This window comes from Primulina tabacum, chromosome 7 (assembly GCF_025594145.1).
Source record: "Primulina tabacum isolate GXHZ01 chromosome 7, ASM2559414v2, whole genome shotgun sequence".
In the NCBI taxonomy this organism is placed as follows: Eukaryota; Viridiplantae; Streptophyta; class Magnoliopsida; order Lamiales; family Gesneriaceae; genus Primulina; species Primulina tabacum.
This window is the reverse complement of record NC_134556.1, coordinates 38,148,137-38,218,606: the sequence shown is the minus strand read 5'-3', so window position 1 is coordinate 38,218,606 and position 70,470 is coordinate 38,148,137. Positions and strand designations below refer to the sequence as shown.

The following is a 70,470-nucleotide window of genomic DNA, read 5'->3' as shown; positions in this document are numbered from 1 at the left end:
TTTGATTCCATGAAACAATACCCATATTTTTTGTACTGAATATTGAAATCAAATGGGCTCATGCATTAAAATACCTAATTTATGTGTTCTATTGCTCAGTTCATTAATGGATACCTAAATTAGATATTTTGTAATTTGATTTTACAAAACAATACTCCGTTTTTTTAATTGAATTTGCAATAAAATGGTTTACGTACATTCAAAAACTCAATTATTGTACTATAGTGCTCAATTTATAGTAATTGATACCTAATGTAGATAAATTTGTACTTCGGTTCACGAAGCCATGAGTGGCATAGCTCGACGTCAATAACAGAAGCCAAACTATTTGAGAAGAAGAAACAAAGTAAAAATTAAACTAATAAAATGATGGAATCTTGAATCAACAACTTAAACTCTTAATACAAAATAAATTCTACTTAGCCACACAAAAAAATAGTAAAAAAATATGAAATATTGGGAAGATATTGACATTGGCAATCAATGTGTTTTATTTGTTATTTTACAGAAATGAAAACACACAATATTAGTCCAAATTCGGAAAACAAAGGACATATCCAAAAGAATCCCATTTTATATTCCCTCGGTCAGCAACCACAGAAGAAAGCAAATCAAAGTGCAGCAGAAACATTATACTACTCGTATTAATTTTCACGACTTTCTCGCCATTCCCAGGCAGCACCACCGGCACCACGCCTTCTTCGCTTACCCATTTCCCCATGATTTAATCTATGCTCTTAAATCCGTCTAGAAGAATTCATCAATCATTTCAGCAATATATAGTTTACTTCTGGGTACATGGGTTCTTCAGAGGACACGAGGTAAAATCAAGGAAAAAAAGAGACTATACTGAAGAATCTGATTGGAAATGACCTCATTTTCATCGTCTGGTACTTGTTGGCTTTCTTCTTATTGGATTTTTGCTGGAAAGCCTTTCCGACAGAGCAAAATAAATCGTTTGATGCAAACATTTTTGGTCCGGATACAAACTTCTCTCGACTAATTGCTGTGTATGGTGATGCTAAGGCTGTTAGTGGTGGTAGGTCGGTTCAAATTTCTGGTTCAGGTGCTTTTAGTGCAGGGAGAATGATTTGTCGAAAACCCATTAATCTTGTGAGGGATACCCTAAAAAATGGTGTCATTCTCAATTTCTTTTGAGTTTTCCATGTCTGGAGGATATGGGGATGGATTGGCTTTTATTATGGTTCCAATTTGGTTTCCTTTGAATGTCTTTAATGGTGGCTCAATGGGAATGTTTGAGGAGGAAAAAAATGAAGTTTCTTGCAGTTGAATTCGATACGTTTAAGGATGAGAAGTATGGTGATTTGAATAATGACCATGTTGGGATTGATGTTGACAGTTTTGCATCTGTGAAAGTGAGCAATGTTTCAGCCATCGAGTTGGAGTTAAATAGTGGATAAAAATTACAATCTTGGATTGATCACGAAGCAAGTTCTAAAATATTAGAGGTTCGATTGGGAAGAATATTGGGAGGCAAGAAGCCAGTTGACCCTTTGCTTTCCCATCATATTGACTTGTCAAGAATGTGGAAAAACGAGGACGTTCTTCTGGGATTAAGCTCGTCGAGCGGGAATTCGTCGCAAAAGTGTAATATATATTCGTGGAGCTTTGTTTCGAGAACTATGCCCCATTGGATGCATTCAGAGCCGATGAATCCGGAGACATTCACGGAGAAGGGAGAAGAAGATATGAAAGTTCACAAGACAAGAAGTGATTGTGCTATGAAAATACTAGCTGCATTAATCTTCGGCGGTGGATGTGGAGCACTTGGTGCCGTTGTTGTGTTATTTGTGTTTGCTATCTTCGGCAATAGGCGACCTGTGACACCGGAGGACTTGGCTGTTCAACCCAAGAAACTCGAGCACAAAAAGCTCGGCAGCGCTATCCATAAAGCCATCCAAGATGGTAAGAATTGAAGTAGATGCTTGTAAATTCTCTGCTTTACTTGCTATTTTTGAACGTCCTGTGGTGCTGTAGTTTAGTGATCAATCAATTCAATTGTGGTTTGCCTATGTGATCTGATCATTAAAATACAGCCTCAAGTTTGGCCGATGGAATTATAGGTAATTTAATTTCTCATATTTTGATGTGTTCGTATTTGTAAATCTACTATCTTTTGTTTAATTTTGTAAAATAATTAATTAGATCTTTCGATAAACTATATTATAATATAATCGAATTAGGATAAGGTCATTGAAGTTGGGGTGGATTGGATGCATAACATTTTTTTTCAATCTTGAAAAATGAAGTTTGTTTAATATTCTTTTTACTAGAAGTTTATAAATATATTTGAAAATAGTTCTACAATAATCATCATAAAATTTAAAATTTAAATTTTAAATTTTAAAATGTTTGTCAATCGAACGTACTAACATGGTTTTAATCAAAAGTTAGATTTTATTTTTTGAAGAATATTAATCAAGGGTGATCAAGGAGGAAAAAAAAGGTTTTATTTTATCTAGATATGAAAATCTCAAGTTGATAAGTATTGAGATTTATTATTTATTACCATATCGTTTTGAATACACCACAGAGAATTTGGAACCAATCAATTAAATGTAAACATACTAACATTTTTACACTTTCAAAATCAATTTAAAATTCACAAAAGAAATCTATGTAGGAAAAAAATCTTGATTGGCTGACACTCTTCTCGATCGAAATTATCATAATCGGTTTATTTCCAACTAGGAAACTAATGGATTATTAATGAAATTTCTATGAATCCTATTCAGATAGTTATCAAACTACATTGATCAGGATACACTTCTATATATATGCTCCATATGCACACATAATATACGATATATTAATTACTGGTGAATACAGTACTTGCGCGTGCATGGCGTTCTTCCCTGGCTCTTCGTCGTCACCTACTCCTTCAGCAACACCTTACGGACCCTTTTTTGCTTCTTCCTCCACCGGTCAAGAGTACAAAACTATTAGAATATTCGGAGTATCCATCGATACTCGGATGACTGAGACGACGTCGACGACGACAGGAGAGACTGGATCTGTTACTCTTGATTCTATGGCGGTGGACGAGACAATCCCAGCGGTGATATCACCACATACCCAAGGAAGTGTGGTTCAGCCGCACGTCAATCTTCCCGTTAATCATCATGAGGGTTATTGGAGAATCAAGAAAACCTTGAAGAAAAGTGACGTGGACGGTTCGTCGAGGCTTCTCCTCGGAAAACAGTTAGTCAAGGATCATATTTTGCCGAATATTGAGGACTTCGATGAGAAGAGGGGGGTGGAGATCACCGTGTATGATGTGGATACACGAACCGTGCACACTCTGTTGCTGAAAACCTGGATAACGGATAGTTACGTCCTCGTGAATGGCTGGATGAAGGATTTTGTTAGGAGGCGTGTGTTGCGCAAGAACGATGAGATTGGGCTCCGGTGGGAAGAAACAGATGGAAGATTTGAATTTTCTCTACTTCGTCAGCATCCTCTGCATCAAGATTTCATCTAGGATACATATATAGTTTGGTTAATACACAGTAGATTTGGTATCAGATTGAACATCTATTCCAGTTGCACATAATTAATTTGAAGATTCAGTACTTGTTACAAAATTTTTGTTTTTGTTGCTTAATTTCGTGAGTGAGTCCATTATTATGACATGTTTAAAAGGGTTGTTAATAATTTGATTCTAGTTTTTACCTTTTTTTTTTAAATCATCGTGAAAATACATTTTGGCAGATTGATTTACAACTACAGGTTATTTAGTTTTTGTTCTTATTTGTAAAAGAATTTATTTAGATGAGAGGGATTAGATATGCTAGAATATAAAAAACAAGCAAGAAGGATATATCAATCGAAGTCCTATTATCTTTATGTTTGGGAAAACTTCTTCAATTAATGATTGGATTGATTAATAAACCATAAAAAGAAAGCAATAGTTATTTTACATTGAATAAGTCTCTTCTTAGACGGTCTCACGGATATATAGTATTGTTCGTTTTCACACAAGATTATGGAAAAAACAAATTTTTGAATATGATATAAAAATTGTAGAAAGTAGAGTCTGTTTAGCTGAATAAAACAATGAACTAAAAATATTTTTTTTAAATAAAGAAGATTTTTTCTTAAAAATTACTACACAAAATGTTTTAATAAGTATTTGTTTCAAAAGCTAGACTTCCTGAATTTTAGGTTGCTGCTTCTACTATTATTAAAAAATTGAGACAAAATTAATTTTCAACATTTATCTAAAACAAAACCACTTTTGTCTTTTTGATAAAATTTTGTTATATTAAATAATAACACTTTAAAAAATTGAACTTATTTAGATATTTTTTTAAGGTTGACTTGTTCTAAAATACCTAAATCCAAATTGAACTTCTTTTATAGTCACTATGTTAGAAGTTTTTTGTTGTCAATCCCCATATGCAAATATTTATTTGTTTAAACTCCCTAACTACACAAATTGACTAAAATGCCCTTTTTCCATTTTTCAAATTAAATTAAACAATTTATATTTCTTATCCTCTTTATTCTTCAAGCTCGTTGTACAAAGGTCAAAAAAAATTCCAGGCGCTTCTCCGCCACAGTCATCTCCACTTGCCAATATTTTTTCCATCTTCACTCAAGTTTCATTTTCATTTTTCCCACTTATTGCACCTCTAGAACTTCAGATTTTTTGTTTGTTTAATTTCTCTTGTTAGGTTATTCTTTTCAGACATGTATGATAATGAAGGTAGTTAGCTTGTCTCAGCTATACATATTCGTGTGGAGCTTGAGCCAGCTTGAATTGAGTGGAACTTATGCTCACAAAAAATAAAAAATTCAAATAAATAGCTGATTTCTAACTTTATGTGAATTATAACCATTGAAATAAACTATGAGATTTTGGGATTTATAAGCTTGTGAGAATTTGTTTATTCGATAATTATCTTAATTTGTTGTGGGTTTCATCCTTTAAATTCACAAGATTGCTATATGTATTAATAATTTTAGTTAATAGCTAAAGCATGGTTGAACAAATTGAATTTATACATCTGTATTAGAGCTACGATTTATACATTTTTAATTATTCAATAAGTTGCGTAGATTGCGGTATTGGTTTTTAAAAAATTTGGAAATAGTACTAGATATGTTTCCTTAATGTATTTGCTCCATGTCGATCATTAAATTGAAACTTGAAAAAAAAAGATCAAGTTTAGTTGGTTTTTTTTTCTGGAATCTGAACTCTATTCGTCAATTCGTAATTGATACATTGCTTGAGAAATGTCTCAAAACTATAAGATTGAAGCAATTGTGATTATTGGTCAATCAATGTTGTGACGTCATTGATGTTATTTATTGATATGGTCTCATCACATTTTATAACCAAAAATAATGTTGAAACGAGATGACTTAGATGTGACTCCGATTTTATGCTGGATAACCAAAAAATAATCTTATTTCTTGATAATGTTGGATCAAGATGACTTGGATGTGATTCCGATTTAATGCTCAAATATCCAAGTAATTTGTCCAAGTTCAAACAAATAATAATGCGGTTGCGATATATTATGCTTGAATAACATATTTGTGTCAATAATAATATATGCAGTTCATTTTATCTAATAAATATAATCATTTTAAGATGTTGTTTTCCTAAATCTCATTTTTAAGTTTTCACTGGATTTTAAATCCAGACGACTTGGGTACTCCTAATAATTTATGCTCAAATATCAAAGTTATGTACTTAATTGTGGACAAATTATACTGAATTTATGATATATTATGCCGGAATTAACATAATTTTGTGTCGATAATAATTCATGTAGCGGTTTTTGTTTGATAGATAAAAACAAAGGTCAATTCTCCTAAAAACCCCAAGGCATTATTCTACAATGCACCATGCATTTTGTCGTAAAGATTTCATAATAAAAATGTCAAATAATGCTCATGCCATTGTGAACAATCCTACATATGCTCCACCCCTAGAACTAGATACATTTATGCCTGAAAATGAGTATTTTTATAATAAATTGAGCATATACTAGCATAAATGGAGCACTTCTAAAATAATACTCGATCTATTGTATTTAGTGCTCAATTAATTATAGAGTATATTCAAAATAATGGAAAATGTGCTACAAGTTCTAATAGTTATACCCAAACTTGAATTATTTGTACTTGGTTTTCTTCACATTTTAAACTCCAAAAAATGAATGTGTGCACATCCAAAGTAGCCCAAGTTATTATAACTAATAGTTATATTCAATCTTGGACTCTTTGTAACTATTTTTTTTTTCATGTTTTAAATTATTTATAATCAACGACATTGTGTAAATATATATTAGTATTACATCAACAAATACCAACAAAAACATACCTAACCACCATTAGATTTTATATAACAAATTAACGCCGCCATTATAATCATAATATTACCAACCATATATCTATACATATTATAAAAGTGTGAATCAAGGTCAAAATTTTTCTATTGTGTATTGTCAACTTTGTCCTTAGTTTGTACATACAGGAAAAATTTAGTGAAGATGTTTTTGTCAAATCAGTTATTATGATAAGGACAAAATTGTCAAACTACATTTATGTTAGATAATGATCAAGTTGCCAAAAAAACTGAAACTTTAAAATTCTTTGATTTTTATTTTCTTGCAGATGAATTGAACAAACTTTTTTCACAAAAAATATTAATTTGAAAAGATTGAAATACCAAAATATATTGGTTTTATTTGCTTATAGATGAAGTGAAAAAGATTTTTTTCACAAAAAACTTAATTTATAGATTTTTTCACAAAAAAATTAATTTATAGAAGATTAAAATAACAAAATTCTTTTGTTTTATTTTCTTGTAAATAAAGTGAAAATATTTTTTCCACAAAAACTTAATTTGTATAATGATATGATGTTAAATATCTTTTATTTTACGTTCATTAAGATTAATTATTTTAAAATGAAGAATTAAATTAATGAAGCCAAATAATTAAACTAATTTTGTTTTAACAAGGTTGGTGTCATGAAGAAGGTTCAATATTTAATTACATTTACAAAATGATACAAGAATTATCATATATAAATATAGATAATCCTAATAAATATTTTATTGATATTTATTTTATCTATATTTCTTTATAAAAAAGAAAGTCAACTAATATTGTTCAAAGCCTTGGTTTATTATGAAAATTTAACGATATAAGATTGAATAATATATTTGTATTAATTTTAACTATATTTTCCTCTTTTTAAAGGCTAGAAACTATAACAATTATTTTATGAGAGATTCTTGCAATTAACGAATGATTATTTTTATAAGAGATATATATTGACAAATCAGTTATAGTTTTTGTAACATTAAAAGATATATCTTTGAATGTAAATTTTTAAAATTATGATAAATAAATTTTTATAAAATTTATTCATTAGCAATACTCACTACTTCTCCATAGAAAAAGTCAAAGCTAAGTTATTTGGTTTTTATTTACTTGTAAATGAAGTAAACAAATGTTTTTCACAAAAATATTTGTTTGAATGTGATTTATTTTATTTTGTAGATTTATAATCTTTTGAATGATTTTATATATATATGCAAGAAGTTTATCTTTAATTTGGTGAGGAAGTTTTTGTAAAATCAATTATTATGATGCATAGATTATCGATCTACGTATGCTAGGCAATGATCAAGTTGCCAAGAAGATTGAAACTCCAAAATTCTTTGGCTTTTATTTTCTTGTAGATGAATTGAACATATTTTTTTTCGCAAAATATTAATTTGAGAATATTGAAATACAAAAAATCATGGGTTTTATTTGTTTATAGATGAAGCGAAAATAATTTTTTCCCAAAAAAATTAGTTTGTACAATATTGAAATACCAAAATTCTTTTGTTTCATTTGGTTGTAAATATAGTGAATTTTTTCCACAAAAAGCATAATTTGTGTAAGGACATGATATTAAATATCCTCTATTTTGAATTAATTGAGAATAATTAATTTAAAACGACGAATTAAAATAATGAAGCCAAATAATTAAATCATGTGGGTTGGTGTTATGAAGAAGGTTTGACGGTTAATTACATTTTACAAAAATGATACAAAGCATTATTGGATATAGAAGAAAGATGACCTTATAAATATTTCGTGAGTATTTATTCTATCTATTTTTCTTTATAAAAAAATCCAACTAATATTTTTCAAAGCCTTAGTTTATTATTAAAATTTAACAATATTTGATTGAATACAGGCAGTTTTACTAACTTTAACTATTTTTCGTCTTTGTAAAGATCAGATCCTATAACAATTACTTATTTGATGATCTTGCAATTGACGAAGATGTATTTTTATAAATGATGGATATAAGTAAATCAATTATAGATTTATATAATCTGAAATGAAATATCTTTGAAGGTAAATTTTTAAAATTTTTATGAATAAATCTTTACAAAGATTATTCATTATTGCTCAATATTTCTCCTTATGAGTTAAGATTGATAATAAGAAAGTCCAAATTTATTTGTTTTTATTTGCTTGTAGATGAAGTGAACATATATTTTTCACAAAATATTAAATTGAATATAATTTGTTTTATTTTGTAAATCTATAATCTTTTGAATGAGTTATATATGCAAGAAGTTTCTCAGAAAAAAATTAATATATTCAAATTTAATACTTCCAATAATATAGTATGAAATATAAAAAAAATATGTTATCGTAATTTTGTATTTTTGTATTTAAATAACATATTGCATAAATATGTTATATCATTAAGAGTTGAACACTTTTTGATAAATATAATAAAATGTTAATTAAATCATATTTTGTCAGTTGTCTAGAAGATAGAATAACCAAAATTCATTGATTTTATTTGCTTGTAGATTAAGTTAAAATATTTACAAAAAATAAATATAATTTGTAGAATACTGAAATAACAAAATTCTTTGGTTTATTTGCTTGATGAAACAAACTTTTTTTTTCTACACAACACTTAATTGTGTGGAGATTTGTAGAGGCATCATATAGAGAAGAATATACATTTTTCTCATAAGATTTGCTAATGAAGATGGCGAGAATATTGTTTTTTCACAGAGAAGAAAAAAATGATGACAAAAAAAATAGTGAAAGCAATATAAATTGAAAATATAAAAGAAGAAAATATTTGACGCAATAATTTAATTTAAGGTTTAGAATATATTATCTATATTATATTTTTATTTTTCATAAATCAATAACACGTGGTAAAATAAGTGGTCAACGTTATGTATTATACTTTTTTCTTCTCTCAAATTTAATTTTAATAACTATTGTGATATCAATTTTATATTATATTTTCTCTAATGTCTAATTTATACAAAATTATAATATTTATTACTAATATGTTTTTCAACAATTATTAATTTATTTAGATTGCGCTTGGATAAATTGATTTCAAATTTATGGATTAGAATTATAATTTTACTGTTAACAATGAAACAATATATCAAATTTTGAATCTACACATTACTTATTTACATATTATAATTTATATAAAGTAGAATAAATTTCAAATAACATTATTTTTGGGTGGACTTGAAAAATATCATAACTAACATGAAATACTACTATATAAACATGAAATGAGTGGATTTGAAGTTTATGATGTTATTTCTCTAAATAACAAAAATACATTTGAATGTATTGAAATCCATGGATTTGAAATCCTTCCATTCAAGAATAACCTTAGATTTATAACACATAAAATTTTTAAACAATAATACATGTAGTACAAATTATATTACATTGAATTTCCTACGGATAATGCTAAAGGTACAACTAATATATCGTACTGCGATATTTACAACAATTATATCGTAAGATTTTGTTATTATCTAATGAGATTTTATATTTAATTTATCATGAGATTTTGATAAATGAAATTTTTGTAGTGGTTTTTTTGAATTGTAAGAATTATTGTACAAATTTGGTTGCACATGTAGCATTACTCATTTTCTATCGACTAATATAGCATGAAATCATTAATATATAATTTTTTGTAAATTAATCTCTTCTGATCTCATTTCTTTAACAACAATTATTGATAATAGAAATGAATTTTCACGTGCGTCGCACGTGTCTTTACCTAGTTAACTAAAAAAATACAATCAACATTAATAAATAATCAAAAAAATTCAATCTGAAAAACAAACTGTATTAGGTATAAAATATCCAGTTTAAAGTAAACATTTATATAAATAGGCACTATTTTACATCATCATGGAAATTTGGGGCTTTCTAGACCGATCTTGTTGCATCCAAAAAACCATACATGATTAGCTCCAATTAAGATATATTTATATACATTCTTGGAACTATTTCGATGAACCTTGGCGTAAAATACGATCTCATCAATTCGAATATCTAATTTACTTGTTCTATTAATCCTCGTATTCTCTAATTATTACCAAAATTAAATATTTTTATATTTTGATTCCATGAAACACTACCCATATTTTTTGTACTGAATATTGAAATCAAATGGGCTCATGCATTAAAATACCTAATTTATGTGTTCTATTGCTCAGTTCATTAATGGATACCTAAATTAGATATTTTGTAATTTGATTTTACAAAACAATACTCCGTTTTTTTAATTGAATTTGCAATAAAATGGTTTCGTACATTCAAATACTCAATTAATGTACTATAGTGCTCAATTTATAGTAATTGATACCTAATGTAGATAAATTTGTACTTCAGTTCACGAAACCATGAGTGGCATAGCTCGACGTCAATAACAGAAGCCAAACTATTTGAGAAGAAGAAACAAAGTAAAAATTAAACTAATAAAATGATGGAATCTTGAATCAACACCTTAAACTCTTAATACAAAATAAATTCTACTTAGCCACACAAAAAAATAGTAAAAAATATGAAATATTGGGAAGATATTGACATTGGCAATCAATGTGTTTTATTTGTTATTTTACAGAAATGAAAACACACAATATTAGTCCAAATTCGGAAAACAAAGGACATATCCAAAAGAATCCCATTTTATATTCCCTCGGTCAGCAACCACAGAAGAAAGCAAATTAAATCAAAGTGCAGCAGAAAGCCTTTCCGACAGAGCAAAATAAATCGTTTGATGCAAACATTTTTGGTCCGGATACAAACTTCTCTCGACTAATTGCTGTGTATGGTGATGCTAAGGCTGTTAGTGGTGGTAGGTCGGTTCAAATTTCTGGTTCAGGTGCTTTTAGTGCAGGGAGAATGATTGTCGAAAACCCATTAATCTTGTTGAGGGATACCCTAAAAAATGGTGTCATTCTCAATTTCTTTTGAGTTTTCCATGTCTGGAGGATATGGGGATGGATTGGCTTTTATTATGGTTCCAATTTGGTTTCCTTTGAATGTCTTTAATGGTGGCTCAATGGGAATGTTTGAGGAGGAAAAAAATGAAGTTTCTTGCAGTTGAATTCGATACGTTTAAGGATGAGAAGTATGGTGATTTGAATAATGACCATGTTGGGATTGATGTTGACAGTTTTGCATCTGTGAAAGTGAGCAATGTTTCAGCCATCGAGTTGGAGTTAAATAGTGGAGAAAAATTACAATCTTGGATTGATCACAAAGCAAGTTCTAAAATATTAGAGGTTCGATTGGGAAGAATATTGGGAGGCAAGAAGCCAGTTGACCCTTTGCTTTCCCATCATATTGACTTGTCAAGAATGTGGAAAAACGAGGACGTTCTTCTGGGATTAAGCTCGTCGAGCGGGAATTCGTCGCAAAAGTGTAATATATATTCGTGGAGCTTTGTTTCGAGAACTATGCCCCATTGGATGCATTCAGAGCCGATGAATCCGGAGACATTCACGGAGAAGGGAGAAGAAGATATGAAAGTTCACAAGACAAGAAGTGATTGTGCTATGAAAATACTAGCTGCATTAATCTTCGGCGGTGGATGTGGAGCACTTGGTGCCGTTGTTGTGTTATTTGTGTTTGCTATCTTCGGCAATAGGCGACCTGTGACACCGGAGGACTTGGCTGTTCAACCCAAGAAACTCGAGCACAAAAAGCTCGGCAGCGCTATCCATAAAGCCATCCAAGATGGTAAGAATTGAAGTAGATGCTTGTAAATTCTCTGCTTTACTTGCTATTTTTGAACGTCCTGTGGTGCTGTAGTTTAGTGATCAATCAATTCAATTGTGGTTTGCCTATGTGATCTGATCATTAAAATACAGCCTCAAGTTTGGCCGATGGAATTATAGGTAATTTAATTTCTCATATTTTGATGTGTTCGTATTTGTAAATCTACTATCTTTTGTTTAATTTTGTAAAATAATTAATTAGATCTTTCGATAAACTATATTATAATATAATCGAATTAGGATAAGGTCATTGAAGTTGGGGTGGATTGGATGCATAACATTGTTTTTTCAATCTTGAAAAATGAAGTTTATTTAATATTCTTTTTACTAGAAGTTTATACACATATTTGAAAATAGTTCTACAATAATCATCATAAAATTTAAAATTTAAAATTTAAATTTTAAAATATTTGTCAATCGAACCGAACGTACTAACATGGTTTTAATCAAAAGTTAGATTTTATTTTTTGAAGAATATTAATCAAGGGTGATCAAGGAGGGAAAAAAGGGTTTTATTTTATTAATCTTCTCTAGATATGAAAATCTCAAGTTGATAAGTATTGAGATTTATTATTTATTACCATATCGTTTTGAATACACCATAGAGAATTTGGAACCAATCAATTAAATGTAAACATACTAACATTTTTACACTTTCAAAATCAATTTAAAATTCACAAAAGAAATCTATGTAGGAAAAAAATCTTGATTGGCTGACACTCTTCTCGATCGAAATTATCATAATCGGTTTATTTCCAACTAGGAAACTAATGGATTATTAATGAAATTTCTATGAATCCTATTTCAGATAGTTATCAAACTACATTGATCAGGATACACTTCTATATATATGCTCCATATGCACACATAATATACGATATATTAATTACTGGTGAATACAGTACTTGCGCGTGCATGGCGTTCTTCCCTGGCTCTTCGTCGTCACCTACTCCTTCAGCAACACCTTACGGACCCTTTTTTGCTTCTTCCTCCACCGGTCAAGAGTACAAAACTATTAGAATATTCGGAGTATCCATCGATACTCGGATGACTGAGACGACGTCGACGACGACAGGAGAGACTGGATCTGTTACTCTTGATTCTATGGCGGTGGACGAGACAATCCCGGCGGTGATATCACCACATACCCAAGGAAGTGTGGTTCAGCCGCACGTCAATCTTCCCGTTAATCATCATGAGGGTTATTGGAGAATCAAGAAAACCTTGAAGAAAAGTGACGTGGACGGTTCATCGAGGCTTCTCCTCGGAAAACAGTTAGTCAAGGATCATATTTTGCCGAATATTGAGAACTTCGATGTGAAGAGGGGGGTGGAGATCACCGTGTATGATGTGGATACACGAACCGTGCACACTCTGTTGCTGAAAACCTGGATAACGGATAGTTACGTCCTCGTGAATGGCTGGATGAAGGATTTTGTTAGGAGGCGTGTGTTGCGCAAGAACGATGAGATTGGGCTCCGGTGGGAAGAAACAGATGGAAGATTTGAATTTTCTCTACTTCGTCAGCATCCTCTGCATCAAGATTTCATCTAGGATACATATATAGTTTGGTTAATACACAGTAGATTTGGTATCAGATTGAACATCTATTCCAGTTGCACATAATTAATTTGAAGATTCAGTACTTGTTACAAAATTTTTGTTTTTGTTGCTTAATTTCGTGAGTGAGTCCATTATTATGACATGTTTAAAAGGGTTGTTAATAATTTGATTCTAGTTTTTACCTTTTTTTTTTTAAATCATCGTGAAAATACATTTTGGCAGATTGATTTACAACTACAGGTTATTTAGTTTTTGTTCTTATTTGTAAAAGAATTTATTTAGATGAGAGGGATTAGATATGCTAGAATATAAAAAACAAACAAGAAAGATATATCAATCGAAGTCCTATTATCTTCATGTTTGGGAAAACTTCTTCAATTAGTGATTGGATTGATTAATAAACCATAAAAAGAAAGCAATAGTTATTTTACATTGATCAATAAGTCTCTTCTTAGACGGTCTCACGGATATATAGTATTGTTCGTTTTCACACAAGATTATGGAAAAAACAAATTTTTGAATATGATATAAAAATTGTAGAAAGTAGAGTCTGTTTAGCTGAATAAAACAATGAACTAAAAATATTTTTTTTAAATAAAGAAGATTTTTTCTTAAAAATTATTACACAAAATGTTTTAATAAGTATTTGTTTCAAAAGCTAGACTTCCTGAATTTTAGGTTGCTGCTTCTACTATTATTAAAAAATTGAGACAAAATTAATTTTCAACATTTATCTAAAACAAAACCACTTTTGTCTTTTTGATAAAATTTGGTTATTTTAAATAATAACACTTTAAAAAATTGAACTTATTTAGATATTTTTTTAAGGTTGACTTGTTCTAAAATACCTAAATCCAAATTGAACTTCTTTTATAGTCCCTATGTTAGAAGTTTTTTGTTGTCAATCCCCATATGCAAATATTTGTTTGTTTAAACTCCCTAACTACACAAATTGACTAAAATGTCCTTTTTCCATTTTTCAAATTAAATTAAACAATTTATATTTCTTATCATCTTTATTCTTAAATTTCGTTGTACAAAGATCAAAAAAAATTCCAGGCGCTTCTCCGCCACAGTCATCTCCACTTGCCAATATTTTTTCCATCTTCACTAAAGTTTCATTTTCATTTTTCCCACTTATTGCACCTCTAGAACTTCAGATTTTTTGTTGGTTTAATTTCTCTTGTTAGGTTATTCTTTTCAGACATGTATGATAATGAAGGTAGTTAGCTTGTCTCAGCTATACATATTCGTGTGGTGCTTGAGCCAGCTTGAATTGAGTGGAACTTATGCTCACAAAAAATAAAAAATTCAAATAAATAGCTGATTTCTAACTTTATGTGAATTATAACCATTGAAATAAACTATGAGATTTTGGGATTTATAAGCTTGTGAGAATTTGTTTATTCGATAATTATCTTAATTTGTTGTGGGTTTCATCCTTTAAATTCACAAGATTGCTATATGTATTAATAATTTTAGTTAATAGCTAAAGCATGGTTGAACAAATTGAATTTATACATCTGTATTAGAGCTACGATTTATACATTTTTAATTATTCAATAAGTTGCGTAGATTGCGGTATTGGTTTTTAAAAAATTTGGAAATAGTACTAGATATGTTTCCTTAATGTATTTGCTCCATGTCGATCATTAAATTGAAACTTGACAAAAAAAGATCAAGTTTAGTTGGTTTTTTTTTCTGGAATATGAACTCTATTCGTCAATTCATAATTGATACATTGCTTGAGAAATGTCTCAAAACTATAAGATTGAAGCAATTGTGATTATTGGTCAATCAATGTTGTGACGTCATTGATGTTATTTATTGATATGGTCTCATCACATTTTATAACCAAAAATAAATGTTGAAACGAGATGACTTAGATGTGACTCCGATTTTATGCTGGATAACCAAAAAATAATCTTATTTCTTGATAATGTTGGATCAAGATGACTTGGATGTGATTCCGATTTAATGCTCAAATATCCAAGTAATTTGTCCAAGTTCAAACAAATAATATTGCAGTTGCGATATATTATGCTTGAATAACATATTTGTGTCAATAATAATATATGTAGTTCATTTTATCTAATAAATATAATCATTGTAAGATGTTGTTTTCCTAAATCTCATTTTTTAAGTTTTCACGGGATTTTAAATCCAGACGACTTGGGTACTCCTAATAATTTATGCTCAAATATCAAAGTTATGTACTTAATTGTGAACAAATTATACTGAATTTACGATATATTATGCCGAAATTAACATAATTTTGTGTCGATAATAATTCATGTAGCGGTTTTTGTTTGATAGATAAAAACAAAGGTCAATTCTCCTAAAAACTCCAACATCATTTTAAACTTTCCCCAGTATGAACTTCACAAATAGGCATTAATCTACAATGCACCATGCATTTTGTCGTAAAGATTTCATAATAAAAATGTCAAATAATGCTCGTGCCATGGTGAGCAATCCTATATATGCTCCACCCCTAGAACTAGATACATTTATGCCTGAAAATTAGTATTTTTATAATAAATTGAGCATATACTAGCATAAATGGAGCACTTCTAAAATAATACTCGATCTATTGTATTTAGTGCTCAATTAATTATAGAGTATATTCAAAATAATGGAAAATATGCTACAAGTTCTAATAGTTATACCCAAACTTGAATTATTTGTACTTGGTTTTCTTCACATTTTAAACTCCAAAAAATGAATGTGTGCACATTCCAAAGTAGCCCAAGTTATTATAACTAATAGTTATATTCAATCTTGGACTCTTTGTAACTATTTTTTTTTCATGTTTTAAATTATTTATAATCAACGACGTTGTGTAAATATATATTAGTATTACATCAACAAATACCAACAAAAACATACCTAACCACCATTAGATTTTATATAACAAATTAACGCCGTCATTATAATCATAATATTACCAACCATATATTAACTAAAAAAATACGATCAACATTAATAAATAATCAAAAAAATTCAATCTGAAAAACAAACTGTATTAGGTATAAAATATCCAGTTTAAAGTAAACATTTATATAAATAGGCATTATTTTACATCATCATGGAAATTTGGGGCTTTCTAGACCGATCTTGTTGCATCCAAAAAACCAGACATGATTAGCTCCAATTAAGATATATTTATATACATTCTTGGAACTATTTCGATGAACCTTGGCGTAAAATACGATCTCATCAATTCGAATATCTAATTTACTTGTTCTATTAATCCTCGTATACTCTAATTATTACCGAAATTAAATATTTTTATATTTTGATTCCATGAAACAATACCCATATTTTTTGTACTGAATATTGAAATCAAATGGGCTCATGCATTAAAATACCTAATTTATGTGTTCTATTGCTCAGTTCATTAATGGATACCTAAATTAGATATTTTGTAATTTGATTTTACAAAACAATACTCCGTTTTTTTTTAATTGAATTTGCAATAAAATGGTTTACGTACATTCAAATACTCGATTAATGTACTATAGTGCTCAATTTATAGTAATTGATACCTAATGTAGATAAATTTGTACTTCGGTTCACGAAACCATGAGTGGCATAGCTCGACGTCAATAACATAAGCCAAACTATTTGAGAAGAAGAAACAAAGTAAAAATTAAACTAATAAAATGATGGAATCGTGAATCAACAACTTAAACTCTTAATACAAAATAAATTCTACTTAGCCACACAAAAAAATAGTAAAAAATATGAAATATTGGGAAGATATTGACATTGGCAGTCAATGTGTTTTATTTGTTATTTTACAGAAATGAAAACACACAATATTAGTCCAAATTCGGAAAACAAAGGACATATCCAAAAGAATCCCATTTTATATTCCCTCGGTCAGCAACCACAGAAGAAAGCAAATCAAAGTGCAGCAGAAACATTATACTACTCGTATTAATTTTCACGACTTTCTCGCCATTCCCAGGCAGCACCACCGGCACCACGCCTTCTTCGCTTACCCATTTCCCCATGATTTAATCTATGCTCTTAAATCCGTCCAGAAGAATTCATCAATCATTTCAGCAATATATAGTTTACTTCTGGGTACATGGGTTCTTCAGAGGACACGAGGTAAAATCAAGGAAAAAAAGAGACTATACTGAAGAATCTGATTGGAAATGACCTCATTTTCATCGTCTGGTACTTGTTGGCTTTCTTCTTATTGGATTTTTGCTGGAAAGCCTTTCCGACAGAGCAAAATAAATCGTTTGATGCAAACATTTTTGGTCCGGATACAAACTTCTCTCGACTAATTGCTGTGTATGGTGATGCTAAGGCTGTTAGTGGTGGTAGGTCGGTTCAAATTTCTGGTTCAGGTGCTTTTAGTGCAGGGAGAATGATTTGTCGAAAACCCATTAATCTTGTGAGGGATACCCTAAAAAATGGTGTCATTCTCAATTTCTTTTGAGTTTTCCATGTCTGGAGGATATGGGGATGGATTGGCTTTTATTATGGTTCCAATTTGGTTTCCTTTGAATGTCTTTAATGGTGGCTCAATGGGAATGTTTGAGGAGGAAAAAAATGAAGTTTCTTGCAGTTGAATTCGATACGTTTAAGGATGAGAAGTATGGTGATTTGAATAATGACCATGTTGGGATTGATGTTGACAGTTTTGCATCTGTGAAAGTGAGCAATGTTTCAGCCATCGAGTTGGAGTTAAATAGTGGATAAAAATTACAATCTTGGATTGATCACGAAGCAAGTTCTAAAATATTAGAGGTTCGATTGGGAAGAATATTGGGAGGCAAGAAGCCAGTTGACCCTTTGCTTTCCCATCATATTGACTTGTCAAGAATGTGGAAAAACGAGGACGTTCTTCTGGGATTAAGCTCGTCGAGCGGGAATTCGTCGCAAAAGTGTAATATATATTCGTGGAGCTTTGTTTCGAGAACTATGCCCCATTGGATGCATTCAGAGCCGATGAATCCGGAGACATTCACGGAGAAGGGAGAAGAAGATATGAAAGTTCACAAGACAAGAAGTGATTGTGCTATGAAAATACTAGCTGCATTAATCTTCGGCGGTGGATGTGGAGCACTTGGTGCCGTTGTTGTGTTATTTGTGTTTGCTATCTTCGGCAATAGGCGACCTGTGACACCGGAGGACTTGGCTGTTCAACCCAAGAAACTCGAGCACAAAAAGCTCGGCAGCGCTATCCATAAAGCCATCCAAGATGGTAAGAATTGAAGTAGATGCTTGTAAATTCTCTGCTTTACTTGCTATTTTTGAACGTCCTGTGGTGCTGTAGTTTAGTGATCAATCAATTCAATTGTGGTTTGCCTATGTGATCTGATCATTAAAATACAGCCTCAAGTTTGGCCGATGGAATTATAGGTAATTTAATTTCTCATATTTTGATGTGTTCGTATTTGTAAATCTACTATCTTTTGTTTAATTTTGTAAAATAATTAATTAGATCTTTCGATAAACTATATTATAATATAATCGAATTAGGATAAGGTCATTGAAGTTGGGGTGGATTGGATGCATAACATTTTTTTTTCAATCTTGAAAAATGAAGTTTATTTAATATTCTTTTTACTAGAAGTTTATACACATATTTGAAAATAGTTCTACAATAATCATCATATAATTTAAAATTTAAAATTTAAAATTTAAAAAATTTGTCAATCGAACGTACTAACATGGTTTTAATCAAAAGTTAGATTTTATTTTTTGAAGAATATTAATCAAGGGTGATCAAGGAGGGAAAAAAGGGTTTTATTTTATTAATCTTCTCTAGATATGAAAATCTCAAGTTGATAAGTATTGAGATTTATTATTTATTACCATATCGTTTTGAATACACCATAGAGAATTTGGAACCAATCAATTAAATGTAAACATACTAACATTTTTACACTTTCAAAATCAATTTAAAATTCACAAAAGAAATCTATGTAGGAAAAAAATCTTGATTGGCTGACACTCTTCTCGATCGAAATTATCATAATCGGTTTATTTCCAACTAGGAAACTAATGGATTATTAATGAAATTTCTATGAATCCTATTTCAGATAGTTATCAAACTACATTGATCAGGATACACTTCTATATATATGCTCCATATGCACACATAATATACGATATATTAATTACTGGTGAATACAGTACTTGCGCGTGCATGGCGTTCTTCCCTGGCTCTTCGTCGTCACCTACTCCTTCAGCAACACCTTACGGACCCTTTTTTGCTTCTTCCTCCACCGGTCAAGAGTACAAAACTATTAGAATATTCGGAGTATCCATCGATACTCGGATGACTGAGACGACGTCGACGACGACAGGAGAGACTGGATCTGTTACTCTTGATTCTATGGCGGTGGACGAGACAATCCCGGCGGTGATATCACCACATACCCAAGGAAGTGTGGTTCAGCCGCACGTCAATCTTCCCGTTAATCATCATGAGGGTTATTGGAGAATCAAGAAAACCTTGAAGAAAAGTGACGTGGACGGTTCATCGAGGCTTCTCCTCGGAAAACAGTTAGTCAAGGATCATATTTTGCCGAATATTGAGAACTTCGATGTGAAGAGGGGGGTGGAGATCACCGTGTATGATGTGGATACACGAACCGTGCACACTCTGTTGCTGAAAACCTGGATAACGGATAGTTACGTCCTCGTGAATGGCTGGATGAAGGATTTTGTTAGGAGGCGTGTGTTGCGCAAGAACGATGAGATTGGGCTCCGGTGGGAAGAAACAGATGGAAGATTTGAATTTTCTCTACTTCGTCAGCATCCTCTGCATCAAGATTTCATCTAGGATACATATATAGTTTGGTTAATACACAGTAGATTTGGTATCAGATTGAACATCTATTCCAGTTGCACATAATTAATTTGAAGATTCAGTACTTGGTTACAAAATTTTTGTTTTTGTTGCTTAATTTCGTGAGTGAATCCATTATTATGACATGTTTATATAAAATACTTATTTTCGGAAGTATACATGTTGTTTCTCAGAAAATTCTCCGTAAAATTAGCCTCATGAATCCGGTCTCTCGAGTCTCAAATACATGTACACACATGAAATCTCTTTTATTTCAGATTAATATTTAATATTATAATTATTTTGTGATATGAATGCGTGAAAAATTAAATTTTGTGTGATTGAGAAATTACAAATTATAATTCTTGAATAACGAAAATTTAAATTTGTATATTTAAATTTGTATCAATTATTCGTTTTTTAAACAAAATTAATCATAAAGATTGGAAAAAATAAAAATTTCAAATCGTATTTGTTATCATATTACTCTAAATTAATGAAATTCTCAAACGAGTTTCAAAGTATATTGCATATAAAATTTATTATATATTTTGGTAATAATATATAATTTATTACATTAAGTTCATACCCACATAACTCTAATTTCTGAATATGTATCTAATCAGGTTGGAGATCTATTTCACAAAACTAACTGATGAAACCGTCTCATAGAAATTCTTACGTTTTACATTTTGATTTTAGGAAATTGTGAGTTCCATGGTTAAAAACAAAAATCATATTCCTAAATATTTGAACTGGTTGCACATAATTAATTGTTTTTATTGTAACACATATTAATCTGTAATCAGTTTATTTTCGAATTCGGATTTAGTTTTGTAACTTCTCAATTTTCATCCACCAACTCGAAATTTTTTTGGATCATTTTTTTGCCAAAAGTCGCCAACTCTTTCTAACAGTATCTATCTGACATCGATATTGAGAAAATAATATATTATAATATTAGGAGTAAAACAGATTTGATTGGGAATATAAATTAAACTTTCCTTTGAGGAAATATTTGTAAAGAGAAAAAGATAATTATAAGTTTCAAAATCCAGAATGAACACAACAGATTTTGGATTCTCCGTGTCCTAAAAGGGAAGTATATCAGAATCGTCGTCGCATATTATATGTAAAGTTTTTAACTAAGCATTTCATTCCAAATAAGAATCAAACTGTATATATGCCCGCCATTCGCACACATGAGAATGTATGATATTATACGATTTAGAAAACGTGTGCATGCATGGCGTTCTTCCCTCGTCATCGACTCCTTCTGTAACACCCCGTGCAGTTGAAGAAGATCACGGACCCTTTTCAACTTCTTCCTCCACCGGTCAAGAGTACAAAACTATTATTCTATTGGGAGTATCCATCGATGTTCCGGTGACTGAGACGTCGACAGGGGAGACTGGATCAGTTTCTCTTGATTTTATGGCGGTGGACGAGTCAATCCCAGCGGTGATTTCATCATATACCCAAGGAAGTGTGGTTCAGCCCGTCAATCTTCCCGTTCATCATCAAGATATTCCGATGGAGAGGATCAATCTGTTTCTCCTGATTTGATGGAGGTTGACGAGGAAACCACCACGATTATTTCATTTCGCCGAATACACAAGCTGGAGCGTTGTTGATCAGCCCCTCATGGTTCAGCCATTCACCTGAAGAGGATTGGAGTATAAAAAAAATCTGTAGAAAAACGACATGGATGGTTCATCCAGGCTTCTGATAGGAAAACAATTGGTTCGGGACCATATCTTACCTTATATTGGAGAATTCGATGAAAAGCGAGGAACAAAGCTAGTTGTGTGCGATGTGGATATAGGGACGGAACACACTCTTGCTGAAGACCTGTGGGACTAAAAGTTTCATCCTTGTGAAAGGTTGGATGAATGATTTTGTTAGGAGGCGAAAATTGCATATGAAGTCAATCAGGCTTAGGTGGGAAGAAAATGATGAAGATTTGAGTTTACTATACTTCGCAGGACGCCCTAGACGTACGGAGGCATCAAAATTAGGCGGATGATGTCCTTTTGCAATTGTTTCTTTCTTGCTTTAGTATTTGAATGTCGGTTTGGATAGATGTTTGATGTTTCTCAACTTGTGATTGCTTTATCAGGATCGAAATAGTAGTTTGATAGATGGTAGATAATTTTCAGATTGAACATTCCGGTTACATATTAATTTGAAGATACAATTTCGGCACTTGGTTGCAAAAATGTTCTGGTTTTTATTGCACGTTTTCATGAGTGAATCCATTGAAAACATCAACAATGACTTGAGAAGATGCAAGTAATGAAAATTATAAAAACAGAGATATATTTTATTTCAAAATTTAGTACAGAATATGATACTCAACAAAACGATACAAAAGTATATTGCATCTTCTAATACACAACCAATAAGAATACACGCATGACAAAGCATCCTTCTGATCAGAAGTGTAGTCCAAGAATTGGGAAAGGAAGCCAATCTCTTATGCTAGTTTCACATCGTAAGCCCATAGCAGAGGCAAGCATTTAGGCCTCAGAGTCTCAGACGTTGTGTATCAGGTAACCTGGGGGTAGGGGTAGTCAAACTAGGTAAATCATTCGAGTATAAACACTAAGTAGTGCAAATAATGATATCTCAAAGATGTACACAAAAACCACCACACTTCATATGCAGATGGCACCGTTGGAAAATACATAGTAGTGTAGTTCCTTTTGTTTGATACCATGCCCGCTTGATCCATGCAAAAAGCCAAAGATTCCAATAGCTGCAGCAAATGACAGATATGGAAAGATGGAGAAACTTCTTCCAATGTTCGTGTGCAGAGGGATTAGGGTTTTAGCTCCTGATAGCATAGACTATATGGGTTCGGAGGGGTTACCGTGCCCAAACACAGAGATTTTCATAATAGATCCTTGGATATAGGTAAGAAAGCGCTAAAGCATATGCGATGAACCATAAAAAAACATCAGTAAACTCAACGCAACCATGAACTCTTCAATAAAGTTGTAGTCTTCAAAGAATTTTTGAGAAGAACATCCAAATAAACTGAATCTCAAAATTAATCTTGGCCAACTATTGACATCATTCTAACTTACTACTAAGAAATAAGGAAAAAACACATGAAATATGTTAGAAAGGAAAAACATGCTCAAGGAACAATATCATTTGAACATCCGGATGTAAATTCCAAGTGAGAATTTTGTCCCAAAATACTAAATCCAAAGCGCCTGATTGTTGAATCCATTTGGAGTTAATGGGAAACACTACAATTATTAATCTTATACTCTAAACAGATCCAATGTAGACATTGAATATATTCATTCTAAATCGCAGAGAAAAACAGTATTATCAAGGCTAATCATCTAACATTGATTTTACCGGACAATGCGTAAAATAAGAGAAGAGTTTTGAATTCAGGATCTCAGAAAAGCTTGTGATTTATCATCAATTCCTCGAAAGAAATGCAGACAGACAGCGTGTATATTGTTAACATCACAGATCCAACGCTTTGCAAAACCAATGAAGGAAGATTTCAATTCAAAACTAAAAAACGGAGGAAAGCATCTCAGAATAAAATTCCCCATTAGTTTTCTTCACAGAAAATCATAGTGCAAGGATAACAATTTAATTCAAGCTCATCATTGATGCTCATCCTCAATTCGGAAAAAGGAAAACCCATTAAAAACATTTTAAATTAACAAGGTTTAAACAATCAAAAAGATTTTTTTTTATAAAATGTACATGACAGGATCTCAGGTGGTATTCTTATCTTCAATTCCGATGGGAAAACATCAGATAGATAACGCAGTTTTTCAACTTCATTGCATCATCGATCCAACCCAAATATGAATTATTACAAAATAAAAAATGACAAACTTTATATTCGAAACAGAGATGGAAGTCGGAGGGAAGCAATGGTGACCTTAGAATTCTGACTTCGTTGACGTTTAAGAAGGGATGAAGAAAAAACCCTAGAGTATTTGTTCCGAATTGGGCTTCTGATACCTAATAGCGAGCCCCATTTACCAGGTCAAAAGAGCCCAATATAGGAGCACTGGACCTTTCGCTCAGACCATTTTAATAGCCCAATATTTCTGGGTCAACATTAGACCGGCCCAAACAATCAGCATCCATTTTTCACCCATTTCTGTTGGAAACCTAAAAGGCTGGGAATGGATAAACCCTAACGGAAATTAATTAATCCACCAAATATGGCAACAATTCAATTGCTTCAACCATCATTTCTTCATCCTCCTCATTTTTTAGCTCCAAAATTGCTAAATCACGTCAAGTTTTCCACTATTTACCCCATTTTCACTCTCAAACCTGGCAATTGCGGCAAATTGTCACCACCTGAATTATCTAACAAAGAAACCTCCTCCACCGCCCCGGAGCGGCCGAAACCCACTCGCAGAGGCCGCAAGAAACCCACCTCTACTGATAATAAGCCATCTTCATAAACGAAAATAGCAAAACGGCCTCGGAAAACTGCTGAATTAACAAAATCTAATGTTGAAAAAGAAGCGGCTGTGACAACTAAAGGCAACGTAATTGACGATGAGCTGTATGATTACAACGATGGTATTGATTTTCCGTACAAAGACCCGCCGTTAATATGCTGCTTTGGTACAGCACAGTGGGAGTTTGTGCCAACTGTGAGAATGGCGCCTGAGCAAATGCACCGGGACATTTACTCTCAATGGGAAATGCTGCAATGGAATCCATCCGAGTTTGCTCGGGCCCCAGGTGGTCCTCCTACCGGGGCCATTTCACACGTGAGGCTTGGTGGGAGGGCTGCCTTTATTGGTAAGGTTGGAAATGACGAGTTGGGTGAGGAATTGTTGTTGATTAAGAATAAGGAGAAGGTTCAAACGAGGGGGGTGAAGTTTGATGCTAATGCCAGAACTGCGTGTACATATATGAAGATTAAATTCGAGGACGGGAAAATGAAGGTAGAGAAGGTGGAGGAGTGAGCGAAGAATTTGATGCTTAGCTCAGAGCTGAATCTTTCTATGCTTAAAGAGGTAGATAGTTTGAATATAAAGTTTTACCTTTTGTAAGGTTGGAGTTTGATTTGTGTCCTCATTGAACGATACCTTTTGTGGATATTGTGTGTTAAAAGATTTGATTTGCTTTTGTTTATCATCAGTCTCGGTGATCAAATGTACTGTTATAGCGTTTTATCATCAGGTCTGTAGGTTATTCTTGAAAAGACAAAGTTAAGCTGCCAATTTAATGTTAGATGGGATGGTTTTATAGTTTTTTTTAATCTGTGATTACACTCCTCTTGCGCACTAAGGGAACTGAGTTTTTCGTTTTCTGAAGGTGCAATTACAGCATTTCAAATAATAAATTGTGTTATTGTTTTTCATATGAATCATGAATAGGCATCCAAAATGTTGAACTTGGAATAAAACTCCTAGATAAGCTACTTGACTAGTTTTTGGATTGATTTGGATAATTTTGTTCGATTTTGTTTTTGTTAGCCAAATTAATATTATTTGCTTGATTGTTTCGTTCCAGGCTGGAAGTTTTCATTTTAACTCAGAGGTTCTGCTGTCAACTTCCATGCGTTCTACCCTTTTCAAAGCAATGGCATGGTCAAAAAAATTTGGTGGCCTTATATTTTTTTACTTGAATTTGCCATTGCCATTATGGAAGTCACGGGATGAGGACGTGGGAAATGATCAAGGGAGCCTGGGAAAGGGCAGATATTATTGATGTGTCAAAGCAAGAATTGGAGTTCCTTTTAGATGAAGAATATCACGAGAAAAGAAGAAACTATAGGCCTCAGTACTACTCCGAGAATTACGAGCAAACCAAGAACCGTAGAGACTATTACCACTTCACCCCCGAAGAAATCAAACCTTTGTGGCATGATAAACTGAATTTTTTGTTTGTGACAGATGGGACACTTTGGTTACATTATTACACCCCGTCTTTTGATGGTGTGGTGGTGGGAACTGAAGACGTACTTATTACACCGTTTACTTGTGATAGGACGGGTTGTGGAGATGCTGTTGTTGCTGGAATCATGAGGAAGCTAACGACACAATCCCAAATGCATGAAAATCAAGATGTATTGGATAGGCAGCTTTGATTTGCTATTTCAGCAGGCATCATATCACAGTGGACAATTGGTGCTGTTCGAGGTTTTCCCACAGAAAGTGCCACCCCGAATCTTAAAGAACCGGTCTATGTGCCGTCAATGTGGTAGCCTGTTTAGAAACCGAACCTTAAATCTTTGTCTGTCTTATGATTTTTGTATGTTCTAAAATGGCAAGTAGATGAATATCTTTGTCTGTCTCCGATATAAGGCCTTGAACTGCTTTTCGTTTATCAATGATTTACTGGTGGCTGTACCTGTGAATCGATGCTATGCATCTTGTAAAAATATAAATTTGTTATTGTCGAATGCATTTCTGAAGTAGGTGCGCATATTTTCTCAGGGTATCGAATACTTTGATTAACATGAAATAAAATCTTTGGGAAGCAACGGCTCTCATGCCTTTGTCTTTGATCGAATTTTAGCCGATGAATCAAACAACTTATAATAAATGTTTACTATGAATTTAAAATGAATGGAAAAAGAAAAACGCAAGAAATTCTGACAAAAAAAATGAGAATAATTGAATTACTTTATTTCTCGGTCAAGTTATGCATTGGAAAAAATATATCATCCGTATTTTTGGAACGACCAATTAAGATTTGAGTAAAAAAATAAATTCTATGGAACATAATCATATTATCTCTAATATTCTCTCTCTTTTCGTTTTGCAATAAAACCGTAATATTCTCGCTTTTAACTGTTATTTTTATTTTGAAGAAATTAAGTATCATCTCCAAAAAACATCATAAAATACTTATCTCCAAGATTGCAACAAAATGTCAATCACAATTACTACTTCACTTATATATTGTGTCAAGCCTTTTCAGGATATAAATCCGTGAAATCGTTTCACTGGAGATCTTATGTTTGTCAATATCTGTGACTATTATTTTTAAAAAAAAAAATTCGAGAAAACCTTGTTGAAAATCATGAAACTAATCTGTTTTATTATTATTTTGGACGTCAATATCCAAATTGGTAAAATAAATGAACGTTTGACAAATGATCAGGAGTTCAATTCCTTCTATCAACATCTTCTCAGATGAGCTTGTCGCACACGACTTGCAGTGCGATTTATCTAGCTAGTGTAGTTTGCATTATATTACATTAGTCAGAGAGTTTAACCAGTGCATACCGAAGATTAGCGATTACAATTTCCCACATCATTTAAAAAATTTATTATTATTTTGATTTCATTCCTCTTTGTTGTGAATTATCGTTAACACTCATTGGAATATTTAATTTTTCTTCCCAAAATATATGGAAATAATTATTTGACATGTTCAATTTATTTTATTAAACTCGATTTTTAAAAAATTAAATGTAAAATATCAATTATAGTCATGTATGTATTGATGAGATATTTTTAGTCACGTATGTTTCGTTGAATAAATTATACTAATAAAATGATGGAATCTTGAATCAACACCTTAAACTCTTAATACAAAATAAATTCTACTTAGCCACACAAAAAAATAGTAAAAAATATGAAACATTGGGAAGATATTGACATTGGCAATCAATGTGTTTTATTTGTTATTTTACAGAAATGAAAACACACAATATTAGTCCAAATTCGGAAAACAAAGGACATATCCAAAAGAATCCCATTTTATATTCCCTCGGTCAGCAACCACAGAAGAAAGCAAATTAAATCAAAGTGCAGCAGAAAGCCTTTCCGACAGAGCAAAATAAATCGTTTGATGCAAACATTTTTGGTCCGGATACAAACTTCTCTCGACTAATTGCTGTGTATGGTGATGCTAAGGCTGTTAGTGGTGGTAGGTCGGTTCAAATTTCTGGTTCAGGTGCTTTTAGTGCAGGGAGAATGATTTGTCGAAAACCCATTAATCTTGTGAGGGATACCCTAAAAAATGGTGTCATTCTCAATTTCTTTTGAGTTTTCCATGTCTGGAGGATATGGGGATGGATTGGCTTTTATTATGGTTCCAATTTGGTTTCCTTTGAATGTCTTTAATGGTGGCTCAATGGGAATGTTTGAGGAGGAAAAAAATGAAGTTTCTTGCAGTTGAATTCGATACGTTTAAGGATGAGAAGTATGGTGATTTGAATAATGACCATGTTGGGATTGATGTTGACAGTTTTGCATCTGTGAAAGTGAGCAATGTTTCAGCCATCGAGTTGGAGTTAAATAGTGGATAAAAATTACAATCTTGGATTGATCACGAAGCAAGTTCTAAAATATTAGAGGTTCGATTGGGAAGAATATTGGGAGGCAAGAAGCCAGTTGACCCTTTGCTTTCCCATCATATTGACTTGTCAAGAATGTGGAAAAACGAGGACGTTCTTCTGGGATTAAGCTCGTCGAGCGGGAATTCGTCGCAAAAGTGTAATATATATTCGTGGAGCTTTGTTTCGAGAACTATGCCCCATTGGATGCATTCAGAGCCGATGAATCCGGAGACATTCACGGAGAAGGGAGAAGAAGATATGAAAGTTCACAAGACAAGAAGTGATTGTGCTATGAAAATACTAGCTGTATTAATCTTCGGCGGTGGACGTGGAGCACTTGGTGCCGTTGTTGTGTTATTTGTGTTTGCTATCTTCGGCAATAGGCGACCTGTGACACCGGAGGACTTGGCTGTTCAACCCAAGAAACTCGAGCACAAAAAGCTCGGCAGCGCTATCCATAAAGCCATCCAAGATGGTAAGAATGGAAGTAGATGCTTGTAAATTCTCTGCTTTACTTGCTATTTTTGAACGTCCTGTGGTGCTGTAGTTTAGTGATCAATCAATTCAATTGTGGTTTGCCTATGTGATCTGATCATTAAAATACAGCCTCAAGTTTGGCCGATGGAATTATAGGTAATTTAATTTCTCATATTTTGATGTGTTCGTATTTGTAAATCTACTATCTTTTGTTTAATTTTGTAAAATAATTAATTAGATCTTTCGATAAACTATATTATAATATAATCGAATTAGGATAAGGTCATTGAAGTTGGGGTGGATTGGATGCATAACATTTTTTTTCAATCTTGAAAAATGAAGTTTGTTTAATATTCTTTTTACTAGAAGTTTATAAATATATTTGAAAATAGTTCTACAATAATCATCATAAAATTTAAATTTTAAATTTTAAAATGTTTGTCAATCGAACGTACTAAAATGGTTTTAATCAAAAGTTAGATTTTATTTTTTGAAGAATATTAATCAAAGGTGATCAAGGAGGAAAAAAAAGTTTTATTTTATCTAGATATGAAAATCTCAAGTTGATAAGTATTGAGATTTATTATTTATTACCATATCGTTTTGAATACACCATAGAGAATTTGGAACCAATCAATTAAATGTAAACATACTAACATTTTTACACTTTCAAAATCAATTTAAAATTCACAAAAGAAATCTATGTAGGAAAAAAATCTTGATTGGCTGACACTCTTTTCGTTCGAAATTATCATAATCGGTTTATTTCCAACTAGGAAACTAATGGATTATTAATGAAATTTCTATGAATCCTATTTCAGATAGTTATCAAACTACATTGATCAGGATACACTTCTATATATATGCTCCATATGCACACATAATATACGATATATTAATTACTGGTGAATACAGTACTTGCGCGTGCATGGCGTTCTTCCCTGGCTCTTCGTCGTCACCTACTCCTTCAGCAACACCTTACGGACCCTTTTTTGCTTCTTCCTCCACCGGTCAAGAGTACAAAACTATTAGAATATTCGGAGTATCCATCGATACTCGGATGACTGAGACGACGTCGACGACGACAGGAGAGACTGGATCTGTTACTCTTGATTCTATGGCGGTGGACGAGACAATCCCGGCGGTGATATCACCACATACCCAAGGAAGTGTGGTTCAGCCGCACGTCAATCTTCCCGTTAATCATCATGAGGGTTATTGGAGAATCAAGAAAACCTTGAAGAAAAGTGACGTGGACGGTTCATCGAGGCTTCTCCTCGGAAAACAGTTAGTCAAGGATCATATTTTGCCGAATATTGAGAACTTCGATGTGAAGAGGGGGGTGGAGATCACCGTGTATGATGTGGATACACGAACCGTGCACACTCTGTTGCTGAAAACCTGGATAACGGATAGTTACGTCCTCGTGAATGGCTGGATGAAGGATTTTGTTAGGAGGCGTGTGTTGCGCAAGAACGATGAGATTGGGCTCCGGTGGGAAGAAACAGATGGAAGATTTGAATTTTCTCTACTTCGTCAGCATCCTCTGCATCAAGATTTCATCTAGGATACATATATAGTTTGGTTAATACACAGTAGATTTGGTATCAGATTGAACATCTATTCCAGTTGCACATAATTAATTTGAAGATTCAGTACTTGGTTACAAAATTTTTGTTTTTGTTGCTTAATTTCGTGAGTGAATCCATTATTATGACATGTTTATATAAAATACTTATTTTCGGAAGTATACATGTTGTTTCTCAGAAAATTCTCCGTAAAATTAGCCTCATGAATCCGGTCTCTCGAGTCTCAAATACATGTACACACATGAAATCTCTTTTATTTCAGATTAATATTTAATATTATAATTATTTTGTGATATGAATGCGTGAAAAATTAAATTTTGTGTGATTGAGAAATTACAAATTATAATTCTTGAATAACGAAAATTTAAATTTGTATATTTAAATTTGTATCAATTATTCGTTTTTTAAACAAAATTAATCATAAAGATTGGAAAAAATAAAAATTTCAAATCGTATTTGTTATCATATTACTCTAAATTAATGAAATTCTCAAACGAGTTTCAAAGTATATTGCATATAAAATTTATTATATATTTTGGTAATAATATATAATTTATTACATTAAGTTCATACCCACATAACTCTAATTTCTGAATATGTATCTAATCAGGTTGGAGATCTATTTCACAAAACTAACTGATGAAACCGTCTCATAGAAATTCTTACGTTTTACATTTTGATTTTAGGAAATTGTGAGTTCCATGGTTAAAAACAAAAATCATATTCCTAAATATTTGAACTGGTTGCACATAATTAATTGTTTTTATTGTAACACATATTAATCTGTAATCAGTTTATTTTCGAATTCGGATTTAGTTTTGTAACTTCTCAATTTTCATCCACCAACTCGAAATTTTTTTGGATCATTTTTTTGCCAAAAGTCGCCAACTCTTTCTAACAGTATCTATCTGACATCGATATTGAGAAAATAATATATTATAATATTAGGAGTAAAACAGATTTGATTGGGAATATAAATTAAACTTTCCTTTGAGGAAATATTTGTAAAGAGAAAAAGATAATTATAAGTTTCAAAATCCAGAATGAACACAACAGATTTTGGATTCTCCGTGTCCTAAAAGGGAAGTATATCAGAATCGTCGTCGCATATTATATGTAAAGTTTTTAACTAAGCATTTCATTCCAAATAAGAATCAAACTGTATATATGCCCGCCATTCGCACACATGAGAATGTATGATATTATACGATTTAGAAAACGTGTGCATGCATGGCGTTCTTCCCTCGTCATCGACTCCTTCTGTAACACCCCGTGCAGTTGAAGAAGATCACGGACCCTTTTCAACTTCTTCCTCCACCGGTCAAGAGTACAAAACTATTATTCTATTGGGAGTATCCATCGATGTTCCGGTGACTGAGACGTCGACAGGGGAGACTGGATCAGTTTCTCTTGATTTTATGGCGGTGGACGAGTCAATCCCAGCGGTGATTTCATCATATACCCAAGGAAGTGTGGTTCAGCCCGTCAATCTTCCCGTTCATCATCAAGATATTCCGATGGAGAGGATCAATCTGTTTCTCCTGATTTGATGGAGGTTGACGAGGAAACCACCACGATTATTTCATTTCGCCGAATACACAAGCTGGAGCGTTGTTGATCAGCCCCTCATGGTTCAGCCATTCACCTGAAGAGGATTGGAGTATAAAAAAAATCTGTAGAAAAACGACATGGATGGTTCATCCAGGCTTCTGATAGGAAAACAATTGGTTCGGGACCATATCTTACCTTATATTGGAGAATTCGATGAAAAGCGAGGAACAAAGCTAGTTGTGTGCGATGTGGATATAGGGACGGAACACACTCTTGCTGAAGACCTGTGGGACTAAAAGTTTCATCCTTGTGAAAGGTTGGATGAATGATTTTGTTAGGAGGCGAAAATTGCATATGAAGTCAATCAGGCTTAGGTGGGAAGAAAATGATGAAGATTTGAGTTTACTATACTTCGCAGGACGCCCTAGACGTACGGAGGCATCAAAATTAGGCGGATGATGTCCTTTTGCAATTGTTTCTTTCTTGCTTTAGTATTTGAATGTCGGTTTGGATAGATGTTTGATGTTTCTCAACTTGTGATTGCTTTATCAGGATCGAAATAGTAGTTTGATAGATGGTAGATAATTTTCAGATTGAACATTCCGGTTACATATTAATTTGAAGATACAATTTCGGCACTTGGTTGCAAAAATGTTCTGGTTTTTATTGCACGTTTTCATGAGTGAATCCATTGAAAACATCAACAATGACTTGAGAAGATGCAAGTAATGAAAATTATAAAAACAGAGATATATTTTATTTCAAAATTTAGTACAGAATATGATACTCAACAAAACGATACAAAAGTATATTGCATCTTCTAATACACAACCAATAAGAATACACGCATGACAAAGCATCCTTCTGATCAGAAGTGTAGTCCAAGAATTGGGAAAGGAAGCCAATCTCTTATGCTAGTTTCACATCGTAAGCCCATAGCAGAGGCAAGCATTTAGGCCTCAGAGTCTCAGACGTTGTGTATCAGGTAACCTGGGGGTAGGGGTAGTCAAACTAGGTAAATCATTCGAGTATAAACACTAAGTAGTGCAAATAATGATATCTCAAAGATGTACACAAAAACCACCACACTTCATATGCAGATGGCACCGTTGGAAAATACATAGTAGTGTAGTTCCTTTTGTTTGATACCATGCCCGCTTGATCCATGCAAAAAGCCAAAGATTCCAATAGCTGCAGCAAATGACAGATATGGAAAGATGGAGAAACTTCTTCCAATGTTCGTGTGCAGAGGGATTAGGGTTTTAGCTCCTGATAGCATAGACTATATGGGTTCGGAGGGGTTACCGTGCCCAAACACAGAGATTTTCATAATAGATCCTTGGATATAGGTAAGAAAGCGCTAAAGCATATGCGATGAACCATAAAAAAACATCAGTAAACTCAACGCAACCATGAACTCTTCAATAAAGTTGTAGTCTTCAAAGAATTTTTGAGAAGAACATCCAAATGAACTGCTTTTCGTTTATCAATGATTTACTGGTGGCTGTACCTGTGAATCGATGCTATGCATCTTGTAAAAATATAAATTTGTTATTGTCGAATGCATTTCTGAAGTAGGTGCGCATATTTTCTCAGGGTATCGAATACTTTGATTAACATGAAATAAAATCTTTGGGAAGCAACGGCTCTCATGCCTTTGTCTTTGATCGAATTTTAGCCGATGAATCAAACAACTTATAATAAATGTTTACTATGAATTTAAAATGAATGGAAAAAGAAAAACGCAAGAAATTCTGACAAAAAAAATGAGAATAATTGAATTACTTTATTTCTCGGTCAAGTTATGCATTGGAAAAAATATATCATCCGTATTTTTGGAACGACCAATTAAGATTTGAGTAAAAAAATAAATTCTATGGAACATAATCATATTATCTCTAATATTCTCTCTCTTTTCGTTTTGCAATAAAACCGTAATATTCTCGCTTTTAACTGTTATTTTTATTTTGAAGAAATTAAGTATCATCTCCAAAAAACATCATAAAATACTTATCTCCAAGATTGCAACAAAATGTCAATCACAATTACTACTTCACTTATATATTGTGTCAAGCCTTTTCAGGATATAAATCCGTGAAATCGTTTTACTGGAGATCTTATGTTTGTCAATATCTGTGACTATTATTTTTTTAAAAAAAATTCGAGAAAACCTTGTTGAAAATCATGAAACTAATCTGTTTTATTATTATTTTGGACGTCAATATCCAAATTGGTAAAATAAATGAACGTTTGACAAATGATCAGGAGTTCAATTCCTTCTATCAACATCTTCTCAGATGAGGTTGTCGCACACGACTTGCAGTGCGATTTATCTAGCTAGTGTAGTTTGCATTATATTACATTAGTCAGAGAGTTTAACCAGTGCATACCGAAGATTAGCGATTACAATTTCCCACATCATTTAAAAAATTTATTATTATTTTGATTTCATTCCTCTTTGTTGTGAATTATCGTTAACACTAATTGGAATATTTAATTTTTCTTCCCAAAATATATGGAAATAATTATTTGACATGTTCAATTTATTTTATTAAACTCGATTTTTAAAAAATTAAATGTAAAATATCAATTATAGTCATGTATGTATTGATGAGATATTTTTAGTCACGTATGTTTCGTTGAATAAATCATAGTCATGTAATTGTGTTCTTTTGATCAACTTTAGCATTTTTCATCAAAATCATGTAATTAAATGACCAAATATACTTTTAAATGTATGTAAGTACGTGATTGGAAAAATTTATCGAGATGGCATGTTTGACATAATAATTATAAATTTTAACAAATATATTAGTCATTTAATTACATGATTTTGACGAAAAAAGTAAAATCGATCAAAGTAAGATAATTATATGATTATAATTGATTCAACTAAACATACAAAACTAAAAATATCAATATAAATACATACATGTTTAAAATTAATATTTTTTTAACTTAATCTTCAATTAATCTTGAATTGGTAAAATAAGCGGGCCTATACGGGGCCTCAAGAAGAATGTAACTGGACCAGCCCAACCCATTTCAGAGGCTATTTTTCTTATATTCACCCTATATCTCATCTCCATTTGTAGGGTAAATAGGGTTTCTGCCACTTCTATTTCTTTCAGCTCCAATCCGAAGCATCCTTTCTGCCACAATGGTGAAGGGTCGGCAAGGCGAGCGCGTCAGGTGAAGTTTCCGTATCAATTGTCTTACCTCAAGTCTAGTCCTTTACATATTCTCCCAATTCGGTGTGTGTTTGTTTCAATTTAGCATTTTCTATTCATTCATTTGTTTATTTATTTTTACAGGCTTTATGTTCGCGGTACCATTCTTGGGTACAAAAGGTAAGAAAGTCTAAATTTTTCTTCTTTTTTCATCATAAAGCATACAGTGTTTGGTTGATTACTTGAAAATCGAGTTAATTGCGTGTAAAATGGCGAAATTGGTGATAGGTCGAAGTCGAACCAGTACCCAAACACATCGTTGATACAGATAGAAGGAGTGAACACGCAAGAGGAGGTTGCATGGTACCTCGGGAAGCGGATGGCTTACATTTATAAAGCCAAGGTCAAGAAGAATGGTTCTCATTACCGTTGCATCTGGGGCAAGGTCACACGTCCTCACGGCAACAGCGGGGTGGTTCGCGCTAAATTCAAGTCCAATCTTCCACCAAAATCCATGGTATTACTTTTATCTATTTGAATTTCAACTGCAAAGTTTATCGTGAATGGAATTCGTGATTTTGCTGTTGCTTGCCACTAAAACAGGGTGCCAGGGTCAGGGTGTTCATGTATCCAAGCAATATATAAGGTGATCATCTCAAACTTATTGTTAAGTGGCTCTTCTGGATGTGCAATCGTCCGATATGATGTTTAATGAAATTGTTTTCTCTTCATCTAATTGCCTTGGTATTGAGAGGGGCAAAATATATGCAAGTATTATCATCGAGGTGATTCGTCATATGTAGTGCAGTGTACTGATCTACCAATCTACCAGTGGTGGTAGTCTTAAATAACTCGTTTGTTTTGGGATTTTCTAGGATATGATCTTAGTGTTCGACAAATTTCAAAGCATAAAAAATGACAACATAGCGTCTAGTTGGTAAGTTCTGTTTCTTTGTTGGGTGGTGAAAAATTATGTGAGGTAAATTAAATGCTATAGTAATCAGTGAAAAAACAACTCCCTTGACATTGCATTGTTCATAGCAAAACATTTTTTTTTAAATTCTTACTTGAGATGTTGGAAACCCCTAATTATAGATGACCTGTGGACTGTGGTGACGTATGATTAGAGTGGTGGAGTAAGTATATTAGGCATTTCTCAATTTCCATGTGCTCTTGTTTAAATTTCAATTGGTGTTTGGCCTTGATGTGCATATTCGGCTTTTAGAAGGGTTTTTTTGTTTTTTCATTTCCGTCGAGGCTGAGTTCTTAATGAAGGTATTCTTTCCCTACTTCTGCAGTGATTCTATAGCTCTGGATGATTTTAGTTTGGGGAGAGAGGAGCACAAAAGGCCAAGTCCTGAAGGTGATAAAGCTGCTTTTACGTCCTTGGAAAATTTTGTTATGCGACTTTATTTTATTTTCCTTTCCTAATAGAACAAGTTATATGTCTTCATTAAATCACAACAGCTTTACTTTTATTTTCTGTTTTATGGATTTATTTTCGTTGAAGCGTCGATATATTTATTTAGAGGAAGCCAAGCTTTCCGTCTCCGTTGCTTATTTGACTCAAGGTATGATAATGGCCCTGGAATCAATTAAATCTTTTTATACAATGTGTGGAGGAAATTTCTATCTACCTAAACAACCTTGCCACTAGACCGGTTACACTGTTTCTCGTTAAACTATATTCATTTTTAAAAATATTGCGAAACTAGTGAAGTTAAATATACTTTTTGACATCTTTTCTAAACTAACATAATGTATTCATTTTCGTGTCGATTTTATTTTCAAAGGAACCAATTTATATATCACATATTTGTGAACTTTTTTTTTGGTAGTTGTATTCTAAATTTTTAATAAATTATTGAAGAAATACGGAGAAACAAAATATATATATATATCGCAAATAGAATGTGAGTACGATGTTACCCGCATGGACGACCAAAATTTAATATCTCAATCTGATCTCACTACCCATAGAACTACAACTTCAACCATTCCAAACGAGGGCAAATCCCCCAGCAAAATCTTGAAGGATAGGAGTTCTTCAGGTACACTTCCCTGCTAGTCCCAATAATGTAGAAACTGAAAGAAGAACCGTGATTGGTCATGGTCACTCGAGTTACTGGAACGACCGAGATGACGTGTCTTTCACAAATCACCCTTGCAGTTGGAGGTACAGGAATCCTCTCACTGATCACCTCAGAAGAAAACTTGTTGAGGAAATACGAGTCGGCAAAAAAGGCAGGAGTGCACTGGTAAGCTTGGGTGTTGCACAACTGGACACCTTTTGCTCTGTGGAAGACGTCGTCCGGAACTGATGCTGCTCCACTTGCTGCGCTTACTTTTTTCGCTTTAAGCGTTTTCCCACAGACCCCAATATATTTTACATCAACGCTTGATATGTGATCATATGAGGGAATAATCACACTCATAAAAGAATTGAGAACGATGATTAGTCGAAAGAAGAATCTGTTTTGATTCACAATAGGAGAAGAGAAACAAAAGAGAATACTGAATTTGGCGATTTGATCGAGACAAGGTTAAAGGGTGAAAAACATATTGGTAACGTAGGTATATACCATTTAATGATAGCCAATGGCGGTTCAGAATAGAGCCACCCCCTCTGCACATCTCACATTTGATCAATCCACGAGATCCACAAGTCACACATGGAATCATCCCTTTCCCATTACATTTCAGACATCTGCAGATGGGTAGGAATCTCAAATGTCATGTTAAAATCTTAAATTACTTATTCCAATCCAGAAAGGAAAAAAATATGATCCTGAAAAGAGTCTCACGGTGTGTCCGATCCGTCTTTATGAGCAATCAAACCTCTCCCGTAACAAGTAGGACACTGAGACATCTGATTCTCCTTGTAGAAACCGGGATCTTGATCTACGTTGCAAGTGGGGCACACAATATCCCCTCTTCCTGCGCATTCTGCACAGACAATAACATACTTCAAAAAAAAATCAGATAGGCAGCAAAATTGGGGTTGGTATTAACTAAAAACGTTCAAATACATCTCCAAAACCAGTGGCCTGTTCTTTTTTCCTCTCCCATACCTGAGCAATTTTCAATTAATTCCGAATGAGGAATGATGGTCCGTGTTTCTTTATGAGGTGTAAAAAGTACAGGGAACTCGGACCTTAAATCCAGTTCCCACACTCGAAGCTCGGGTCCCTTATCTTTCCCATCAATATCGCCACCAAGGTATGGTTCGTTTTCAGTTTTCACATCCCTTTCCACATAAACATTACAATTTTCTACTGCATGAATCTTCCATGTTCGAGCAGGACGGCTTCCCCAGCAGCAACGATGACCGACATGATCTATCAGTAGCTCTCGAATTTCCACCTCATCCAACACAGGCCTGCGTTTCAGCGAACCTCAATCATAAAGTGGCTATATGTGACAATAACAAGCCGTGTGGCAAAATTAGAATATTTCAAAAAATAATAAGTCCTATAAGCAAAGGGCAGCCAATGGCAAGGCAATTCAGAGAATGAAGTGAATCATATGTAAGATCCCAAGTAGAAGTCAAGAGCAGAGAAGATGAATTTGGCTCACAATACCATTGTTTTTTAATCATCAACCATCAAACATAATCTATGGATGCGGAAGAGTAAAAGTACTAACAGTTCCATTCACTTAGAAACAATTTGGTCCCATCAAATTTTCTTCCTTTACTAAATAAAGCATAATCACAGACCACTAACTAAAAAAATAACCCACCCGTGATCTGTACAGTATTTTACCATATGTTTCCTCTTCATCACCTTCCATATAAGTCAGATGTAAGCTCAAATTTCAGCACCTAAGGAATGAAATTGGCGAAGCACTTACCTCCTTTCTCTTTTAACTTATGGTGAAGGGGAAAAGTATAAAACATGATCGGTACCTTAAACGTGAAATGCGGACTTAGGAGATGAAATTCCAGACAGCAGAACAGTTAAGTTCTATGATTCACAGAAAATAAAAATGAACTCCTTCAGCAGGTTGCACATTCAATGATTCGCACTGACCTTTGTATATTGGCAGCATTATCTCTTAGATGCCCGTAATACGCATCTTGAGGATGACCAATGTCTTGTTCTACCGTCAATTTGGTAGATCCATAAGATATTTCAGAAAAAGATTATAACTAAATATTATAGAACAAAAGAAAATCGATATAAATATTTATATTGCTCGACTTAACGATTATTTACATTGCTCAGGCTCAACGATGCTTCATGCCTCATCCAAGACAGAAATCCATCAATCCGTTGTATTGTATGGAATAATAATTTATGGCAATGCAAACAAATCATGGAAGATTGTTTCTTAGGAGAGATCGATGTTAAAATAACTATAATTTCAGGAATGTGAAATTCATGTTTCAGTTGTGCTGGATACATTAATCCCTCAAATACAACCGTCTTAAACTGAATTTAAGCTGCAGTTTTTTCCTTTGCCAGCAATTGAATTTTCAAGTGCTTACATTTTTAATGGACATTTTTTTTTGTGAAACCAAATTTCCCAAATCAATAGTATGAACACTCAGCTGAATTATGGTCCGTCCCTGAATTTTGTGACAAATATTTACCATTAGGGTAGAGCTGGGCAGGCGCAGGAGATCCCGCCACGGGAGCATAAAGAGACGGCGGATACACCTCGGAAAAAGCGGCGGCGAATCGAATTTCATCTAAGCTAACTTCGGTTCCGGGCATTGAAGCCGTATGAATAACGGCGCCGGTTCTTCCTACGTGTTCATACGAACCCCATCTCGCACTTCGACCTTTTTCTGCATCAATGAATAAAGATTGTGAAATACGAGCTTTACTTTAAAGAAGAGACTGGGAATGGAAACTTTACCCGCTGATAACAATGGCTGCTCCATCTTACGATTTCTTGATTTTTGCGATTGACTTTCAATAATCAAGAACATGGATCTTAGATTAATAACACTGTTTTTACATGCAAATTTACCTTAACGAGGAAGAGTATTGACTTTCTTCCATCGACAAGGGGTCTACACCATGGACCAATTTTCTGAACATAGATGACGGTCTTGGCTTATCAGGAGAAGGAATAAACTCTTTATTTTAGAACCCAATAACATCGAAATTATTCAAGAAAATTAGATGAAACCGTTGAAAATAATATTTGAACGTTGAAGCAACAGTGAGAATATTTGAATGTTGAAAATAAGAATTGTAAAATTAGAAATTTGTGTGTGATGATGTAGGTAATGATGTATTTTATTTTTGGATTATTTGTAAAGATTTCCTATAAATAGATCTCTCATTTGTGAAGAAATTTACAATTGAGTAGAGAGAAAAATATTATAAAGTGTGTAGTTTGGTAAATATTGAGAGTTTGAGATTTTTATTTTTTACCATAAATTTTTACTTTTTCACAACACATTATCAGCACAAAGCTCTAAAAGTCCTTCGTACTTTTCCATGCTCCAAACAGAAGAAAAAAGTAACAAAAGTAATAATATTTATTTTACTGTTATTTATTTATTGTGTATATATTTAATATATAATATAATGTTATTATTAGAAATAATAAAAATAAATTTTTCAAAAACTTGTTATAAATCCTGGGAGGATGTTAAGACGACATCTCACACTGCCGGTAAGGGATACGACAAGTATAAAAGCCTATAAGATTTTTAAACAAAATAACTTATGACACATCATTATAATAATGTGATATGATATACATAATTATTTAAACATGACTAATATTATATACACCATATTATTACCATAAAATTATACAAATACATACATTTATTTTTTTGTACACCAACGGTCATAAACGGTAACAAAACGGCTAGTTTTTGCCCTATAAATATGATCTCACAAACTCTTTCAATCACTCCAACTTTCTCCTATTCTCTAAAAATTATTTTTCATCAAATTTTCGAAGAAAAAAGAAGATGGCTTTCTCAAGGTTATTTTTAATTATTTTGGTTATCATACTCACGAGTCTTTTATTTATCGGAGAATATCCTCCTCGTGTGTTTTCTTTATTTTTACAAATGCTTGTACTTGTTGTTTATCCATTACTTTGTATTGCAATATTCATTAACTAATAAAATGCATCGTAATTTTTTAGTACCATCATGTCAAATTTGACAAAGCTCGAATTTGTTGCGCTCGACATCACGGGAAAAAAATTATATGTCATGGACTCTCGATGTAGAAATCCATCTTGAGTCATTGGGTCTAAGCGAGACCATTAAAGAAAATGGTATATCTTCATCACAAGAAAAAGCAAAAGCTATAATATTTTTGCGTCGACATCTCGATGAAGGTTTAAAATGTGAATATCTCATCGAAAAAGATCTCATGGCTCTGTGGAAAGGATTGAAAGAAAGATTTGAACATATAAGGGAAGTTATACTTCCGACCGCCCGTGATGAATGGAATATGTTAAGATTCAAGATTTTAAGAAAGTCAGTGATTATAATTCAGCGATGTATCAAATAATCTCGCAGCTAAAATTTTGTGGACATGAGGTTACAGAATCGAAAATGCTTGGAAAAACATTTTCCACGTTTCACGCATCAAATATAACTTTACAGCAACAATATAGAGTGCGTGGATTTGCGAGATATTCTGAACTCATCGCCTGTCTTCTTGTGGCGGAAAAGAACAATGAGCTATTAATGAGAAATCATCAGTCCCGACCCACTGGATCAACAGCATTTCCAGAAGTAAATGCTGTGAGTAAAAATGAATTTAAACCTGGAAACCAAAATCAAATTCAAAGACAAGGTTTTGGTCGAGGTCGACTTCGAGGACGTGGTCGTGGTCGTGGACGTGGAATTGACCGTGGTCGTGGTCGAGGCCGTGGTTTTGAAAACAATAGAGATAGTTATTTTTATAACTCATCTCAAAAGGGCGTCACGAACCATCCACAAAAAAGGCATCATGAGAACATGAGTGTTAATGAAAATCACTCGAAAAGATTTGAAAGTTCTTGTTTCAGATGCGGCACTCCAGGACATTGGTCTCGTATTTGTCGAGCCCCTGAGCACCTTTGCAAGCTCTATAAAGAATCGATAAAGGGGAAAGAAAAAGAGACCAACTTCACTGAACGTAGTGACCGTTTGAGTGATTCAACTCATTTTGATGCTGCTGATTTTATGAATGATTTCTCTAGAAATAATCAATATGTTGGTGGGATAGAAATGAACAATATTGATGCTACTGATTTTCTCAATGATTTCTCTGAGAATGAAAAATATAATGGTAGAATATAAATGTACAATAATTTATTTTTCATGTATTCATATAATAATGTTTTATTGTACAATTATGATATGTGTTATATTTACATATGTATTGTCAGTAATCTTATTTCATTGCATATTTTTTTTTTAAGTTCAAATATGGAAAATGCTATGAGCAAAGCTGAAGTTTGCATACCCAATAGTAGTACAACGCACATTATCCTCCGAGATAAAAGATATTTCTTGGAACTAAAACCAACAAAAACAACGGTGAATACGATATCAGGTCCTGTAGACTTGATTAAAGGATGTGGTAAAGCACAATTTTTATTACCTAATGGTACAAAATTTTTGATCAATGATGCTTTATATTCACCACAATCGAAAAAAAATTTGTTGAGTTTTAATGATATATATTCTCATGGTTATGATACTCAAACAATGAGTGAAGGGAATGAGAAGTATATGTGTCTTATCACATATAAATCAGGAAAGAAATATGTGATTGAAAAACTACCAAAGCTCCTATTGGATCGCATTATACACATATAAGTCCCACTGAATCAAACATGGTAGTTGATAATTCTTCAATATTAACCAATTGGCATGATCGATTAGGACATCCTGGTTCAACAATGATGCGAAGAATTATAGAAAATACACATGGTCATCCGCTGAAAGACCAGAAGATCTTTCAGAATAATAAGTTTCAATGTAAAGCATGTTCTCTTGGAAAACTTATTATAAGAGCATCACCAGCCAAAATCCAAACTGAATCACCAATGTTTCTTGAACGTATTCAGGGTGATATTTGTGGATCAATCCATCCACCATGTGGACCATTCAGATACTTTATGGTATTAATTGATGCCTCCAGCAGATGGTCACATGTATGTTTATTGTCAACTCGAAATGTTGCATTTGCAAGATTACTTGCTCAAATAATAAAATTGAGGAATCAATTTCCCGATTATACAATCAAGAAAATTAGACTTGATAATGCTGGTGAATTTACTTCCCAAACTTTCAATGATTATTGTATGTCTATGGGAATCATTGTTGAGCATCATGTTGCTCATGTACATACACAGAATGGATTGGCTGAATCATTGATTAAACGTCTGCAAATGATTGCTAGACCAATTATTATGAAAACAAAGCTCCCTATTTCATTATGGGGACATGCAATTTTACATACTGCTTCATTAATTCGCATCAGACCAAGTGCATATCATAAATACTCCTCATTGCAGCTTGCATTTGGTAAAAAACCAGACATTTCTCATCTGAGAATTTTTGGATGTATGGTGTATGTGCCTATTGCACCACCGCAACGAAAGAAAATGGGACCTCAAAGAAAGGTTGGAATTTATATCGGTTATGATAGTCCATCAATCATTCGATATCTTGAACCTCAGACAGGCGACGTGTTTACAGCACGTTTTGCTGATTGTCATTTTAATGAGGAAATCTTCCCAATGTTAGGGGGAGAACAAAAACATACCGAAAAGAAAATTACATGGTATGTATCATCATTGTTACATCTGGATCCAAGAACAAAACAATGTGAAAAAGATGTACAGCAAATTGTGCACTTGCAAAGAATAGCAAATCAAATACCAGATGCATTTGCAGACACAAAAGGGGTAACTAAATCATATATACATGCTGCAAATGCCCCTGCTCGAATTGAAATTCCGAAGAAACAAATTGAAAATACTCATGATGTCATTAAACGCCTGAAGCGTGGAAGGCCAGTCGGTTCCAAGGATAAAAATCCTCGAAAAAGAAAATTCATAGAGAAACACGATGATCACAAAATAAAGAATGATGTTCCTGAAGAAACACATGATGATCACAAAATAGAGAATGGTGTTCCTGAAGAAACACATGATGATGAAAATGTTCTGTCAGAACCACAAACTGACGATAATCATGAAATCTCTATCAATTATAATAATACTGGAAAAATATGGAACCGAAAAGATATAGAAGAAATTGATGATATATTTTCTTATAATGTGGCAATCGACATCATAAATGATAATGAAGATTATGAATCAAAATCTTTTGGTGAATGTAAAAATCGGCAGGATTGGATAAAATGGAAAGAAGCCATCCAGGTTGAATTGGATTCGTTAAATAAACGTAATGTTTTTGGACCTATAGTCCTTACACCTGAAGGTGTAAAACCTGTTGGATACAAATGGGTTTTTATTCGAAAGCGAAATGAGAAAAATGAAATAGTAAGATATAAAGCTCGACTTGTTGCACAAGGTTTTTCTCAAAGGCCTGGAATTGATTATGAAGAAACGTATTCTCCCGTGATGGATGCAATTACGTTTCGGTATTTGATTAGCTTGGCGGTATCTGAAAATTTAGAAATGCGTTTTATGGATGTTGTTACAGCTTACTTATATGGATCACTAGATAGTAATATATATATGAAAATCCCTGAAGGATTTAAGATGCCTGAAGCACAAAGTTCAAAACCTAGAGAATGTTATTATGTGAAATTACAAAGATCGTTATATGGGTTAAAGCAATCCGGCCGAATGTGGTATAACCGGCTAAGTGATCACTTGATGAAAAAGGGATATGTAAATAATTCAATATGCCATTGTGTTTTCATTAAGAAAACAACATCCGGATGCGTAATTATTGTTGTATATGTTGATGATTTAAACATCATTGGAACAAATAAGGAAATTCAAGAAGTTGTGTCATATTTGAAGGAAGAATTTGAAATGAAGGATCTTGGAAAAACCAAGTATTGTCTGAGTTTACAAATTGAACAAAAAGAATGTGGAATGTTTGTTCACCAGACAAATTATACAGAAAAGATCATTAAACATTTTAATATGGATAAATCAAATCCTTTAAGTACTCCAATGGTTGTTAGATCATTAAACATAGAAAAGGATCTATTCCGTCCATGTGAAGATGATAAAGATATTCTTGGTCCAGAAGTATCATATCTAAGTGCTATCGGTGCCCTTATGTATCTTACAAATTATACAAGGCCTGATATATCTTTTGCCGTAAATTTGTTGGCAAGATTTAGCACATATCCAACAAAGAGACACTGGAACGGAATTAAACATATATTCCGTTATCTACGAGGAACGACAGACTTGGGACTTTTGTATTCAAAAGATGCTAATCCAAGTATAATTGGTTATGCCGATGCTGGATACTTATCTGATCCACACAAGGCACGTTCCCAAAATGGATATGTATTTACTCGTGGAGGCACTGCAATTTCTTGGCGTTCACAGAAACAAACGTTCGTAACAACTTCATCAAATCATGCCGAGATTATTGCACTACATGAAGCAATCCGTGAATCTGTGTGGTTAAAATCAATGACCCAACATATCCAAATCTCATGCGGATTATCATTCGACGAGAAGCCTGTGATACTATATGAAGATAATGCTGCACGTGTTGCTCAAATGAAAGAAGGATACATAAAAAGCGACAGAACTAAACATATTCCTCCTAAGTTCTTCGCATTCACCAATGAGCTTGAGAAGAATAAATGTATTGATGTTCGTCACATTCAATCAAGTGAAAATTCATCAGATCTCTTCACAAAGGCGTTTCCTACGTCAATATTCAGAAAGCATATATATAATATTGGGATGCTCAATCTACGAAATTTGTGAAGAATTGTTCGTGTCAACATGAGGGGGAATTTACGTGACTGCACTCTTTTTCCCTTGCTATGATTTTTATCCCACTGGGTTTTTCCTAGTAAGGTTTTTAACGAGGCAGTATAAAAACACGTAATGAAGACATCATCGTATCATGATCATCATCACAAGGGGGAGTGTTGAAAATAATATTTGAATGTTGAAAAAGTAATAGTTGAATATTTGAATGTTGAAAATAAGAGTTGTAAAATTAGAATTTGTGTGTGATGATGTAGGTAATGATGTATTTTATTTTTGGATTATTTGTAAAGATTTCCTATAAATAGATCTCTCATTTGTGAAGAAATTTACAATTGAGTAGAGAGAAAAATATTATAAAGTGTGTAGTTTGGTAAATTTTGAGAGTTTGAGATTTTTACTTTTTACCATAAATTTTTACTTTTTCACAACAAAAACAACATGTCCTTAATCATTTGAAAATTTGTGAATTGTGAATAGACTTTTTTTTTTCGAAAATATACCGTCACCATTATCTTTCGATATACATTGAATAAATTATTGAATTCGTTTTTCTATTTAAATGTGAATAGACTTTTTTAGTAAAAATTGATTGCCGTTATTATACTTCAGTACACGCTGAATCATCTCCTAAACATATAATATGCATCTATATCCAACTTTTCGTATAACATATAATATCATTGTTTTAATATATTCGCTTGTATATTTTATTTTCTATGGATAATTATTTTTGAAGTATGATATTTTTAAAATAAAGTTGTAAGCAATTATATTCAAAATATTTATAGTAATTTTCATAATTTATAATTTTTATATGGATGATGTATATTTTTATTAAAAAAAATAAAGATACAGTTATATTAAAATTTTGGTAATTTTTATAGATAATATGTGAATTTTAAATTTTCTGCCTGAATAATGTGGCAATTATATTAAAGTTGACCAATACTGGAGACCTGTGTAATTTATGATTAAATGAATTAATGGAATGGCCCAAAAGTGGTAGCTCAATCCTGTCTTGATATCAACTTTTAGGCCCACAGACACACGCACTCACTCTCATACTCGGTGTATATATATATGGACGTGGCATTTGCTGTCAACGTTACAATTCTGACTGCTTGAATCGCTTCAAATTCCTCTGTTTTGAACTCAAGTGTTCAAGCGGAAACAGCTTGATCTTGGTCTGAAGCTCCCTCTTCTGGTAATTTTTCTTATGATTCTTGTTATGAGGAGTTCAAAAATTTTTCCTCTCAATTTTTTGATTCGTAGGCATTTTTGGTTTTGCTGTGCGGGATTTTTGGTTTCCACTGCTTTCCTTAATTTCAATAACATATCATAAAAATGGATTCACGGAACGTAGAGTTTTCCCAAAAAGAAAAAAAGGGTCAAGAAGACTGGAAATTAATTAGTGCAGTTTTTATTTCAAGTATAGGTGTCCGAGGGAACTTTTCATGAAGCCCGGTGATTAGATTGATATATGGCAGATAGATATTTCGTGACTTGATTTACACAAATTTTGAATACTCTTTCTGGTGATTCAAAATCGTAGTTTATGGTATCAGTTGAATGTTGATGTTTTGCTAGGGAAGGATGTTTAAGATTCGGTTTAGCAAGCCAGACAGTGAAAGTGATGGTAGTACAAAACCTGTGCCTACAGACGCTGTAACAGTCGCCTGCCCTGATCATCTAGTCTTAGCTGATCTTCCTGTTGCCAAGGGCCTCGGATCAGCAAGTGCGACTGCCGTTACCAAGATAGTTGGTCGCCGATCACGTCGTCAGCTTGGCGAGCGGGTTCATTTTTGCCTCAGTTGTGACTTCCCCATTTCCATCTATGGGCGCCTGGTATGTATTACAGTTCATATCCTTCTCTCCTATGTATGTACTTTTGAGTTCTCAAGGATTCTAAGCTTCAGAACTCCTTAGCAGGCTCTTTTTGTTAGAGATTAATTTTTCCGCAATTAGAAAACATATTCTGATGTTAACCTGCTTTGTAATACTTCAGAAAATGCAGCAATTGCCGCTGCATTCATGTTAAATCATCTTTAATCAAATAGCAGCTGGTGTAGGAACTAAATGAGAACCGGAACTAAATCATATCATGTCTCCGCCTGTTTGCTCTCATGCATTGGCACTTTTGGTCAGGCTGCAACTTTTGCAAGACAAATATAGAATGCACGTGTGTTCGGCAGAATTTCCAGTATCAATTGGGATTCTATACATCTTATGTGTTAGTCGTTACTCTTTGTTTCAGCAGTCTTACCAGTTTCTGGTGTGACACTCATGCCATCTTTGTTCAGTTTTGTTTTGTAAGGACAAAGATAATAATATCTTATAAAATGAATTGGTCTCATGTTTGTGCTCTCTGATGTCATTGCAGAGCCCCTGTGAGCATGCCCTCTGTTTGGACTGTGCTAGGAGTGATTCTCTTTGCTTCATGTAAGCCTATTTATTTCTTAGTCTGCTAACTCTTTTGGCATGATATAGTTGATCTGCATAACTTTTTGGTCTCGGAGTGAAATATGCAAGCACACTGTACTATTCCGTTTCATTGACACAGGCATTATGAGAGTAATTCTGTCTAGTTTTTGTACTCAATAATTATATCTAAAGAAAAACACTGTTCACTTATTGTCCAATTCCCATTATTATCATTCTTTCTCAAATGGTGAATATATTAACCTTGAAGACTTTGTTTGCAATTTCAGGCTAGTTGATGCATTTTATCACCATTTTTGTTTCTTCCTGGTACACAGTTGTGATGAACGTATTCTGAAGATTCAAACAATCAAAAGGACTGGTGTCTTCATATGTGCAATGCCTTACTGTCTCAAGTCATTTTTAGGAAAAACAGAATTTGAGTCGCATATTAACAAGAATCATGCTTCCAATCATCCCAACAAGAAACAAGATGGAAATTATCCAACTTTTAGTGCAACCCCAGGAGCTGTCTTTTCTCCTCTTGCAGCTACGCAGTTTCATGATCCTGAAGACGAAAGCCAGCACACCCAATTTAGAGATCTACCACCTTCAAATTCTGCGATGCACCCCATGACAATGCAACAGTTTCCCGAACAACTGGCGGGACAAACCTTGCCTCTTCCACCACCTCTGTTACCTGCTTCTGGTCTCTCACAGCCAAAATGAGGCGGAACATACTCCGATGGAAGCAGCTTCAGCTTACGGTATGGGGTGTGATATGGTAGACTTTTTATTTATGATCTAGAGAACAGGGTCTCTTTTCGCCTCAAACTAGAATGATTGAAACTGGAAATTCCATGACTTGTACTTTCATTTTGGAGAATGTGTTGGATGCACTAAAAGCACAGTAAAGTAGCATCCAAAAGTGGCATAAAAGGGGAAAAAGGAAAAGAAAAGGACTTCGTACAAAGGTTTGCATGACCAAAGCTAGAAGGCTTGTTCAAGAACATTACATCATGTAATTTTTTAACAATCCGTGCATCATGTTAGCTCCAAAACCATTCAACGTAGAATAAATATTCAAATTGGCTGCCATCTTATTTGGAAAAAAATATATGCATGGTAAAAAATCCCCAGTTATAATCATCATCCTCGTAATAGTTTTTCTTTTTAGTTTATTGTACGAATAAAAATATACAGAGCAACCAAGAAGCCATCTTTCACCACAAACACTTCTCCTCTCATTCATGTTCTGCACCACTGTTCTTATTTTCACTTTCTGCGGGGGCAGCTCGTGTTTCAATCACTGGTGAAGAATCCATCAAACTCGCAGCTATTGCAGCTTTCAAATCCTCATCTTCATAATCTTGAAGCATTTCTGCTTCATCATGTTCGATGTAGTGATCAGAACGCTGTTGATCAGCTCCTTGATGGGTTCTCGGGGTTGAGTTGCAGGACTTGGTGATCCGCTGTGCATCTTCAGGCGACAGCCACTGCCCGTAACCATTGGAAGCTTCAGAGGATGAGATGGGACACTCCTTCGGAAAATTACCCCTCACAAGAAAAATACTCCAGCCAAAGCCCTTCAAAGAGTCTAGGTATGCTGAAAGGTAAAACTTTGAGAGATGCTCGGGTGCTGGGTAGAGACTGTCAAAATTGTACCACTCTTCATTCACTTTTCTAATGCAAAACCAATGATCTTGCAAGTGGCATATAAATGCATTTTCCATTTCTGGGTCTATCTGGGCTGGCTCAGCCACAGGACTGTCCAGGGGAATGACTTCCAAACCCCACACCTCCAATGCTTTTTCCACTACCTGCAACCGAAATATTTGAATCACTTGGAAATTTGGCAGATCCAAGAAGTGTTCAGCATAGTGTAGATTACGCCAAGTAGTTTAAAAGATTCTGACTAACATTTAGCAGCTTAGAATAAAGAACTCCAAAACGAACATCTACGAACCACAAGGCAACCAAAATTGTTGATTTCCAATGAGTATCTCATAGTAATAACGTTCTACCAAAATAGACAATCACAAAATCTGAGAGAGTCGACAAGTCACAAAGAAAAAGAACATTATATAATATAATCTATGAAAATTATCATCAAACAAACATGGCATGAGTTGGCAAGGCAAACATCAAATATGACTTGTTACTTCTCAGTACCAAAAACAAACACGTCATACTCCTAGGTCAAATAATTCGATTCTGCAAAACAAAATAGCTAAAAGGATGAAAACCTGGATGCTGAAATCTCCATCGAGGGAAACGTTGTGCGAGAGGTCTGGGAGAAAATCTCCGGTGACGGAACCAAGCATCATCTGCCGCTCGGTGCGATCGAGATCGGAAGCGACGGCCGCCAAATCGAACTCTGAGAAGAAGGGTCCCTGCAAAACGGTGTTCACGCAATGCACTGCGCATAGTTTCGACTCTTGTACCTCGTGGTACAACATCCCCCCATTGCTCGCCCCACCACCAACTTCCGAATAGCTATCCATTACCTCTTGTTCTCCGTCCGTAAAACCCTAGAACAATTTTTTGTGTACTTTTTTAGGGTTTAGGGTACAATTGGATGAGAAAGGGGTGGATTGGGGAATTAAGTACGTGCCTTCTTAATATGATGCCACTGGAATAGATGTTGAAATCTTACTATTGTTGCATTGATACTCTGATATTTAAACACTTGCATATAAAACTTTAGATTAAATACAAATATTAAAAATACAAAATAAAAATTAAATAGATTTCTTTTACAAGTCACAAATATAAAAATTATTCAATCAAATTAAATAGAATTAAAAAAAATTTTCAAAACATACTAATTTTCGGGAAAAATATAAATGAGAAGGAGAGCCCCGATTATTTAGAACGTAATCAATAGTCTAAATTGCACTCGAAAGTAAGGTATTTCTTATTTTTGCGTAAATTTTTGTACCAGAAACAATGATATATCCAATTATAACATGAGACAAAAATATATATTTTGATTAGGATTGCATTCTATTGTTACAATTATATCATGTGTCTTTTTAATTCTGTCGTAAGTCGATTTGACAAATACATGAAATTTGTACTCTCCAATTGATGGTCATTAATTTTTGTTTTTACTGGTAGAATAAGTAAGCCCAGCGGGAGCTAAATTTCATTCTTCTTATCTTCTTCGAGCTCGAGACGAGGTTACACCTTACCCGACCGCAGCTCGAAGATCAAACCATTTTAGCTAGAGTTTTAACCGAGCATGGGCCATTGTTTGTGAAGTTGGTTTTAAATATATCAATAAATTTATACATCGGGTTATGCACCAGCGGCTCGAAAATTAAACCATTTTAGTTGGAGTTTGTAATCGAGCGTGGCTCAGGATTGATCTTCCAGGCAGACAAAAGGAAGTCCTCTGCTGACAAGCAAGCCCAAGATTCAGCTTATGGATACCTGCTAGATACCAAAGAGCCTACTTCAAATATATTTGGCCTTGAACCCATCAACGTCATTGTCTCATGGAGTTCGAATGACAAATTATGGGAAAAAAGGCGAATATATATATTGGTAACGAAGGAATTATTCTCAGTTCTATTGTCGACAACTTTCTATCTTACTGGGGCCTATATTAATTTTTCCAGTTTAGTGTAGTGCCATGATCAAATGTACTTCGTTTAATTATGTATAAGCTTTGATATCACTCCATCAATACAACATATATACTCTCATGGCGGATAACTGATGCACCATTCTGAAGTTTATAATATGTTCACGGGATTCGGGAAATCGATCAGCCACCACATTGAAGCTAATGAGTAATATCCCTCAAACTGATTTTGTTCTTCAGCTTTATTCGAATCTTCTCGAGACTTATTCTAGTTATATTAAGCATATGTTGAGGCATGGTGCGTATGACTGTTTTCATGCGAGATATTCAGTGCAGAGCTCAAAAATCATGCTATTTTGTTGTTGCCTAAAATAGAATGTAAGCTAAAACCATCACTGAAGGTTTCAAATGACTTTCATGCGAGGTTATTGGTATTTTAATTGGTATTCCTAAAATACAACTGAATGCATGTGATATTCTTAAAATGCCATTATTTGACTTTTTAATGAACATGTTTACATTAATTATTAATGTCTTTGTAAAAATATTAAAGTTATAACTACAGAGTAAGCGAGGAACAAATGGTTTTTACATATAAGAACGTGAAAGGAACAAGGGATTGCTGAACAGTAGAAGGAAGTATAGTGCAATCAGCATGGCTTTGTTTGACCAACTTGGCTTCTTGGATCTTTGATGGGTTAAAGTTTGCCTCTTTTTTTTTTTTTTTTTTTTTTTAAAAAAAAATATTTCCATTGTCATGAACCGGTCAATGAAGGTCTTATTGGGTCTATTCATCATTCAACATATTATCCTTAAAAAAAATCTAGCATCAAATTATAGCAAAAAAGATATCAAATTTTTAATCTTCACATTTGGTGGACACATTCTTTTTCTCCCTCAGTCACCAATACATATACATGTATGTATGTAAAAAAACACAAAGAAATGTGAAGCAAATGGTCATCTTTACTTTTTATGTCTCGGTCTATAATACATCAGGTGTGTTGTATTTTTTTGTGATTTTAAATTCTTGTTGGCTCCATGATATTTTTATTTGAATTCAGAACATCAGCTGATGTTTTCTGCAAAATCATATGCGGTGTAGCACACATCGTGTAACATACATGGAGCCAAGTTCCTCAAACCTTTCACTAAGGAATTAACTATTTGTGATGATTTTCATTCAATTATGTTATAAAAAACACTTCAGAAAAAACTTTTTTGCTTGCTGGCTTCGAATCATGTCATATGATAATGTAATAACACTAGGTGCATGTATAATGATAAGCTAAAGATCTGTTTGGAATATTTGTAAATCCCCAAAAATTATTTGCCTAGAAATCACATTATCATACCCTTTTTTTTTGCGTTGATAACTTTAGTAACATGCCAAACTAATATATTCTTTATTGGGATTCATTCCTTCACTCAACCTTAGAATCATTTTTTGGAGATCATAAAAATTATTGGGTTTGTCCATGTACTGCTTTGGCTTTTCAGTATTTGTATCCTTTAATTATGTATAAAAGATACTCCAGTTTTAGCTTGCAAAGTTATATGATCATCATTATTATGTATTTGTGTCCAAAATGAAGGCTTGTATAGTACAGGAATATTACTCAACACAATGTTCTTTATCAGACAACTTGTTTTTTGTGGGGATACACAATCAATTCCAGGTCCAATTTATCATGAATATGTATGTTGTGAGACGGTTTTACGAATCTTTATTTGTGACACGGGTCAACCCTACCGATATTCACAATAAAAAGTAATATTCTTAGTATAAAAAGTAATATTTTTCCATTGATGACTCAAATAAGAGATTCGTCTCACAAAATACGATCTGTGAGACCGTCTCACACAAATTTTTGTTATTTATCATTGGAATTCATCTTCTTTCTTTCTCCCCTTTAATTATCTATCACTACATTATATATTCATGTGATTCGGGAGAATATTAATTTATCCATAACTCCCACGAAATTTACAATGCACGTGTGTTATTGATTTCTTGATTACTTAGAAATGTTTGACAGAGCTTATAAGCTCTAAAAAATAGCTTATAAATTATTATTTTAGAACTTGTAAGTTTTCGTAATTGTTTGGTAAAAAACTCTGTAAATAAATTATTTACTTACATTAATCCATTCCTAGTATTATATTTTTTTGATAATTTTGATTAAATAATAAGAACGATTCATGTTGTTCCTCGTAGGGTATATATTTAAATTATAGCGTGCCTACATTGTCACTGGAAAAATCCTCGATTTAGGCAGCATTTGGCCCACCAAGTATTTGGATAGATTTGTCTCAAATCTCTAGTCCTGGAATTATTGTTGCTATATAAAATATAAAACGAACAAAAACATGAAACTCTTTTGATTCTTTACTTTTTTAGAATTATGTTTGTGTGTGTGTGTGTGTGAGTGAGTGATTTTGCTTATCATGGTCACTTCATGCCCTCGTGGAGTATGAGCTTGTTGGGGATCTGGTCGCTGTTCGGTTCAAATCATGAACTAAAATCATAACCATTTCTCAAAATACAGAGCGTAGCTGTATTTCGATCATTATTTGAAAATAAGCATTGAAATTATAGAGTAACAGTTGGTTTTGATTCATATAAATCAAACAACAAAAAATATGTATCTTGTGAGACTGTCTCACGAATCTTTATCTGTGAGACGGATGATCCTACCGATATTCACAATAAAAAGTAATAGGTCATAAAAAGTAATATTTTTTCATGGATGATCTAAATAAAAGATATGTCTCATAAAATACGACTCGTGAGACGATCTCATACAAGTTTATGCCAACGAAAAATGGATGTGGGAATAAGAAATGTAAGTTGACCTCAGGTTTTTAGGTTCAAGGATGCATGGTAGATGTATATTATAAGATACTCATGAATTGAATTGCAGCTAAAATATTTGTACCGAAATTAATTTGAAATGTAATCCAATCAGAACAGAAACACTAAAAAGAGTGATGACATTGAATTAAACACAAAAATACCCGTGAGTCAATCTCATTAATAAAATTTGTGACATAAATATTCTACTTAGAGTCCTCTATAAAAAAAATATTACTTTTTATTGTAAATATAAGCATAGTTGACTAATGTCATGAATAAAAATATGTGCTTGAATTAATATGTAAGATACTAAGATGTGCAATTACATGTTCAAAATATAATACCCCAGATTCGACGACTATCCCACAGTAACAATACGAGTTTTTACAGCATAATTATGTTATCATTGACACGTACCCTGTGAAATTTTCTAGGGGATCATTCATCCCAAAATTACTCTAAGTCAAGCAATAAGTATTTATACGACGAACTCCCAAAAAAATATACACTTGAAATGATTATTATTTATCAAATTTTTTAAGCACGGCTCAACTTCGCAGTCTCATACCTGAACAATTTTGGAATCTCTCTTGTTTCGGTCTAAGATCAGCTCATTTATGCTCCTTCGCCTAAAATTCTGTCAGGAGTCGTTCATTGTCCGTGCAACCAAATTAAACCGACGATCACAGAAAAATTGGCCGTGATACTTTCTCGCAACGATGTGTGTATAATGGTGTGCAAATACGTACACGAGTGGCATTGATTCATCAATCCTTAATTTCAGAGTATGGCTATGAATTACAGAGTTTTTACATTAATGCAAATTTAAGTCAAAAAGGAGATTCGAAATAGCGCAATATTTTGGGTTAGTGTGGAAGCATAAAGAAATCCAATGATAAATTAAAGAAAAAGGGCAGGATGAAGCTGGAAATGCAAAAGAGACGGAAGAAAGAGAGCACAAAAACAAAAAGAAACCCCGACCCGAGAAAAAGCAAAAGCAAAAAGCAAATAAATTGGAGCAGAGAAAGCGATCTAAGAATGGCTCACACAGACACAGGTGATGGCGTGATTTCTTGCTTTTTCTTTTTTTCCTTTCGACAAAGAATCTTTAAAAATCCAAAGCTCTCCCAATCCAAACAAAAGGAGAATGTAAATTTAATAATTGAGCCTTGTACACTATTTGCTTGCATTGTGTTTGCATGAGCGGGTGGCTTACTACCGTTTTAAATGGATATGAATTCCGTTGTCACCTTCGCTGACCCGACGGCGCCGCCGCCTCTACCGCCACAGCCTCCTCGTTCCTCCTTCAGCTGTGACCGCCACCCCGATGAGCAATTCTCGGGATTTTGTCCATCTTGTCTCTGCGAGCGCCTCACGGTACTGGATAAATCATCTTCCAACACTCCCTCTTCTTCTCGCCGTCCCTCCTCGGTCTCCGCAGCCGCCACCATTAAATCTCTCTTCTCCTCCTCTTCATCAAAGCCCGCTAACGTTAACTTCTTCCCGCCTCCACCCCCTTCGAAACCTTCCAAGCCCACGTCTGTTTTGCCCCAACTACGTCGTACTAAGTCATTCTCAGCTTCCAAAAACGAATCTCTAGGCCTCTCTTTCGAGCCCCAGAGAAAATCTTGCGACGTTAGGGGGAGAAACACTCTTTCATCACTTTTCACGCTTGATGACGATGATAAAACGATACCCTCTGCTTCCACCTCTCGAAACCACGCAGAGCGTAGCCAGAATACTAAACCATACGAGTCATATATAGCGAATAAGCATGTTTTGGAGGAACCCGAAAACGAGGAGAGTGTCAAAGATCCTGAAAACATAGAAGCTGGTTTTGTGGATGAGGAGGGTGATACTGATGAAATTACTCCAGTTCTAGATTCTCATTTGGAGAATCTAAGAAGTAATAGTGAAAGAAATGTGATTGACTCTGAGATGGTGGGATCATACTTTTTAAATACGAGTAATAATTTGAAGCTTATGAAAGATAATCTAGATATTGGCACTCGGGAAAAGAAGAGTTCTGGGAAAGGATTTTGGGCTGCTGCCTCCGTTTTTAGCAAGAAATGGCACAACTGGAGGCGGAAGCAGAAGATCAAACGGCAGAATAATGGCGAAAACTTACCTACATTACCTGTGGAGAAACCGATTTCGAAGCAGTTCAGAGAAACTCAGTCCGAGGTTGCGGATTATGGGTTCGGGAGGAGGTCATGTGACACTGATCCTAGATTTTCACTTGATGCATGCAGAATCAGCTTCGATGATCCGAGATATTCATTTGATGAGCCTCGAGCCTCCTGGGATGGACATTTACTCGGTAAGAGTTTTCCAAGGATGGTGGCACCTATGGTTTCTTTGATGGAAGATTCCCCTGCCACACACGTACAGCGCTCGGATATGCAGATTCCGGTGGAAGAACCACCATCGACATTGAACTGCTCTACAGAGGATGAGGTTGTTCCTGGAGGGTCTGCACAGACAAGGGAGTATTACTTGGATTCTTTTTCGAGGAGAAGGAAGAGTCTTGATAGGTCTAGTTCGATGAGGAAGATGGAACCTTCTGTGGCTACTGAGATTGATAATAAAGTTTTGCCAGCAGGTGTAGATTACTTCCACGGGCCTAAAATATTGATTGGGGAGAGAGATTTGAGGGATTCGAATTCGTGTTCTTTTAGGGATGATTGTTCTGAATTTTTTGAATTGAGGAGTGGGCTTAGAGATGGTGATCCTGTGGTAGGGAATGCAGCAAGAAAAGATTCGAAAAAGACTAGGCGATGGAGTTGGAGGATATGGGGCTTGATAAACCGGCATGGTGGCAGGAACAAATTCGGGGATGAGGAGAGATATGGTGGATCAAATAGGGTGGAACGTTCATTTTCTGAGTCTTGGAGGGAGTTAAACAGGGAAGGGAACGCAGATGGGAGAGGTGGACTCGAGAGAAAAGTGTTCAGGAGCAATAGCACTGTGAGTTGGAGGAATTCAAATCACTTTCATCATGCACCATTTGGGAGTTTTAGGAAATCAAGTGTTGAAAATGGATATGGAAATGTGTTGGAAAAGAGTAAGAGTGGGAGGTGTTCTCTGAACCGTGTCGATAACGAGCCCTTGAGGATTTACTTGCCACCAATGAGGAGTGGGCGAAGAGGGGGAATGAACCTCAATCCGAATAACTCTCACTCAATTGCGAGAAGCGTCCTGCGTTTGTACTGATTGGAGTTGTCCACTGTTTTGGTTCTTTTGATTCAATGTTGTATTTGCTGCATTTCTTGTGTAACCTAACCATATTTACAAATTGGATTCGGTGCATTGATCAGGAATAATGAGAAAGTATCGTGTTTCGTTGGTTGTGACTGTTTGAGAATGTTTTAATTCAGTCATTCAGATGACAGAATCGGTTGCTTAAATCTTCTCATTGAGTCTGTCATCGAGAAAAACATTTGAGTGTAGTAGTGTAGAGTCCAAAACTTAGGACAGGATCTTGTCAAATGAAACTTCTTCTCCTAACAAATGTAGCTTGGGTTCCAACAAGTTGATTGAAAATCCATGATTGTTTGTTAGCCGGGCTTTTGTATCTGCCCGTGAGAGATCAACACTCCACCAAAGTTTATTTTCCTCGATTAAAATACATGCTTTAAGATTGAGTTTTATGTTCTGAGTGGTTACGAGATACATTTTAAAAACTCCACGACAGAGGATATCAAGAAAAGTGGCCTGAAAACAACGATAATGGTGTGGACTGGTAAATTATATAGCCATTAAATAGAGAGAGCACATTAAGGTTGAATAAGAATAACAAAATGTAATCTTGGAGACTGATCCAATTATCTCGTTCGGGTTTCGAATCCAACTTCATAAAGGCCCAACGAGTACGGATTTGGATCTTCTTCTGTGATCCAATGTGCACAACGTTTGGTGATGTGCATTTTTTACACGAGATGATCATGTGATTATCTTGTGGACGTCACACCATATGAGATAAATTTAAAAAATTGTCAGATTAAACGAGATGATCGTGTAATCATCTCGTGTAAAAAGTGCTCTGCTGTGTTTTCAACCGAGGATCCAAATCCAACGAGTACCGGATGTAAATGTGATCTTGAAGCCAGACCCAATAGTTGTTTGGATTAAGTACTGATTGTGTTATGGCCCATAAGGTTCCCCTGCACGTATGTGTTTTCTTTTCTTTTCTTTTTATTTACCAATACTACAAGAAAACTTTTAAAAGTTCCGGAGGCAGTGAGCCCACAGTGTTTCGTGGCATCATTTCATTGGGTTTTAATATATTTTTCGTTAGAAAACTTGTGATTGCTATAACTAGTGTTCATGGTTAATCGATATAAATCTTATTTCAATATAATTGTGGATTTAAAAGTTTTAATTATATTTCTTTATTTAAAAAAAAAAATTAGCGCGAACAAAAAAGCCCATATCTAATATGTTATATAGATTCGAATGAATTTTATATTGTTAAGCTTAGAACTTGAACCTAACTCAACCCAAAAAACTAGCTCGGAGAGAGGATTGTTCAAGACCAATAAATCATATATACAACTTTCAGGTATTTTATCCAATCGATGTGAGACAACCAATGCATTTGCCTTATTTTTTTGTGTATAGGTAATATTTATGTAAAACAATCGTGTTTAAACTATCTTTTATATATATACAATTTCGTAATTTTAATAGTTAACGTTTTAAAAACTTTTAATCGAATTTATTTTCTTTAGTTTGTTTTTTTTATTTATTTAAGGATAATTGATTTTCTCATGTCCATGCGCCACTAAATACAGTATCACAAATATAAAAAAAATTTGTTTTTTTATTTGTTTAAGGATAATTAATTTTCTCATGTCCATTCGCCACTAAATACAGTATCACAAGTATAAAAAAATAAAATTTTGCGACTAACAATTATAAAGTTTTTGTCCTAATTGATAAACGTAATAACCTAACAAATCTAATGTGCATGAAGTTAATTAATTGGTTGAATTATAGAATAACATGTGTACATATAATTAAGAATTAATAATTAGATTAGTCCAGAGTAATGACACACAAGTACCAAACATATTTATTTTATTTTGACCGAAAGTGACCCTCGAACAAATTGGTATTTAATTATCTAAAAAAAAAATTACTCGTGAGTGATGTGCGATCCCCACAAAAAGCTTCCACCCAATCATTTTCAGACACCTCTAATCTGTCTGGCTTGCTGTGTTTCCATAGATCCTGAAGCTAACAAACAAGATGACTTCAAACACACAGATTTTACTACCTTAAACATAGCAACTAGATTCATCTCTATCCATAATTATTCAAATAATATCCTTAATTTTTAATTCGATTCCTGGAGAATTTTGCTTGTCTGTTTCACTTGTTAACCCCTTAATACTGTGGTTCTATATGTCATTCACATGGCAGCTTAATTTGTTATATTTTCTTGGCATAAGTTCTCTGTATCTTTCTTCACTTTCTCCTCTTTATTCATCTTCCTTGCCAATAAAAAAAATCCAACATCCATCATCCCCAAGCACGACCCACTTTTTTTTTCAACTGTTTCTTGAAAGTTAATTGAGCATCCTTTCCAAGATTCCTCGACCCTGAAGTGTTCAGATTCTATTAAATCTCCAACAACTTTGCATCCTCTAGTATTGGTTGTGGGTTTTCAAGAAAACATGGATAGGGAAATGGGACTCGTGTCTTCTGCATCATGTTTCTTGGATTCTGATTATAACTGGTTTTTTGAGGGAAATCAGGTTATGACCAGATGGACGCCTGAGGAGAACAAAAGGTTTGAAAATGCTCTTGCTTATTTTGATCAGGATACTCCCGACAGGTGGTACAATGTGGCGGCCATGATTCCGGGGAAGACAATAAGTGATGTAAAGAAACAGTATCAAGAACTGGTCGAAGATGTAAGCGACATAGAAGCAGGGCTAATACCGATTCCAGGTTATGCAAATAACTCTTTCACATTGGAGTGGGTGAATAACCATGGACACTGTAATTCGGTTCGAAAACGAAGCTCTTCGACTGGGGGTTCAGATCACGAACGGAAAAAAGGAGTGCCCTGGACAGAGGAAGAGCACAGGTGAGTTTTTTTTTATTGCTTAACCAAGGGATACATTGTCTAGGGTTTAAGGTATGTACTTATTTAGGGTTTAATATATATATAATTTCCCTCAACATTTTCTGTTTAATTATTTTAAATTTTTTTAACATTCTCAGACAATTTTTGTTGGGGTTAAAAAAGTATGGAAAAGGAGACTGGAGAAATATCGCGAATAATTTCGTGACAACGAGAACGCCAACGCAGGTCGCGAGTCATGCTCAGAAGTATTTCACCAGGCAGCTTTTAGGGACGAAAGACAAGAAAAGATCGAGCATACATGATATCACAACTTCCAGTCTTACAGCTGAAGCAAATTCTCCTTCACAATATCACAAAGATCATACTACGAATTGTTCACCTGATAAATCAACCTTAATCCAGCAGTCACAACAAGATCTGCATGATCCAGACAAGATTGGAGTACTGTGGCGAGCAACAACACGTGATTCTGATAATTTTCTGTATTGTTATAATCCAGGAACAACGATGGTGTTCAGCCCACCAAATAGCAGCAGCTCAACTATCAGCACATCTTATGAAGGAACTCCAACATTTGGAATAAATCTGCTCGAATGCGGAACACAGCACGAGCTCTGGATAGAACCCGATGACATGATTTTCTAGTCTCAACATCGCTAAAGATTCTACTATCTTGCCTGACAGGGCAGGGCCGAGATTTATTCTTGAAGTATAAGGTGATCATCAACGACAAGTTATTATTTAAGCTTCAAGCAACGAATGCATGCCAACGCTACTGCTGATCATTGTTCTTCTTAATTTATATGATTCCAACTAGACATAATTTAATTAATCGTTTGCAATTCTGCTATTCATGTATCTTAAAAACCGATTTACGCATGTAATGCTCGCATCGACACGATTTGACCCCTTTTTCTTCAACCTATTACTTTTCGTTTGTAGACATGCATGCGTAGCTTGTTACTGAGAAAGAATTTTATTTAAATTCTTTTTTATTAATTTGAATCTACCTGTTGCTAGAGGTGATAATATCAGTATTTGCTCCAGCAGAATCTTGAAATCTCTATATGCTGTCCATCCATTTTAGTTCTACCATTTATTCTAGGTCCCACGTACACCCACTATTGCAAGAATTATTTTCTTTCAATTATTCCAAGAATCCCAATGCCACAAAGTCTTTTAACAAATGACAAATCAACCCCACTCTTTCTTTTTCAAAGGGAGCACTTTTTTTGTTTTTCTCCTCCTTTTTTTTTTTTGGCAAGTTGAACCAAGTAAAAGAACTTTGCTGCTTATTCTAATTAACACGGTTTCCCCCCTTGAGTATACTTAGACTGCTATATATATATATATATATATACCTAATCTCATAGCCTTGATTTATTAGTTGTATTTTGCGTTCTTTATTCTTCTTCTCTCTCACTAGCTAGGTTTCAATACCTGCCATTTCTCTTGTGTAAAAGTAAAGAAAGAAACTCAGTTGAGTACATCCTCCGTGGCATAAATTAGGTAATACTTCTCTCTGGCGTGTGTGCTTCAAAAGCCTTACTGAACTTGGTGGAAGCTTTTGGAATATATCATTGCTATTAACTAAAAAGTAAACTATTTTTTTTAAAAAAAAAAAGTTAACTAATTTTTGTTATGTTGGTGAATTATTATAAATTTATTTAAAACCAAGCTAATTTTTTTTCAATTTTCCATCAAAATTAAACTATTACACCTCTTTTCAATTTCCTACCTAGAATTGTACATACAATACATGTGCTTCGGCATATCATTTTTTTTTTTTTGTCTTTATTTTTTTGTTTTGGGTCCATTAGTATAATGAAAGGCAAGCATAGAATTATACTAGCTAGTTACTTTATCCCGTATAATTGTTTACAATAAATTATTTTGTCTCGCACATTGTCATTTAGGTTAATTCCATCAAAAGTTGTAAATTTTTCTAATAAAAAAGGGAATATTTTATTCAAATTAAAATAATGATTTATAAAAAGTGATAATATGATTATTACTAACCGCCCCGATATTTTTTTAAAAAAAATAAAAGGGAATTTTAGTAAACTAATTTTGGCGTGGAGAGTATATATTAATATAAATTGGAGTGTGTTTCTTGTGAGACGTTCTCACGAATCTTTATATGTGAGACGGGTCAATTTTAGATACCGATATTCACAATAAAAAGTAATACTCTTAGCATAAAAATTAATATTTTTTCATGGATGAGACCGTCAAGTTTTAGCCTATAAATTGATAATTTTCAGAATGAGATCAAAAGTTAATTCTGAAAGGCTCTCGTATAATGAAGGGATAAAGTTATACTAATTTTGTTAAACTGTAACAAGAAATAGTTGGATTAATTATATTCTTAGACTCGTAAATCTTAAAAAAAAAAAAGGAAAAAATTTATTCAGACTAACTGTTTAACGATGTGAAATCCAAATCATGGTTACGAAAATTAAAACCAATTTTTATTTTCTAAAATTCGATAATTTTGTATAAACAAGTCAAGAGGTTAAGAATATTTTGACTTTATCAAAATTTTGTTTCTTTTTTGTTAAAAAAAAAAAGAAAAAGAAAACAAATTTGTTTATTTTCTTTTAAAAACTTCTATCGGGCTGGGCAAGCCATTGAGCGATTTCCATGGGCTGTACACAAGCTTTAACCCATAGGAACTAGGAAGATTGGATTAAGATTAATTACTTCTTAAAAGAAAGTAAAAATAGCTAGGTTTTTTTAATTTTAATTTCAGGTTTTGGTTCACTAAATTTTTAAATTTTGGTTTGAGGTACAATAATTTTTAAAAGAAAAGTTTATGGATTAAAACAAAAATTTGAAAAGCCAGTTGACCAAAAAAATCATTTCCATAAAAGAAAGGAAGAAAGATACGAAATTGAATTGATTCATACGAACGTAAACAAATCCGTTATGAATTTCATCGTATACACTTCGATGCTCGTTTTGAGTTATTAGAGTTTGAATTCAAGCTCGAGACTTTAGTAAAAAATCTATCTCTATCAATCATATGCTCAAATAAAAAATGTACATATATTAGTTCGAGGTTTACTCAATGCATACTGAAAGATTATCATACTCGTTTCTAATTAAAAGGAAGCGCAGATTGATCAAAAGACGAAAGTTTGACGCAAAGTAGCTAATGAGTGGAGTTCAAGACATTTTCAAACAAACAAGAAACAACCATTAGTATGAGATTAAGACAACGTCCTTATCAAACAAAATTATGTCTTGCACAATCCAAATAATCGAATCAAAAGATGTAGATTAATTCACGATGAAAATTCCTTAGATTAATTATCAGAATCTCTCAAAAACCATTAATAATTATCATGAATTTAAGTTCACCAGCAAATACGCACAGAGAAATTGGTGAATTTTATTTGCAATCGATTTAAGTGAGATTATTTGATATTTTTTAATAACATTTTACTCGACCTTATCCTTTTCGGTCTGATAATTAAATAAAAAAATCATGCAATTAGTTGACCTTATTATCCTCATAAAATATAAATCAACGGTCAAATAATAAATATTTATAGTATAACAAGAACATTCAATTATGAAAGCATAATTATCATAGCTACTCATTGCTTGCCTTAATCAAATAAAAATTACTCCATAAATTCGAAATAAGACAGCAAAGTATTATCCAATCATATAAAGTTTGGAAGAGAATAAGGGGATATTGGCACTGAAGAGTTGATATAATCCATGCGAGAAAATAATTTTTTTGGTCCACTAATTTTTCTTATTTTGGATATTTGATCTACTAAGTTTTCAGATTTTTATTTGAACATTAATTTTGATTTTTTTGACTTTCGGTTCTATTTGGAGCGCTAGTATGTCATCAGAAAATGCAGACATGGAAAAGTTGATGTACAAAAACTAAAATTTGAAATTTAATGAACCAAAACTCAAAATTAAACAAATTAATGGACAAAAAAAAAAATACATACCGGTGGTAATTTGAATCACTCATCTCCTCGAAAAAATTACCACTTCGGTTACAAAACTTGAGATCATATGGTACTCTAAAATGGGATTTATCTTGGACTGCTTTTGCTAAATGCTATTTTTTGCAACTTGACGCCAAAGATCGTTACCAGCTTATATATATGGAAGCAAACTTTCTCCGTCATTTTTCTTCATGACCCTCGATCCCTTCGCAATATTTTTGTTCGATCACTTTCGTGCTGAGGAATCTCCCAACACACTTTCATGTACTGAAGCGCCATTCGATATTCTCAGAAGCTTGTCTTGAAACCCGGCGGGCCACCGGGCTGCATGCGCCATCAAATTGGAATGAGGTTTAATGTTTATATGTCAGTGAGGAAAAGATTTGAAATTTAATTTGCTTGATGCTAATATCCATGCCATCCCCATCACTGTTCAAAAACGTACTCTTTGTCTCTCGCACAAGAAACATTTATAGGAAGAGCAGCGCATACAGGTTCAGAAGGATGGGACCAAATTCTGATATTTTGTGTGAGCAAAAGTTGCAGTTTGTGGGAGCATCTTTTATCTTTTGTGTTGCACGTTAGCGATGAGTTAAAGGGTAACATTCTACCACAAACCCTTTCGATTCCTAGACCAAAAATCTTTTACAAAAGATTTTGTTTACAACACAATATATTCATGTCTTTCCCTGATAGCGAATTTACACCGAGATAAATTATCCGACTCACTTTTTTTTTTTTTAACAGAAACTGCATTGCTGTAAACTCATAAATACATCTCTTTGAATCATCTCAACTATCCCATCGACCCTTCCATCTCTCTTACAAGCAAACACACTAGGCCGGGTTGCTCGAGAAAACAAAATGAGAAGAAGAGCGAGTTTGAGCCCTGAACCATCCATCTACCCCAATCACGGTGGCAGTGGGGTTGCTACTGGGAAGTCCCGAGAAAACAAGAAGGGGTCGTTGAAAATGTGGACATTCAACGGGTCGAGGTTTTCTCCGGCCAGATTGATGAGGCAGATCGGAACAAAGATGGAGGTAGCCTTGTGGTTCGTGACGTCGTCACGTAAAGTTTCTTCGGCTACCTTCGCGAAGTCGCGTTCATACGCGGAGAAGCTGGATTGTCATCGGGCTGAAGCCATTGAGGATTGCATTGATTTTTTCAATTCTTTTTCTTCTTTGCAAAGGTCAAATTCAGTAACCAGCACTTGTTAGAAGCAAGTCATGCATCTATCTTTGTACATAGAGTAATTAGCTATTGTTATCACAATTGTTGTTGTTTTCAAGAATTTATCATTTTCCTATTTAAAGTTCATGTAGATATAAGCATGATTTTGACTAGTTCGAATTAGGGAATGTTGCCACATTGATCTTCAAATTTTGCCTTTTTTTGTTTCGGTGGCCTAATTAGTTTCAGTTTTGATCCTATGATTTGAGTTTTTTTTTTTTTTTTTTCTTGTTGGAGTGCCGACACATGCAAATATGACATAGTGTCAACAATTTTGGATGTCATATTTTGTTTTTTTATGACGTGAAAACAACATTCATTACCATTTGGTGTACACGTGCTAAAATTATGACTAATGCAATAACCTACAAACCACATTCATCAAATAAACCACACATGATACAAGTATATGACAAACTCTCTCAGAAAGATACTGATGGAGAGAATCGAACTTTTGATCATTGATTAAATGATTATCTAATTTACTAACTCGATCACCTCTTATAAATATCCTATTATCAATTTTTGGTAACATGACTAAAACTCAATTAAAACATTAATACAGTACGGTAACTTTGACTGTTTTTCCTTTAAATTATTAGGTATGTATATTCAAATTGTGTTTCCTACAATTAATAGAAGGGTACTCATGTTTCCGTATGTTTTTTAAAAATTATTTAAACTCTTAATGTAACTATCATGAGCCATTAGATTGAACCATCATGGGTCTCGGTCCATACCCATGCATCACTACTGATCATGGGTTGTTAGGATGGTCCAGCATGGGACACCGCCACTCATAAAATATCTCAATCCTGGAAAGTGGTTTCTTTCGCCTCCCCCAACACTTGAACACAGGACCTCCAAGCATAAGTACCTAGATTCTTAAAGTGTTGGTACCAGCTGAGCTATATGAGAAGAAGTACAAGTATTTCGAGTATCTACTTTTTCGTTCAAATTATAAATTTAACTGAAAAACTCAAAGAGAAGTACAAGTATTTCGAGTATCTACTTTTTCGTTCAAATTATAAATTTAACTGAAATATGTGTTATAATAATAGGATATTTTTTCAAATATACAGAAGTAGAAATGCATAAATATGACCTAGTTTCGATAATTTTGCATAATCTAATTAGAGGCAGCTAGTCTGGCACATTGCATCCTAAATTCAATGGAGATCTCTATTGTGAAACGGTCTCATAGATGACGAGTCGACCCGATCTATATTTGTAGTGAAATTTAATATTTCATATTTTTATGCATACAGTTAAATCGGAGATTCGTTCGTAAAATGTATCATATGAGTTTGTGCCCAACTTTAATTCATTTTTGAGAAATTCCATCCTTAGAACATATATGTTCTTCTTAACATATCTTCGTTTTGTTTTTGCTCTTACAAAAAATTAATGAGGTAAAACCACATGCATTTTTAAATCTTTTAGGTTTAATCTTTTTTTTTTAATAGTGAATTTATTATTTTGAATAAAAGAAGGAAAATACCCTATGAATAATATGATTCGTGGCTTCATTCCCTCCTGCTCTAGACCAAATTCATAAATTATCAAGTTTTTTTTAAAAAAAAAAAGTCACAAAATTGGGCTGCACTTGTCTGATAGTAAGATGAATGATATACCCCTTATCTTTGAAGAATCCAACTCTTACAGGGCTTAGTTCAATTACGCCACCAAGAGTTTCAAACCAAAACAGGCCCATAGATTAGTAGTACTATCACAAGCGAAAAAAAAAAAAAAAAAAAAAAAAAAAGATCGTCATTCATACATTGACAAAAACTTATGTGAGACGGTCTTACGGGTCGTATTTTGTGATACAGATATCTTATTTGAGTCATCAATGAAAAATTATTACTTTTTATGCTAAAAATATTACTTTTTATTGTGAATATCGGTAAGGGTTGACACGTCTCACAGATAAAGATTCGTGAGATCGTCTCACAAGAGACCTACTCCTATACATTATATTAAGTGGGTAATTTTGTTGACTCGATTAGAACATTTCAATTATTTAAATGTCTGTTTTCACCTCGAAGTACATTACAAAGCAAAAATAAATAAATAAATAATTGTTTTGTTTGGCATGAACATTGGTGAAAGTAGAAAATGACGACACACAAGGAAGAATTCCGTAGAGGGAGATTGGTAATGGGACTGGTCTCCTTGTATGCCTACCAATTCACATGTTCTTCCTCCATCTAAAAACCAACATTGTCTGCATCAAACGTGATATAGCAATCGAACTTGTCACCGTTGCCACACACATAAAACTTGGACAACGTGAAATCAACAACATATTTAGAAATACAATGTATATATATCTTTAGAGCAGCTGTATTTAAAATATCTCAACATGAATTTATAAGAATATTTAAAAAAAAAAAAAATTCAAGAAGGAGAGACGGAATTCCTTTATGTCAATTATGGTCGGTCATTAGGTATGCAACGAAGATAATACCCCCCCATGTGAATTTGCTATTTGGGCAGGTGATCCCTTGCTCCTATTCCTAAGTAGAATTATTCTTTGTAAAAACCTATGTGAGACGGTCTCACAGGTCGTATTTTGTGATACAGATATCTTATTTGGGTCAACCATAAAAAAATATTACTTTTTATGCGAAAATTATTAATTTTTATTCCGTCTCACAGATAAAGATTCGTGAGACCGTCTCACAAGAAACCTACTCTTGAATCTGATACATTTTTAAAAGTTGTAACTTCTGCTGGCTACACGTGTGCAAACCAATTTTTTTCTTATTTTATTTATTTAAAAATATTTTATCACTATTTGAATAAATATCTGCTCGAAGAAGAACTGTATTATTTTTAATATATATATATATATATATATATATGTATGTATATATATAAATATGCCAGGGAGATTGGGGTCACCTCGTGGTGGGTGCTAATGTTTAGAAGCCAAGCATGGCATGCATACGTACGTGCGTGTTTGATTATATGTATTCATAGTGATATAATATATGCTTCGTGAGATCAATATTTAACAAACTTGAGTATTGATTTAAAATTCTGAATAATATAATATTTATTAATAATATATTTAATGGGACCTGCTTGCAAACATTTTGAGTGACAATATTACAGCGGAAAAAATCAAAACTTTCCAACTGTAGTTTGAAATGGCACAAAAGTCATAAATAAGAGATCGCGGCATGTCCCACTCCCAACCAATCCAAGAAAATTATATCTTCTAATTAGACATTTCATTAAGTATATTACATATATATAGATACTATCACGCATTTTATTATGATTCCTTGCCAAATTTTTCAAAATTTCAAGTAGTAACCATAAATTCTTTAGAGTAGTTCTCTAGTTAAACGGTCTCACGAATCTTTATCTATGAGATGGGTCAACCATACCGATATTCACAATAAAAAGTAATATTTTTTCATGGATGACCTAAATAAGATATATGTATCACAAAATACAATCCGTGAAACCGTCTCACACAACTTTTTGTCAATTCTTTAATACATGTGAAAAGTCTTAAAAGCTAATATATATTTATTTAAAAAAAAGCAAGCATATTTAACCAAAAAACTAAAGTACATTTTATCCCTTTTGTAAAGGGTTTTATTTTTTTGATAATTTTCTCTGGTTTTATGAGATTGTATTTATCCTTAAGGAGGGTGTGCACGTGACATGCACGAGGACTCCCCGTGGATATCTGTTGTATTGCTGTCGTCCCGATAACAAACCACCCCTGGCCCCCTTTTATTACTTACACAGTTTAATTGCTTGTCTCTCTAATCATACTCCAATTATTAAATTTTTCATATGGT

The 70,470-nt window shown here is 33.5% G+C and overlaps 11 protein-coding genes, 3 non-coding genes and 2 pseudogenes across 16 annotated transcripts; 11 read left to right on the top strand and 5 right to left on the bottom strand.

Annotated features, from left to right (window-relative positions):
• The first annotated feature begins 11,113 nt into the window (after positions 1-11,113).
• Positions 11,114-13,724, top strand: LOC142550967 (L-type lectin-domain containing receptor kinase S.6-like). Its single transcript, XM_075660020.1, has 2 exons — positions 11,114-12,071; positions 13,012-13,724. The coding sequence occupies exons 1-2, from the start codon at positions 11,372-11,374 to the stop codon at positions 13,158-13,160; spliced, it is 849 nt and encodes a 282-aa protein (XP_075516135.1). The 5' UTR covers positions 11,114-11,371; the 3' UTR covers positions 13,161-13,724.
• Positions 13,214-13,663, top strand: LOC142550762 (putative B3 domain-containing protein At1g78640). Its single transcript, XM_075659825.1, has one exon. It carries the CDS (start codon positions 13,214-13,216, stop codon positions 13,661-13,663), a length of 450 nt encoding a protein of 149 aa, XP_075515940.1.
• Positions 13,725-17,518: 3,794 nt separating the features above from the next.
• LOC142550965 (B3 domain-containing protein At4g02870-like) lies at positions 17,519-20,544 on the top strand. Its single transcript, XM_075660019.1, has 2 exons — positions 17,519-18,896; positions 19,832-20,544. Exon 2 carries the CDS (start codon positions 19,845-19,847, stop codon positions 20,481-20,483), a length of 639 nt encoding a protein of 212 aa, XP_075516134.1. The 5' UTR covers positions 17,519-18,896; positions 19,832-19,844; the 3' UTR covers positions 20,484-20,544.
• LOC142550761 (L-type lectin-domain containing receptor kinase S.6-like) lies at positions 18,206-18,907 on the top strand. The gene is made up of 2 exons (XM_075659824.1): positions 18,206-18,383; positions 18,438-18,907. The coding sequence occupies exons 1-2, from the start codon at positions 18,206-18,208 to the stop codon at positions 18,905-18,907; spliced, it is 648 nt and encodes a 215-aa protein (XP_075515939.1).
• Positions 20,545-22,799: 2,255 nt separating the features above from the next.
• On the top strand, positions 22,800-26,889 carry LOC142551778 (fructokinase-like 1, chloroplastic; annotated as a pseudogene).
• On the bottom strand, positions 23,897-23,988 carry LOC142552472 (small nucleolar RNA snoR27). The gene has a single exon (XR_012821800.1). It is a non-coding gene; the product is annotated as a small nucleolar RNA snoR27 (small nucleolar RNA).
• LOC142552470 (small nucleolar RNA snoR26) lies at positions 24,042-24,134 on the bottom strand. Its single transcript, XR_012821798.1, has one exon. It is a non-coding gene; the product is annotated as a small nucleolar RNA snoR26 (small nucleolar RNA).
• On the bottom strand, positions 24,228-24,322 carry LOC142552471 (small nucleolar RNA snoR27). The gene has a single exon (XR_012821799.1). It is a non-coding gene; the product is annotated as a small nucleolar RNA snoR27 (small nucleolar RNA).
• Positions 26,760-30,370, top strand: LOC142550759 (uncharacterized; annotated as a pseudogene).
• Positions 30,371-30,379: 9 nt separating this feature from the next.
• LOC142550758 (putative B3 domain-containing protein At1g78640) lies at positions 30,380-30,829 on the top strand. The gene has a single exon (XM_075659823.1). The coding sequence runs from the start codon at positions 30,380-30,382 to the stop codon at positions 30,827-30,829; it is 450 nt and encodes a 149-aa protein (XP_075515938.1).
• Positions 30,830-35,447: 4,618 nt separating this feature from the next.
• Positions 35,448-37,081, top strand: LOC142551777 (large ribosomal subunit protein eL33y). Its single transcript, XM_075661174.1, has 5 exons — positions 35,448-35,594; positions 35,717-35,752; positions 35,861-36,089; positions 36,176-36,218; positions 36,871-37,081. Exons 1-4 carry the CDS (start codon positions 35,563-35,565, stop codon positions 36,215-36,217), a joined length of 339 nt encoding a protein of 112 aa, XP_075517289.1. The 5' UTR covers positions 35,448-35,562; the 3' UTR covers position 36,218; positions 36,871-37,081.
• A 390-nt stretch (positions 37,082-37,471) lies between these two features.
• On the bottom strand, positions 37,472-40,664 carry LOC142551776 (uncharacterized). Its single transcript, XM_075661173.1, has 7 exons — positions 40,436-40,664; positions 40,167-40,364; positions 39,604-39,673; positions 38,644-38,951; positions 38,377-38,518; positions 38,169-38,279; positions 37,472-37,969 (listed from the first exon to the last, which is right to left on the bottom strand). Exons 1-7 carry the CDS (start codon positions 40,506-40,508, stop codon positions 37,555-37,557), a joined length of 1,317 nt encoding a protein of 438 aa, XP_075517288.1. The 5' UTR covers positions 40,509-40,664; the 3' UTR covers positions 37,472-37,554.
• Positions 40,665-47,564: 6,900 nt separating this feature from the next.
• Positions 47,565-49,852, top strand: LOC142551775 (E3 ubiquitin-protein ligase HAKAI homolog). 3 transcript variants are annotated; one of them, XM_075661172.1, is made up of 4 exons: positions 47,565-47,690; positions 48,074-48,331; positions 48,867-48,925; positions 49,243-49,852. In XM_075661172.1, exons 2-4 carry the CDS (start codon positions 48,080-48,082, stop codon positions 49,631-49,633), a joined length of 702 nt encoding a protein of 233 aa, XP_075517287.1. In that variant the 5' UTR covers positions 47,565-47,690; positions 48,074-48,079; the 3' UTR covers positions 49,634-49,852. The 3 variants fall into 3 exon arrangements, with proteins under 3 accessions (XP_075517287.1, XP_075517284.1, XP_075517285.1); XM_075661169.1 differs by having other exon boundaries at positions 49,195-49,852; XM_075661170.1 differs by having other exon boundaries at positions 47,603-47,690; positions 48,079-48,331; positions 49,195-49,852.
• Positions 49,853-49,980: 128 nt separating this feature from the next.
• On the bottom strand, positions 49,981-51,547 carry LOC142551774 (ataxin-3 homolog). Its single transcript, XM_075661168.1, has 2 exons — positions 51,151-51,547; positions 49,981-50,724 (listed from the first exon to the last, which is right to left on the bottom strand). Exons 1-2 carry the CDS (start codon positions 51,406-51,408, stop codon positions 50,149-50,151), a joined length of 834 nt encoding a protein of 277 aa, XP_075517283.1. The 5' UTR covers positions 51,409-51,547; the 3' UTR covers positions 49,981-50,148.
• Positions 51,548-56,263: 4,716 nt separating this feature from the next.
• LOC142551773 (protein OCTOPUS-like) lies at positions 56,264-58,698 on the top strand. The gene has a single exon (XM_075661167.1). It carries the CDS (start codon positions 56,578-56,580, stop codon positions 58,561-58,563), a length of 1,986 nt encoding a protein of 661 aa, XP_075517282.1. The 5' UTR covers positions 56,264-56,577; the 3' UTR covers positions 58,564-58,698.
• Positions 58,699-60,605: 1,907 nt separating this feature from the next.
• Positions 60,606-62,465, top strand: LOC142551772 (transcription factor DIVARICATA-like). The gene is made up of 2 exons (XM_075661166.1): positions 60,606-61,444; positions 61,582-62,465. Exons 1-2 carry the CDS (start codon positions 61,029-61,031, stop codon positions 62,087-62,089), a joined length of 924 nt encoding a protein of 307 aa, XP_075517281.1. The 5' UTR covers positions 60,606-61,028; the 3' UTR covers positions 62,090-62,465.
• The last annotated feature ends 8,005 nt before the right edge of the window (positions 62,466-70,470 follow it).

Excerpts from the sequence above, each read along its gene's own strand:
- LOC142551777 (XM_075661174.1), top strand. The coding sequence starts at position 35,563 with ATGGTGAAGGGTCGGCAAGGCGAGCGCGTCAG. Across the intron at positions 35,595-35,716 it reads CGGCAAGGCGAGCGCGTCAG|GCTTTATGTTCGCGGTACCA; the intron begins GTGAAGTTTCCG and ends TTATTTTTACAG. Across the intron at positions 36,090-36,175 it reads ATCTTCCACCAAAATCCATG|GGTGCCAGGGTCAGGGTGTT; the intron begins GTATTACTTTTA and ends CCACTAAAACAG.
- LOC142550967 (XM_075660020.1), top strand. The coding sequence starts at position 11,372 with ATGTCTTTAATGGTGGCTCAATGGGAATGTTTGAGGAGGAAAAAAATG. Across the intron at positions 12,072-13,011 it reads CCATAAAGCCATCCAAGATG|TACTTGCGCGTGCATGGCGT; the intron begins GTAAGAATTGAA and ends TGGTGAATACAG.
- LOC142551776 (XM_075661173.1), bottom strand. The coding sequence starts at position 40,508 with ATGTTCTTGATTATTGAAAGTCAATCGCAAAAATCAAGAAATCGTAAG. Across the intron at positions 40,365-40,435 it reads GCAGCCATTGTTATCAGCGG|AAAAAGGTCGAAGTGCGAGA; the intron begins GTAAAGTTTCCA and ends TCATTGATGCAG. Across the intron at positions 38,519-38,643 it reads ATTAATTGAAAATTGCTCAG|AATGCGCAGGAAGAGGGGAT; the intron begins GTATGGGAGAGG and ends TTGTCTGTGCAG.
- LOC142550762 (XM_075659825.1), top strand. The coding sequence starts at position 13,214 with ATGGCGGTGGACGAGACAATCCCGGCGGTGATATCACCACATACCCAA.
- LOC142551773 (XM_075661167.1), top strand. The coding sequence starts at position 56,578 with ATGGATATGAATTCCGTTGTCACCTTCGCTGACCCGACGGCGCCGCCG.
- LOC142551772 (XM_075661166.1), top strand. The coding sequence starts at position 61,029 with ATGGATAGGGAAATGGGACTCGTGTCTTCTGCATCATGTTTCTTGGAT. Across the intron at positions 61,445-61,581 it reads TGGACAGAGGAAGAGCACAG|ACAATTTTTGTTGGGGTTAA; the intron begins GTGAGTTTTTTT and ends TAACATTCTCAG.
- LOC142550761 (XM_075659824.1), top strand. The coding sequence starts at position 18,206 with ATGGTGGCTCAATGGGAATGTTTGAGGAGGAAAAAAATGAAGTTTCTT. Across the intron at positions 18,384-18,437 it reads CATCGAGTTGGAGTTAAATA|AGGTTCGATTGGGAAGAATA; the intron begins GTGGATAAAAAT and ends CTAAAATATTAG.
- LOC142550965 (XM_075660019.1), top strand. The coding sequence starts at position 19,845 with ATGGCGTTCTTCCCTGGCTCTTCGTCGTCACCTACTCCTTCAGCAACA.
- LOC142550758 (XM_075659823.1), top strand. The coding sequence starts at position 30,380 with ATGGCGGTGGACGAGACAATCCCGGCGGTGATATCACCACATACCCAA.
- LOC142551774 (XM_075661168.1), bottom strand. The coding sequence starts at position 51,408 with ATGGATAGCTATTCGGAAGTTGGTGGTGGGGCGAGCAATGGGGGGATG. Across the intron at positions 50,725-51,150 it reads ATGGAGATTTCAGCATCCAG|GTAGTGGAAAAAGCATTGGA; the intron begins GTTTTCATCCTT and ends TTTCGGTTGCAG.
- LOC142551775 (XM_075661169.1), top strand. The coding sequence starts at position 48,080 with ATGTTTAAGATTCGGTTTAGCAAGCCAGACAGTGAAAGTGATGGTAGT. Across the intron at positions 48,332-48,866 it reads TTTCCATCTATGGGCGCCTG|AGCCCCTGTGAGCATGCCCT; the intron begins GTATGTATTACA and ends ATGTCATTGCAG. Across the intron at positions 48,926-49,194 it reads AGTGATTCTCTTTGCTTCAT|GCTAGTTGATGCATTTTATC; the intron begins GTAAGCCTATTT and ends TTGCAATTTCAG.